The 72,089-nt window shown below is 32.7% G+C and overlaps 1 protein-coding gene across 1 annotated transcript; it reads left to right on the top strand.

Moving 5' to 3' along the window:
• Positions 1-29,710: 29,710 nt before the first annotated feature.
• On the top strand, positions 29,711-36,856 carry LOC128988836 (pyrokinin-1 receptor-like). The gene is made up of 5 exons (XM_054410522.1): positions 29,711-30,042; positions 33,112-33,328; positions 34,804-35,080; positions 35,766-35,980; positions 36,310-36,856. The coding sequence occupies exons 1-5, from the start codon at positions 29,732-29,734 to the stop codon at positions 36,631-36,633; spliced, it is 1,344 nt and encodes a 447-aa protein (XP_054266497.1). The 5' UTR covers positions 29,711-29,731; the 3' UTR covers positions 36,634-36,856.
• The last annotated feature ends 35,233 nt before the right edge of the window (positions 36,857-72,089 follow it).

The following is a 72,089-nucleotide window of genomic DNA, read 5'->3' as shown; positions in this document are numbered from 1 at the left end:
CAAGTCTCCTTCGTTCTGCACCATATGCCATCATTATCCCTTAAAGCTGGGTTTTCCTAGGCGCGGAGTCGGAGAGCGGAATTGAAATTAACATGGCATTCCGCTCCGCTTCTAGGAAAACAGTAACATTAAATTGATAAGACTAGTGGAGTCCGCTCTCCGCGTTCCTCTCTCCGCTCGCCGACTCCGCGCCTAGGAAAACCCGACACTCATGATCGGTCCCGGGGCCTCAATGTATTCAATTCATCCCTACGTAACGCAAACTCTGATTAGTTTTTTTGTAGTTTATTTTTGCTTACACAACTATGTTTACAATATACTACGTTTATATAGAGAATTCCTTTTTCGTTTAACTTTTGAATATGCTCGGTTGATATATTAAAATAGTAGGTTGTTGTAATAGGGTGTTTACAAAAGATTGCCAGGATTTAAAATGGTAATTGGTTGGGTAATATCCAACGTAACTAAACGTTTTATATGCCAAATTAAAGCTAAAATAAGTAAGTTTTGTTTTCCGTGTAGCAAGGGAGGAAACCTTGACCTTGGCATGCGCAAAACAGGTCATCGGTGGTAGGCCGCTATTGTGACTTGCACGCCTGACGCTGTCGCCAGTACGACGTTTACGGTGCAACAGAAGCCACAGAGTGTCATGTGGTTCGCAGAGTTCATATCGATTGCTAATTAAACTAAATTTAAATCTACTTAATGATACAGGCATTTGACGATAGTTCAATGAGTTTCGTGGCAACGTAGTGTGTTTAAAGAGTTTAACCAATCAAGTGATGACATAGTCGAAGAAATCCTACAACTCTGCATCAGAAGCCCGAAAAAATGGATTGCCCGACAAAGTCTTCTGTTAAACATACCTAAATCGACACTTCATGATGTTATCCGTAAAAGAGAGTCTTTGTGCCTTAAAAGATTCAGTTGAAACATCAGATAAACCCGCTGATCTTCCTAAGCGTAATTTCCTAAACTTTGCCAGTTTCACACTCTTACGGGATTGACAAAAATCTCAACTTTATTAAATTATTCCGAATTTTATCATGAGAAATAAATTTGATCTTTTCCCCTTCAATTTGACGTTTGAATCATTTAATTTCTTGAATAGTGTCCGAGCAACGGCCGTTTAAAACCTCGGCATTCTTTTATAGACACTCAGTTTATTCTCTTTTGTCAACAAATCTGTGATTGTTGATTTATATTGCCATTTGGAGTTATGATCAGTCCTGTATATCCTAATATTTTAATATTTAAATTATTGATTGGTTTCCAACGAAAGACCTTACACTTTTTGCTATTAATATTAAGTTGTAATTTTCCTCATTGAACGATGCACTAGACTGGTAGCATCTGGACTTCCAATCCAATAAAGAGTCGTTGAACGATTTCACAAAGAAATATCACTTACTTGTAGTAATACAGTCGCTTCTAAGAGGCCTTTTAACGTTTTATCAAAAATGTAGTACGTATTTTTTGCTATTCCTGAAAATTAAATAACATTTTCCTACAGTCACCCGACAAAGTTGGCTTCCTTGTACTGTTTATAGTACAGAAAGCTGCTAATTGCTGCATATTTATACTTTGTCGTACGGTTTATACTTTGGCGCACATCAGGATTCCAACGAAACAACACAAAACAGCGTGGTTCTATTATGCACGTAATCTGGTAATATAGTAATATAGTTTCGGTATTTCTGAACTTTATGGACTTTTCTTTTAAACGTTGTTAAAACATTCCTACGATCTTAATAAACAAGAAAATACCTTTAAAGCATTCTTTTTAGGCGCGGAAACCACTTCAAATTACAAAAACATACGGAACTATATTCTCAAGTCGCGGAGCACATTTCTAGCCTAGGAAAACTAGTGGAGTGATACGGACCGGGTACTACTTTCTCTAGGGCACCTATTTGTGTTGCCAGCTGAACCTAAAAACGTGTTGTATGTTGTTTGAAAGACTAATTATTTATATGCTTTATAGTGACTGTAGGAAAAATATAATGTGTAACACGAGTGCAAAAGGCCTTTGCTGCACTCGAGATCATTCCGATGTAAAACATGATGTAAACATTGCTCTCGTGTGCAGCAAAGTGCCACTTTGCCCACTAGTTACCCAAATAACTATTGAAACAAGCGTAAGACGTTTATAATTTTTTAATTTTTCACAAAATTTTAACATATTATAATTTATTCCAGACATTTTAGGGAAACATACCCGTATACCTGGAAATAATTCCCTAAATGGTTTAACTTTGCACGTGTACCCAGTAACAGCATATCTAAAATCAACATTCGTGCATGCTGTGCTACGGCCGCTATATTGGAAAATCGTGACCGATTTTCACTTTTTTGAGCACATTTCACAAACCGTTATTTAAATAAACTGCGATTAAGTTAACTTCGGAATATGCCACGTCCCCAATAACGGTTGGTAACTAACGTGCTGATTCAAGTGTGGTGTAGCCTAATGTATAAACAATACCCCACGCTGCAGCAAACCTGCAGACAAGTCAATTTCCCTTTGTCTGATTGGATTTTCAATTAAATCTATTTAAATAACGTAACAATATTAATATTCATAACAAATTAACCGGGTTTCAGCTCTCTAGCTAATTTTGACCACGAGTATTTACCAATACCAAGGCCTGTGCAAGTATTTTCGCAAGAGCTTTGGACAGCCACCATTTTGTAACGGATGAACCTTTTGAGACGCGGTTTCCGACAATGAACTCCACCTGACCAGCCCTTTAAAATGATGTGCATTTCAACGTATGCTTGCATTAAATATTATGTACCTACTCCTCATGGGCCGTCCCCTGGTGGAGGAACAAAAAATGGTATTGCTCACAAAAGTAGTTTTCATACATATAAGTTAATATGAAAGGTTTGAATTTTCTAACGGATATAGTTAAAAAGATATTAAGCCGTTTCCAAACTTTTTTGTCGCCCTGTATTATGTCTTTTATGTATGGGAATATTCATATTTAATGTTATCCTCTCCTCCCTGAGGGACTTGTTTTATATAGATGTGTCCACAGCTGCTATTTTTCTACAGCCAATTTCTTAACTATTGAATCGTGCCATTATGACATAACAACAAGGCATTAAGGATTGAAAAGATTTGAGCGTGTAACTTCTATACAGAAGTACCGCTATCTAAGCACTAGACCTCCGACAAGTGATTAAGTTCGATACATGTTCTATGACTTGAAATAACAACTATTTCGATTAAAACTAACTAGGTTAAGAGAATATTTCATTCCGAAAACACTTAATTAAATTAGGCTCGACGTCTAGAAGTTAAGACACATTTAGTAGCAAATTAAATTCTCTATGAGAGTTTATGCTGTCCTAATTAACCAATCTGCTAGCTCTGGCTTACCAAGCGCGTGTATTTTGGCTCAATGTGAAATGCAACTCAACAATCTCACAATACTATTATATCTGTCAGTCAATCTATTGTAGGAGATAGACGTAGGGAGATGCTCAGATTGGAATATATAAGCTATTTGCAGTAACAAGACGGTTACATGAAGAGAGAAATCATATTGTTGCATTCTATGACCCATTCTCCATTGGAAAAATAAATAAACTTTTTAAAGCGCATATGCATTGTTTTATGGTAATGTTAACCCTATTATTATGTTGTATTCTGTTTGCCTTTGCTTGGTATTTAGATAAATACTATTATTATTTTCCATTCATAACTCTAAAATGTATAACAGATTTAAAATAATAATATTCTTTGTGTTCTAAATATTTGTATTGCCCAAACACATAATTTCTACGTTAACTATGCAGAAAGAATTCATTATTATAAACAAAATTAGAATCTCAGACAATAAGTAAGTGAATGATTTACGCTGATGGCACATAATATTTCCCTCTGGGAGTTCTGAAATACACGGACGAGTTAACTCGCTTATGAACCCTATAATTTCATTATTGTTTTCCATGTGAGTGGATCTATAGCTTAAAGTGGGTTAACCGAGTTTAAGCTATGTGGTACCTAAGTAAATATCATTATTTTTTTTATTGAAGTAGACATCCCACCCCATATGAACCAGCTGCTGCCAATAATTGTTTACAAAAAATTACGTGTTTCTGTGCGCCAGTCACAGATTGCGCTAACGTCAACATTTCTGCTTTCTACCTTAGTTAGTGTTGCTGAGACAGTTGGCGAGATATGTAAAGATGGCAAAGTTTACAACAAGTTGTCCTATCAATTTGACTTTGTTCAAAAGTTTGGATATTGCCCAGAAGTCAGTAATTTACAGCAGTGTAATCTGTTGGTGAATCACTTCAACTAAGCTTTTTTTTATTTAAAAACGTTAAATCACAATAATAATGGCAATTAAGTTAATGGTGGGGATGGAATGTCCAGTTTTAAGCTATTGGTCATAAGTGGAATTAAACATAAGATAGAGGCTTATATACTTACTAAAGGTTTATAGAATAAACGTCCCAAGCTAAACCCCCCAAAATTTTCCCTGTTATTTACTCAAAAATCAAGATCAACTGTAACATTCGCCTATTGGGTCTGATGATGATTGGAGTGTCCAATCGAAATTGATCACCACGTACCATCTTTTTTTGTATATTTACCTATATATGTATACTTTTATTTACTTTCCGTAAATTTAATAACACGTACAATGCTGATCAAAATGTTATTCCCTGTTATTTTTGTCTAAGAAAATTTAATAAACTAAAAAAGGTTATGCATACATTTAAATCGATGTATTGGATGCACTAATTATAGTTATTAGTAAAAGTGTAAAACTGAATAGCTCCTCTTTTGCCTGTGAAAGGAAATGGTAATGCGATGAAAACTTTTAAGCACAAGACTCTGTCCGATATGGAAAATTCACAGCTACTTTATCAAACTGTTGTAGCAAACCTTCAGATTTTCTTATTGTCAGATTGTTCTTCTAACTTGCCACAAAACTCTTTGCTACACCTTTGTTTGACTATAAAAAATGAATATAGATCTATAGAAGTATATTGAAAGTATATATAGAAGTATATATATCTATATATTTATATGAATACATTTTCTAATTTATTAAGGTTTATTTTCAATTTTGGTTTGTTACTGCACCAACCAGTATTATATCAAAACACTTTTGTATGTACAGTACTGTATTTTCAAAGATAGAGAAACAATTTATTATGTAACTGCTTTTGCTTCTTTGTTTATTTATCTAACGTGCTTAGTAATGGAATTTGGCAACTGATAACAAAGTAAATTATTTTAAACTACTTAAGACACAAATATTGCATCAGCATGGACGTTGGCATGGACACAAGTAGTTCCTCTAATCAATTTTGTCTTCGGAGTATTAAATGGATCTAGATTTTCCAATTGGGTGCCTAGTTTAACTATCATGAATGTACTCAGTTAATGTAAAATATTGCTTGGTTATTGATTAATTTATATATTGAAAACATTACAATCGTAATTGATTATAGTTTATATTAATTATTTGCCCGGCGCATCGCCATTTTCATTTTAGAGATCACAAGTAGTAGTGTAAATTTTGTTTGTCAAACTACATTTGGAGCAGTGGTTAGGTTTATAGTAAACTTCCACAGGTTATATTAAATCAGGTGTTTACATTGTTGTGATTGTTTAGCTTAGTCACCACCCTAGCATCTCCCATGATACCTGAACCGTAATGAAACCTAGTGTTAGACTCTGCTGAATCAGAGATCTAATAACATCGATCTTACCTGACAATTTGACGCCAGAGGAGTTTATCGAATTATATCGAGTATGCTCCTCCCCCACAGGGCATTTCAGGTTGCAAAATCCTGCTAAAATGCATACAATAAAAACTTTTGAAGCAAAAAATGAATTGATTGACTTAGGTAAATTTTCCATCCAATTGTGTAATCAAAAGTTTGTTTTGTGTGGATTTGAATTTTCACCAGCCACAAGGATGATAAATCCAAATAAGAGTTTTGTTAAATTCATGGTTTAACAGATACCGTACTCAAATGTGCATTGCAGTTAAACTGATTTACCCGGTAGTCAAGAAATGCAACGCAGGAATGTAGTTTGTGGAGGAATTGAGTTGCTAAAATTGTCAATATACCACCATATTGTCCCTTTAGAAAGCTGAAACTATACGGAATATTTTTCAACCCTAACCAACAAGTTGTGTGAGGTTTCAAAACCTTCGGTACAAAAACATTTGAACTAAATAAAATCAAATTACTAAACCTCTTTTAACATTTTGGAAGAGAACAGTCCAAACCCTGGTTTTGTTACTATAACGTTGACTTTTTCTTAGATAGCATATTCAATTGATAGCCCAATAACAAATGACATCTGACTCTAGTATATTTTGCCTCAAGTTTAGGAAAGTAAACAACTTTAATTTAAATGGTAACTAGCTTTTATGACTTGTAACTGTTAATTTACCATTTCGTGCCAGCTTTCTAAAAAATTCCCTATCCACTACAACTATGCATTTACTTAACAGTAAAAAGTATTATATTTAATGACCTCTGTCGTTTAATACCTTTAATGGTACAGATAATTGTTTATGTAAACATAAAAGAACATCGCAATACTGGTACATAACTTACAGATAAGATGATTTTGAGGCTGCATTGTGCTAGAAAATATTTGACTGAAGCATAAAAAACACAATAATTTCTTAGCGCACTCTTAAATAATATATCAATCAGTGAGTTATTTTAAAGATTTTATTTCCTAACGAACCTGGCCACCTAAAAAATGTAAATTAAATACATTTGGAAATTGCATGGTTTTTCATTCCCATTACTTCCTCCTCAAACAAAGATCAAAATAAATAATCATGTAATTGGCAGCACAAAACTCCAACAGTAAATTCTCAAACTTTTCTTGGTATTTGTATTGAAATTCTCTTTCGTTTGACAGCATAAAAGCGATTGCCTTTCATAGCTTCAAGCTATGTAAGGGATCAAAGAGTAATTCCTGACTCAACCTCCAAGACCTTACGTTTCATTGTATCCCCCATGACAAGTAAAACATCAAGAAGGTTGATTTGAACCACATCGAGAACACCCACATTTTCTCTGATAAGAACAAGTATGCCCCGAAGATAAAAGCCTACTTCCGATATGTTGACGACACTTTTTTAATTTTCGCTGGAAACAAAAGACAGTTAGAACTCCTTAAAAATTATTTGAACAACATAACAAAAAACCTCAAACTTACTCTGGAAATCGAAGACAACAATAGTATTAATTTTTTAGATACAACCATTACCAAAAACTCTGGCAAACTCCACTACAATATTTACAGAAAGCCTACAGCAACCGACCATACTATCCACTATACTTCATACCACCCTGAAACCCACAAAATGGCTGCTTATAACAGTATGGTTCATCGTCTACTATCTATGCCACTATCTGACGAAGATTACCAAAGGGAAATAAATATAATCAAATATATCGCCGTCGCAAATGGTTATAGAAGTTCCATCGTTGATAGGATAATTAATAAACAAAACCGAAAACCCTCTCCTAGTAATACTACAACAGTTCATAAACGTTTTGTCTCTGTGGAATACAGCAATAGCCTACAGTACACACTAAAGAAAGAATTGAACCCTCACGGCTTAACTCTGGCCTATAGAACGTCTAACAAACTTGGGGCGAAACTAAATAAAAGGTTGCCGAAAAACAGTAAACCTAAGGAATCAACTACTGGTACTTATAAAATTAAATGTTCTGACTGTCCAAACTATTACATAGGTCAGACCGGCAGATCATTTAAGAAACGTTTTTCTGAACATTTACCTAAACCAAAACAAACAGAACAAAAATCCAAGTTCGCTGAACATTTATTAAATTCAAACCATACTGTCAATAGTTTTAATTATAATGCAGAAATTCTACATGTTTGTAAGAAAGGCTTCATGCTAGACACCCTCGAAGAGTTCGAAATATACAAAGCCACAAAATCCGACCCGTACAACATGCTCAATGAAAAACTTAATTATGGTTCAAACAAACTATTCAATACAGTCTTAGATCACTTTAGTAACAATTATGTTGGCAACACGAGTCCTGGGGGCACAGCTGATAAACGAAATGGAGTGGGGTAAATAGTCAGTCGTCGTCGACCAGTTCAGTGACGTGTGCCGGCCGGCCAATTATGTTAAATGTCTACCGTGTTCGTGTTATGTTTGTTTGTGTGTTTGATATATTCAAGATTTGACGACATTCAACGAATGTAATTATTTTAACGTTCTGTTTTTGATAATGACTACGTAGTAGTCGAAACTATAGTCAACAGACACCGACTAAGGAATTGTGGACGTCAAGGTACGTAACCTATTATAAAACATCAAGTCACCTGTTCAAACGTTCATCCATGTTTAAAAGCTAAAAACCAAGGATTTAAAATAGTGCAAGTAGACATCTAGGATATACATATACAGTGTTAAGCTCTGTAAGTTTTTATAGTGCTAATGGTTTGTAAAAAGAATTTCTATGTTCTATGTCAGATATCTTATTTGGCTTGTTGCAAAAATCTTTCGAAATAAATTTGAGTTTTACGATGGATTATCCTTTTGAAGAAAATACGACGATGCATACATAAACGTGCTAAAAACAAAAGACAAAATTAAACCACTAGCATCCAAGCAGATTACTGATATTGATTCAAGTGTGATCAACCTTCTTGGGCTGTATCTATAGATTTATATTATTGCCATCCTTGACTCCCCAGCACATTTCACCTAAACTGTTCTATGTAGTATTTACAAGGTCATTTTCCCATTTTACTGCTATTGTTAACATGGTGCTAAATATAGTTGGTTATATTGTTATTTGGAATCAATAAAAATATCAACAAGAAAAATATGCTCTGTTTCTAATGTGGACTATCATATTGCCAGTAAATTAACACTAATTTTGCAAACTTAAGATATCGTTATACAGGGTGAATAAAAAGTCAAGACCCCCCCCCCTCTAACATTTTTCCAAGTAAATATACAGAGATATCCTTTTGGTGGTCAAGCAATCTTAGCAGGAAGTTTCATTTTATCATTTTGAAATTTTGAGTGTCCCCCAAAAAGGGGGATTCGGGGGACAACTAAAAAGGTTTCAATAGAAACCCCTATCAAGTGACGCCTCATTTTGAAGTGTTTACAAAAACTTAAAGAATGGTGAAAACCAGAGCTCGCTATCTCTTCTCTATCCAAAATGGCAGCCAATATTAACAATTTTACCATTGATTTTCCACAACATTTGACGGGCTACCATTTTGGACAGAGAAGAGATAGCGACCTCTAGTTTTCACCATTCTTTAAGTTTTTGTAAACACTTCAAAATGAGGTGTCACTTGAAGGGGGTTTACATTTAAAATATTTGAGCTGCCCCCCAAATCCCCCCTTTTGGGGGGACACTCAAAAATTTCAAAATGATAAAATGAAACTTCCTGCTAAGATTGCTCGACCACCAAAAGGATATCTCTGTATATTTACTTGGAAAAATATTAGAGGGGGGTTCTTGACTTTTTATTCACCCTGTAGTATATTTCACTACTACGACTCGCATGTAAAACACTATCTCGCCCCAAAATGGGACTTTCGTGACAAGTATTGAACGATGCTTTTTATTACGATAAAAATCTACTTGATGAAACTTAGAAAATAATCTAATATTTCGTTATCTAATCATTTTTCTAATCAAGCTTTTCATTTGTAACTTTGTTGGTGGCAGGCAAAGTATTGTTTGTGTAGTGAAAGTAATGTTTTTGTCAGGAAAAGTCAGCTGATCACTATTTGTTTTTGGTGTATGGAAATTGACGATTTCGAAGATCTCAGCTGTGTGGAAAAGGCTATTTTCGAATACAGAGTGATGAAAATCTTGTTATTGTTGACGTTCTTGGATGATATTTACCCAACTAAAATCGATTACTCAAACTATATCCAAATATATTCTTGTAGTTATTTCAGTAATCTTGTATTTGAAACCAATAACAATGGAAGTAGAATTACTGTCTAATCACACTTAAATACAGTATACTCTGGTTTGCAAACAAAATCGCCCACTTTTCGCTGTTTCAAGTCAAAAGAATGATTTCTTTTGTTATAGTATTCCTTTCCTACAAATGTCAACATACATCACAGCTATCAGCTTTCTCTGAATAAAATACACCGCTCTCATGCCTCTTTTACTTGACATGTCCCCTTGTTTTGGTAAACAATATTCAAACAGAAAACTTTTATTGCATCCGTTTTTAAATACATTAAATGACATTGCAACAGATTTGAAGAGAACCTTATGTAGAATAGATACCTTAAAGATGAAATGTATTTATAACCTCTTCTTGTATCTATAGAGAGCACTCTAACTTCATTAATGGTGTAAATTGTCATAGCTTTGAACGTGGATAGCTAAATAATCCAAACAGTTTTTCCTGTACCTTAAAGTTTTCTATTTAAACCAAGGTAAAGTTTTTTTTTCAAATTATAAGTACATAAACGGCTTAAGCCCAGAACTCGTATACTATAAGGCATTAGTAAGAAGAAAATGCGCGATTTAAAAATCTTACCTATGGATGCCAAATTACTTTAGATCTCTTTTGAAAAACATAAGCATAATAAACACTACTTATACATTTTAGCATATGCATATTAGTTGTATTCTTACTACACTTAGGATTTTTGGATAAATACACTAATTAAACCAATCAAGATAAACAAACCTTGCCAAGTATTTTTTCTTAGAGGGATGTGTAAGAAAAGAAATAGACTAATAAAGAAAAATTGATAAGCCAATATAGATCTATCATTTGACCCTTAAGAAAAGTCCATTTAACTTTTGTGCCTTTAGATCCTACCAACATCGAAGCGTCTGATAAGATTTCGGGAGGAGACAAAGGTAAAATCTTGGGACATTTATACATGACGATTTTGCTTTTTGTGGGAATCCATTGAGAAAATATTAAATACACAAAATAATATTATCAGAAATCCATATCGTAAATGCTAAACTTGCAGTCTTAACTATAGCCCATACTTTTAAGGGTTTTTTTAAAGGTTTGAGTCCCTACACAACCTTACTGTATGCTAGAATTAATATAGGCCTATGAAAAGTGTTTCTTTTATATTGAGTACCTATTATGATACTAATACTAGCTGTTTGCCCGTTCTACGTACGAGAATCTTGTAGTAAGTTTAAACCTTATATTCAGAACAGGAGTTGGTTTGCATATTTAGTGTGCATTTTTCCAGATATGCTGGCAAAACTATTACTGTATATGAATACATATAAACAATCGCAAATACAATATCTGACAGTTTCAAAGCCAAAACGAATTCTTCACAATTAAATGTCATAGAAAGCTGTTTCCGTTTAAAAGTTGCAAAATACGCTTGGTTCATATAATGCAACAGTATGATGTTATAATATTTTTTATCTCTTCATTCTAGTTGTATAAACGATTCAATGATTTTTGTTTAGTAAGTCATTTTGGATTTGGAATTTGTCTTCTCTATCTTAATATTTTTATTACTATTGGATTACAAAGGTTATTTGCTACAGTAAGCTGTAATTTCTCCCAGCATGCACTATACTGGTAGCATTTAGATTAACCTTCAATCTAATGAAGAATTGTCAAACGATTTCACAATGAAATATCACTTACAAGATGCATTTTCATGAATGCGTCTAACTTTTTCTTAAAATGTACTGCATTTTGTGTTTCTTATTAACAGTTCTTATAATTTAAAAGTGACCTTACATTTTCCAAAAAACATTTATATTTTGTTATAGTTTTTAGGAATATATATACCGGTACAGAACTTTTTTATTAATAATCGTCCAATGTAGATAAAAATAATATATTTAGTTTTCATAATCTTTTTTTTACAATCGTATGAAAAAAAGTATTACTTTCAACCGCACTTCATTGCTCTAATCATTTATTTGCAGTATGTGATTTAAATTATTTGATCGATCAGTGTTTAAAATTATTTAAATAAACAAAGTAGAAAAGAATGCTATGTACAAATGTAGTTTTGTACCCATTTTAAGTGGCCTTTTTCAAGATATAGATCACTAAACCTGGTGTTTCTAAATCCGCCCTTTTCGGCAAAAATGTCAGATAAAATCCACTTGTATAAATCTATTGCTACTTCGCCAAACCCCAAACTCCTTATACTTTTTAGGAGAGAATTTCAGCTAATAATCAATTTATAAATAGCAAATATTTATTGTATTTGTATTTAACCATCGATTACCCATCAAATACTTACAAATGACCCACAAATACTTGGTTCTATTAAGTGTAATAATAACTAAATAAAAAAAACAAAAGATTTAATTTATTCTGAAGCATTACAATTATTATTTTTGTGTGATATGCTAGCCTGCATTTATTTATATTCAGAGAAATTAAATTGTTATCGCTCAGCTAAACTCGAAAAGAATTGACTAAATAGGATTTAATTTTTCTATAATTCTTCCTGAAACGGTAAAAATAACATATTCATCCGATTTTTATGTTAAACTTTACATGTGTTACCTTTATTTTCGCGAAGTATATAAAATATAAATTACCAACCCATTAGAAATTTAACAATATGTTTATAAATAATTAAAAATGTACAGAGCTAATAAATCACGTAATTGATTATTAAACATCTTGCCAATCGTCCCATTGATGGCTAGTATTGTAGTAATAGCAATAACAGCTATAGTTATAGTAGTAATAACTCAAAATTCGCGTTTCTGGCCCTGGACTATTTTGTTAAAACAATAAAAGATTTTGCATACCTCCATCAAATTGTCAACCGATTAAGATTGCTCAGTAGCTTGCATTTTTCATTGGGAAGACAGCATTTAAAGCTTACAATTTGTTAAAAATACAATTATGCAAAACAAACACAACACGAACATAAAAACTGTAAGAAATTACAAACATTTAGATAGCGCTATCGTTATGCTGAATTAGTCAGACACGAAGCGGGGTTGGTAGCAGACTCAATCATTCCGTAGCCGCGCCGGACTAACTCAGTAGGCCTATTATGATAGCGCTATCCAAATGTTATGTATTCGTAGCGTTTTTATGTTCGTGCTGTGTTTGTTTTAAATGTGTTTTGGACGAGTTTCAAGCTTTGAAAATGTTGTCTTCGTGACGAAAAATTAAATCTACTGAGCAATTTTAAATTGTAATTTTAATCTTATTTAATTTAAAATTTAACTTATTTTCATTGGAATAATATTGTTCATATGTGATTGTTGTACAATCTTCAAACCAAATTTAAAATATATTGCAAAGTTTATCTCAACCATGTTTGCAGCAGAGTATACAAAAACTCGTGTAACTTCTTGCCCTCACGACTTTGCTAACTCTAGTTGTAAAAGAAAGATTACATTTACTGAGCTACCTGAAGGGCCAATATTATTTTTGGAAGAAAATACAGAGTGATCCAAAAGATCTGGCACATTTTAACATTTATTTGTATTTGCTAAATTGTAACTACAGTACATTGTAACGTTTACATATGTACAGATAACTCAAAGTATCATGTATCAGATAAGTATCATGCTCGATTACAGTCATGTCTAGTAAATCTTTTCCTCTGATTTTAGAGAAAAGATAATCCCAGTTTATTTCAGCTATGAAAACATAGGACAAGAGACAGTTTATGCCTATGATTAATTTATTCAAGCATTTTTATATGTTGTGGTTGACAACGTAAATAAATAGTATCAAAATCATTCACATGGGGTAGTCAGAAACATAGGTCTACTACTCGTAATAGTAGTTAACGCAACGATTGCGTTAAGTTAGTCTTAACGACACGAGTAAAGGCCTTAAAAACTTCTACGAGTGTCGCAAAGACTATTAACGCGAGTCGCGTACACTACTTTACCTACGACCGTTTTTTAATTACTAAAAATCTGGTTTTTTATTACTAATAACTTCCTAGAGAGGTTATGTTTTCGTTTATCGTCATTGTCACTGAAAGTGATGCAACGACTTATTGTATAATCAGCTGATTTCATGTAATTACGTGTTTGTAAAACTTTGTTGAATAATACGTTACTTTTTCAGGCAATAGGTTCTGCTAGCAGCATTCTTACCATAAATACTGTACAGTTAGGGAAATATTGCATATATTTTTGGACAACTGAATAATATAGTGAAACAGTTAATTTACAGTTAGATCTCAGCATCCAATATGTGGTCCACAACGAGTTGGGTGAAAAAGTGGTTAAGAGGTTTTCAAAATAAACCAGAAGAACATTTTTATTTATCAATTTAGCCTTATTTAATTTCCTCCATTTAATGAACTGCTGGTATGTATTTGCATATGGTACCTTTGTTTTGATTTTGGTGGCAAAAGATTAGCACAAACAGTTTGTGCTCTCATTTCTATCTCGTCAACATCACTTTCACTAACTGATATTTTAAAATCAACCTTCATTTAACTTCCACCAACTTAGGTTAAGAATACGCGAGTATCAACAGGAACAAGCCGGATCAACAATTAAAATTGTCAACTGATCAGCTGATCAGCTGATTAGTTGACGTTCGAAGTATTACAATTAATTGTACTTCTTTTCTCTCAATCCTTGAACCTCATTGGTCCGTTACCCGTGTTGATATGAGAAAAACTATGCTGATATGAAAGTAAACAGCTGTTAAGTGAAACTTTTCAATTCTAAGAACTGAACTGAAATGGCTACTTTAAAAAACGGTCGTAGGAAATAGTTATTTGTGCAACTAGTGAGAAAAGTGAGCAATTGACTCACTCGAGAGAAATCCTTACTCACGAGCCGTAGGCGAGTGAGGAATGGTTTCTCGAGTGAGGCAATTGTACTTTGAACTCGAGTTGCACATTATACTTTTCCTACAGTTATCATAAAACAAATAAATTGGTGAAGAAACATAACCTATTTTTACACAGAAGTGAACTTTTAATATAACATTTAACGTGAAGTGACAAATACAACAGTACAACAGCTGACCAGCTGATTTACAGCCAGTGCTGCCAACGTATTTCGCGCGCATACGACGTTGCCTGCATGTTACGCGCTCACTATTTCGTGCATTCACGTTGCAAATCTGGAGTGAGACAAAGTAATTAGAGTGAGACAATGTTAACATTGTCTCACTGATGAGCAAATTGGCCACTTTGCTTTCTCAAATCAGTGAGAGAACATGTACATTGTTAGGTAACTGTAGGAAAAATAGTTTTCATGTGACATATAATACAATTAATTATATAAAGTGTGTTTATCAATAATATATGGGGACTCAACCCGAATAACAAGGCGTTAGTCAAAACAGTGCTTTGACTAGAGTAGTCAGTACGAACATGACCATAGGTTTTATAGTCAATGTCGCGTCCTAGCACGTCTCAGGCGTAAAACATGTTGGTGTAATGACGCAATTCTCAGCACATTGCATCGCGGTCAAGAGGACCTTAATGTTAGATTACACTCTATTCGTTGTAATCTAGCATTAGGAGTAATATAAAATAGTTCACACTACTTTTACTTAGCTAACTAAGATAAGATCAAATTGATTTATAGAAAAAGTAAATTGTGAAAACGTGTTGTGCATTTTTTTGAATTTCTGTAAATTTATACCTCACATTATTTTTGCACAGACTAAAATAGTACAATACTTTAAAAATTTCTCGTTATATCTTTGTCTTTACAACTAAAATACTATGCGTCCCCATATTGAAAGAATTTATAATGGATTGCAATTATATTCTTCGTAGCGTGTTGAATATTAGTTATTGTCGGGACCACGTAAGTTTGCAGTTGGTGGCAGCCAATCACAAGACAAGGCTAGTGCGTCGTTGCCACATCGCCCGTTGACAACACTAATTAAATGTACTAAGCAGTATTTTCAAATCACCTGGTATTCACCGCACGGTTCTCATTGGTTCATTCAGAACCATATGGTAAATAGGCTCCTCAACTGCAAACTTACGTGGTCCCGACAATAGTAAGGTATTGGAGCTAAAAGTAACAATGTGGTTTACGTTCTAGACTAATCTCTAGTGTGTTTGATGAAGGATTTGTTGTAATCCACAAACAATTCATAAAACCATAAACACTTATTTTATTGTTTAAGTTTAATTTTTTCGAATGATTATAAAAAAGGACTTTTTAAAAGTGTTAGCAATCCAAAATATTTAAATTTAATTATCTTTAATACACAATTTTCAGTTCATATGTTAATCAAGTAGAAATTTATAGCTGTGAGTATTAAGAATTTAAAAAAAAAATTATTTAAGTCCCTGAAGTAAGAGACCTGAGCTTAAAAACATAATATTATTAAATTGAAGCAAAAGATTTCGTAAGTTCATTATACGTTTCAAAGAAACACAATCTTAATTCGGAATCATTGATGTTTCATCAAGCTTATTATGTTTAGACGGTAGGTTTGAAACTGGAGCATTTTTAAAGTCAATAACAGCAAGAAGACTTCTCTCCCTAAATGTAGATGCATGTCTAGGTATAAGTATCATGCTCAATTACAGTGATGTCTAGTAAATCTTTCCCTCTGATTTTAGAGTTAAGATAATCCCAGTTTATTTCAGCTATGAAACCATAGGACAAGAGACAGTTTTTGCTTATGATTAATTTTTTAAAGCAGTGTTATATTTTGTGGTAGAACAACACAACATATATTATGTTTTGTATATGTATATGTTGTTCTGTATTATGTTTTGACGGTAGGTTAGAAGCTGAAGCATTTGTAAGGTTATCGCGTATTAATTATCGCGTTTAAAGCAGAAAGATTCGCACAATACATACTGTTACAATTTATACACAGATAATTGAAACTAAATATTAAATAATTATACCAACTTGAATTACTTTGTAGTTGCAACCATGATTTATGTTCTTGGAATGTAGGTTTTAAAAATTAAAACTGAATTAAATTGCACCAAAGGCAAATAAGTTCACTAGCATCGTGTGTCAATTAGTAAAACCATCACATAACTATTGTTACAAGTGATATACCACCATCAAATGACCTACGTGATATCAATGATATTGCCAGGACCAATCAGGAACTAGGGAGGTGATCGTCTTCTACCTCGACAGCTTCTAAATGGCCTCATTTGGCATTGGCCGCCCTCACCTTGTAGTCTATGGCTTTTAGAGAAGTTATTGTTAAATTTCGTTTTGTTATCACTTTTTTATATGACCAACTGAAAATGTGTGATACATGTAATAGCCTATTCAGTTTATTTATTTTTGTATTATATACTTGAGAAAGTAAATAAGCACTGTTGTGGATAGTAAACCGTTTTTCAGTCTCATTTGACCGAACATGTTAATTTCTTCAAAATAAGGTACAACTATATGAACAGTTACTTTTATTACTTTCATTTTAATCAATAAGTATAACTGTGGACATTGAGGTCTTTTATTTAAACCCTTTAAATTTTGTTAAGGATATTCAATACAAATTTGGCGTTTTTGCTGAAACAACTTCGGACTTTTGTTTGGCGAAATTCAATTGTAATACATTTATTACTATGCTTTAAATCATAAAAAGTATGAGATTAGGGAGTAAGTTGTATAGATAAGTTATTAGTTGACACTTTTAGAAATGTAAATTCAGATTCTAATTCAGAGTCTTAAGTTTTATATGTTTTTAATTTTCCATTAATTATAATACTCATTGTATTATATGAAATACACATTCTTAACAAGTGCAAGTGGAACATATTTCTCAATTCATCTACTTCCACGGTTTTAAATCGTAAATGAATCAATTCTTTATTTAAGGAATCAGGTCTGATTCGATTTGTTAAATTACAATCAAGACATCTCAAGATTTTCATATTCAAACCACACAATTCTGTTTCAATTTACTTCAGCAATAAATATTTCGATTGAGGTATACTTTTGTAATCTGGGTCGATCTTTCCAATAAATTCAATTTTTCAGCTTACTCAATATATTATTCGTAGTTGCTTCCTCTAAATTATGTCCCGACCCTTACGTTGGTTTTTCCTACGTTACTAGTGTATCACTAACATGTTTTAGAATTAGAATTTGAATGACCATTTTAAATTGGGGTTAATCCAAATCATAGGGGTTACATTATGGGATGAATTTGGTCATTGATAAAAAGTAACAGTAAATTTTTCTTTACTCCCCATTATCATTAGCAAAAGAGTAAGGGTTGGTTGTAGGAAACTGAAAACTGTAATTAAATAGCTTAAATAAAGTTTAAGAATTCTTAGGTTAGTTAAAATATATTTTAAAAACTAACTCTTCGGCCTCAAACCCTTTTTACCAGCCGCAAACAAAAAGACTCGGTACAGTACATAACAGAAAGGAAGTTATATTCTGCAATAATGTATATCAATAAAATATTGTACATGTATAGCGTGATAAGTGATAAATGTATATTGTGTTGTGATATTAAGATCAAGGAAACTAGTGAATCGTATTTAATGTATTTCTGCGCTGAGGTGTTTAAAATCTCGCTTATCCGAAACATGTAACCGCTTGTTATTTTCAGCAGTGCTGACAATGTATCACATTCGTTAAATTTTCTGCAAAATCTGTTCTGGTAAGTCGAACGTGTTTGCATTTTCTTCAAATAGTCAGTAGGAAGGTAAATGCCGCCATTCATATGTGTAATTGCTTGTTAAGTGATATTAGAATGCCACAATGATGATCTTTTCTTATGTTAATTATGCAACAACATGTTTTAATAAGAAGACATATAGACATTTTTATCAGTTATGGCAACCATATAGGAAAACACCTCTAGTGAAAGTATATTAGTTTATTCTCTAGTTAATTGGCAGAAATTTAATTTAAATTTACAAATTATTACAAATTGTTAAGAGTAAACAAACAAATAAATTTTAAATAGCAACGAGTATATTGCCCGGGCCTGTGGTTAGGATTGTATTTATTTACGTTGGCCAACAGCTCACTGTTTGCTTCCGCTTTGGATTGGCCTGAAGGTTAATCTTTAATAAACACATAAAACCAGCTAAATTAAATCTTGCGTATGCGTTGCCTCGAAAATTCACTACACTATTCTTTATTCTAATCTCACTTTATACATAACAACCAATGACCTTACTTACTCACACAGCCACCATTTTTTAAAATTATTAACATTTTTTCGAAAATGTAGTTAAAGATACGAAATCGACACTTTGTACAAACATTATTTATGACAACTCGACGAAGCTACAAACAAATTCTGACAATTTTTAAATTCACAAAACAAAATGGCGGCAATTAAAAATATTCGTTTCTTAAATAACTGAAAACCCGTAGATTTTACGGTTACCTCCCGCTATCTCCGCGTCCCGCCATCTCCGTGTCCCGCCACCTCCGAATTTCAGAGTGACCCCTATAATCCTCCAATAACGTAATAATGTGTCCAATAATGTAGTAATTTTTGTTACTACATGCGTTAAGACTTTCCGTCCTATCCTAACCTAACCTCCTAACCTAACCTAACCTAACCTAACCCACGGGTTAAATTTTCATTAAATCTTCCATCCACGGGGCTTCGCAGCCGTGGATGCAATGGCAGCTACCAACGCAGGCGATGACGGGATTATAAGGGTCACTCAAGAATTCGGAGGTGGGACAGATTTGGGTTCGGAGGTGGCGGAACGCGGAGATAGCGGGAGCGGGCGGGAGCACACGGATTTTACAAAAGTTTTAAATTACCGCCATTTTGTTTCATTATTTTGAAAAATTTTCATAATTTTTTGTAGCTTTGTCTAGTTGCCATAAATGTTTTTGCAAAGTTTCAATTTCGTATCTTAAACCACTTTTTAGAACAAGATTATAAGTGAAAAAACAAAATGGCGGCTGTGTGAGTAAGTAAGGACTTCTGGACAATTTAAATATGATATTTAGATATTTTTCTTACTCAGGAACAATGCGCTAAAATGTTGGTAGAGAGTTTCGGGACACTGCATATTATAAACCAAAATAGTTGAAGTAGCTGGGTTGATTAATTTATCAGACAATAAAGAGGTCATATTTACCAGATCTAATTTTGCAAGCAGCACACAATGTGCAGCAAATAGGGTTCAAGCATTGACTTAATAGTCAAAGGTTCAAGGTTACCAGATTAGTCTTATTGAAGCAGCCACCTGAGCTCACCCGTGCTGTAGACGAACAGACTGTACTAAAACACTCTACAAATGTATAAGAAATATTTCAATCAAAACTTATTGTTGGATAAAGATATATGTTATTTTATTTGTAATCGTAGTGAGTCCATAATTTGATCAAGTAAGGAGATAAATTATTCTTTTAAATGCGTCGATTAAGAGAACCATTTGAGTGTTGGTGTTTGAGTGAAACACAGTTTTAGTAAATTTTATTGTTTACAGACATGACGTTGTTCTCTAAACAAAGACTGTCATAAAACACGAACGAACAAAAGCGTTCTCTGCGCCCCTTTGTACATCCTAAATACGCATTCAGTATACTATACGGTTCAGGGGAAACGTTATTGCTTTGTCATATAGTAAAATAGTATGGAATAGGCTATTTTACAAAATATACTTAATATAAGATAATTTTAAATATATAAATTTAGGATAGTAACAAATTTCAAGTATTTGGGAGTCATCCTCACTAGCGATAATGATGAAGAGCTAGAAATACAAAATAGATTAAACCTAGCACAAAAAAGTTTTTCGGCCTGTCACAAGTTACTAACTTCAAAAATAATATCCCACACCACCAAACTCAGGATTTATAAGACAATCATCAGACCAGTTCTCCTGTATGGTTTAGAAAATTGGATCTTAAGCAAGAAATCAGAAAGGAAAGCTATTGTATTTGAGAACAAGATTTTGAGGACAGTGTACGGACCGATTTTTGAGGATGGACAATGGAGATCAAGACATAATTGGGAACTAAGAGAATTATTTAAGGATCCAGATATTGTCGCTGAGGTACGGAGCAGAAGACTGAGATGGGCAGGGCATATTCTAAGAAAAGATGACAACTCCCTATCAAAGAACATCTTGAGGAATAACCCAGAAGGTAGAAGACCCCTTGGAAGACCGAAACTTAGATGGTTCGACCAAGTGGAGAAAGACCTGAGGAAGCTAGGGAAAAGGAAGGAAGATGCAAGAAGCAGAGACCTATGGAGGCAGTGTGTTGGGGAGGCCAAGTACCATCTAGGGTACCAGTGGCCACAGCAGTAAGTAAGTATGGAATATAGACTTTTCCCAATGATATGAAGTGATATCATCCCCACGTCAAAGATTATAATTTAACGTAACGTTTATTTTTTTATTTGACACACCAGTTTTCAATTACATTTTGCGGTGCTTTACTGCAGATTATAAATTAATGATATACAATATGTGTCAATCATTGAGGTTTTAGGTTACAGAATATGTTATTGGTATTATTTTCACGGAATTGAGTAATTAAAAAAATAATAACTTTGGTAATTGATAAATTTACCGAAGTTTGGCAAAAATCTGAAGGTTTTATTTTTTAATGATTTGATATCTATCTATACTATTATAAAGAAGAGGTGGTGTTTATCTGTGTGTGTGTGTGTTTTTTTTAATGACCTAATCTCAAAAACTACTGAACTTACTGGGTTCAAATTGCACACAAATGAAGATACAGCTCTGAGGATACATATAGAACTATTCCCGCTTCGATATTGACCTTGGACTCTTAGCCATATTTTAAAAGTTGTTCTAAGCCTATAAAACTGTTTAAAAATATATTCCCTACGCTAATTTCTTTAGTTCTAACCCACCTGGAAGTTAAAATATTAGATAAGTAAGTTATCGAATAACCAACCACTTAAGTCTAACGTTTACACGTGGTTTTTTTTCAAAACTTACTGAAGAGAAAAATATACACACTAACCAATTATTACAAGCAGTTAACAGGCAGTTAACAAGCATAATGCCTATTTAAACTGCGCAAACAAATTTCAAATGTAGGACATAGTTACGTGTAACTCATTGACTATTGTATTAATAGTCAAAAGTATAATCATAGACTAACCAATACAAGCAGACTTCTCATCCAATTGTAAATTTTGAAGCTCGTTTTTCATGTCCGCTGACACTTATCGCTACAGTCTAAGAAACTTTGTTTTTATTATTTTAGGGATGATTTCATGATTTGTGTTTACTATTTTTTACACAACTAGGGGACCAGTTATTGTTTATGGTTAGATCGTTTTCATTTGGTTAAACGAGTTATAAATATGACTGAAATATCAAGAAACAATTTGTATACAAAACACGACATCTACAGCGCACCGGACAGAACTAACAATAAGATTGGCTTCAGATGTACCATAAGGATGAGAAATCCACTAGTTGGTTCAATTTAATCAGCTGTTGAGCAATATCATACCTTGGTCAAATGTAAGCAAAGTGAATATAAGTAGAGTAACTATACATTTGGGATTTTATTTATATTTCTACGGAGGATGTTAAGGATTTCGAAAGCCCCACTTAAGGAGATTAGAATCCAAGGAGAAAAACTTGAATTAATTTTAAAGACAGTCTATGTTAAGGAAACGTCCATCCTTGTGTAAAATATGTTGATGAAACATCAATGACAACGTTAAAGACAGCTGAGCACGTTTGTTTAAGGTAATGACGTTTGTTTAATGTGAACCAAGCATTGTTAAACACAGACTAACTGTTTTGGTACTTTGACACACGCAGTGATGTCCTTTATAGCTTTTTATACAACTATCGAATGATAAAGAACATGTTGGGTGAAAAAGTGGTTAAGAGGTTTTCAAAATAAACCAGAAGAACATTTTCATTTATCAATTTAACCTTATTTTGTTTCGTCCATTTAATGAATTGCTGGTATGTAATTGCATACCTTTGTTTTGATTTAGGTGGCAAAAGATTAGCACAAACAGTTTGTGCTCTAATTTCCATCTCGTCAACATCACTTTCACTAACTGATATTTTAAAATCAACCTTCATTTAACTTCCACCAACTTAGGTTAAGAATACGCGAGTATCAACAGGAACAAGCCGGATCAACAATTAAAATTGTCATCTGATCAGCTGATCAGCTGATTATTTGACGTTTGAAGTATTACAATTGTACTTCTTTTCTCTCAATCCTTGAATCTCATTGGTCCGTTACCCGTGTTGTTATGAAATGAAACTATGCTGTTATGAAAGTAAACAGCTGTTAAGTGAAACTTTTCAATTCTAAGAACTGTACTGAAATGGCTACCGGTAGTTTAAAAAACGGTCGTAGGTAAAGAACATAAACAACTTCAAACTAACTTATCTTAGCTCCAAATAAAATTTGTTAGCAGAACATGTTTTTTAAGGTTGGTTTGTAAACAAAGAATATTTTTGAGCGATCCATACGATGAGAAAAAATTTAATAATTAATACATTTGTAGCTAATTTATCCAGATATTTGTCTTGTAGCTTTTATGTAGTAAAGGCAGTTATTTAGTCTCTAATATAAACATAATTTTTGAGAACCTTTTCTGTATTCATTTTATATGCTAAATCAATAGACAAGGTTGTCTTCCAGCTACCGGGTCTCGGCTTTACATATTTGTAGTGCAGTTAGTGATAAGAGGGTTTTTAACCCGGAGAACCTTACCTACTAGACCTTGCACGTAATTCTATCTAGTATTACAATAGAGGTGTGTGTAGTGTTGCGAACAATGGAATTAAAGTAGCAATTCTTTGGAATGGTTATTGATAAATAAATGCAGTATTAAATCTCTCTTTTAAGCCTACTATACTACTATATGTTTAATAACACTCAAAGTTTAATGAACACTAACAATTTATTACGTTGTTTCATTATATTACAAATATTTAATTTTATACTACTTCCATTGTAATACAAATTCTAATGATTTCAAAACACATTTAATTTACATTTATAAACCCCTCTTCATAAATCACATTCATTTGTTTGTCTCGCCACACTGTAAGTTTTGATTACATGTAACATTTGATTACATCTGAAATGGAATTGGTATTTTGTATGAAGTGATTGTAGGCTAAGCATGGAATTGACTGTAATAACAAAAGCGAGTGTTTCAAAACAAAATCCAAGTTCCACGCGTATTTTAGAAAGGTAATATTGACACATATTGGGAAATATCAGAAAATGCATGCCAATATCTACGTATACATACACCAAACATTTTTGTTTCAGGTATATAAAATTAAAATCTATTTAGAAAACGCCTTTCGTTTCAAAAATGCAAAAAACAAAATACCTGATTAGTGATTACACTATCTAAGTTTTTTTTTAATATATTAACTAATGCCCTCTCTGTAAATGTATATAGATTTTACTTTATTACTGTCTTGTAGGCAATAAATAATTCCTAAAAAAACAACAAGAAACCACTATATAAAATTTATCAAATTTTTTAGAATTTCTAAAAAGCTAAATAATATTTTTAACGCTGTAGCTACACGTATATGGAGAAAATATGCCTTTGTGTTGAGAATGCGTTTTAAAATTATTTATTGAATAATGTAAAAATGTTAATGAAATTAAATTTTAACAATATTTGTAAATTAGGCTACTTATTTTACTACAGTATAACAAATACATCAACTGCCTTAATTAACATTTGCATAACAAACTAGTAAGTACACGAATAAATTTAGTATGTAATTTGTTTAATGATATTCTGCCGATACCAGATTGAGTGAAACTGTAAAACGTGCTAATATTTTTAGGTTGTATAAGTTTACCATCTAAAAATAATCGATCAGTTTCAATGAAAAATCTAGATTACCGTATTAGAATCGTTGCCCCAGGCTGGATTGTAATAACTACATAAATTGACATTTCACGGATGTAAACTTTACAAAACAAAATTTGTATTTTGTTAGATTGCTTATTCTGTTTTATTTGATATTTCGATTTACTAAATTCCTAGTAAAAGATGCCAAACCACATTCTGTTTACCAAACTACTTTAGCGTTAGCTCTTAGTCCTTTCTTCTTGTTTTACCTTCTATCTTTTTCAATTTATAGCCAACAAGCATCTGGTCACTTGGTGGAATTCGTGTACTTTTCCATAAACACAAACAACTAAAACCATAACACCAAATATTTATGAAGTTGGTTCGAACTATGGGTACTGTAAACAGAAGGATAAACGCACAGGTAGCAGGTCATAATTGTTTTGCAAAGTCTTGAAGCAAACTGGTAGGGTTTGTTTATGCAACGAACACATTTCAACAGCTGTCACAGTTTGTAACTCTCTGAACTGTATGATTATAACCTCAACTTTCATCCAGTAAATCATCTGATTCCCTTCGACTATTACAGCTTTGAAAATCTGCTCCAAACGGTAGAAAATAACATAAAGTATAAAAAATATATATTTTTAAATTCATACTGTTAAGTATAGTATTAGGCTTACGTGTACAATTTGTAAACTCCACGTAGTTGATTAGGGTAGATTATTTATATTTAAATGAATCAGCATTTTACTTTTTACTTTCAATGAAATGGCGACCATACAAAGTAGGTATTAAAAGCCAAGTATGAACGGAGATGAGTGGCGCGATCTTGTAGTCTTGTTAGTCACTAAGGCCGACATTCCTTAGACTCAGCTGTTAATTAATAGCCCATACAGCTAGCTAATGGCAACTAAGGGACCTACAGTTTATAGTGGAATCCGAACCACATTTTTGCCTTGGTATATACGATGGTATTTACAAATGGATAACAAATAATGAGACTGTAAGGCAACAAGAGGCTAACTTCCAAAGACTACATTTCACATGCATGAAGCTATAAGCCTTGTAAGCTAATCACTCTTTGTTTAATAGTCTTTGCCTTGTATTGGTTGTTGATCCAGAAGATTGCCCTTTTTAACCGGTCTTTGTATTGATATCATTTAGGATAAATACGTGTTTACCATTTTTTTTAGGATATTATATTGACAATACATAATATGTTAACATTATGATACATTAACTACCATGATATATTGGGAATAAGTTACGTACTTAATTGAAGTTTTTGCACTGTTAGACATATTCTAATGGAATACTAGCAAAATAACGAAAAAGTCAATGCTACGCGATGTTCTGCCGTTTCAAACTAAAAGTGTTGAAGCTATTAAATTATCATGGTAATTAATATGCAAATAATATTGAGGTATTACATTTTACTAAACCTGAATATTCTTTTACTCTAAAAGACTTCTTTAGCTTGGCTTAGCTAGTTCAACCCTCTGTAGTTTCATTAGCAATTAATTTAATCTAATTAAAGACCGTTGTCCTTAAAATTCATCGACCTGGATTTTTCAACTAGCCGACCTTATAAGAGGGTTCTCAAATATAAAATCTTCGTCTCTTTGAAATGCTTACTGCTGCTTAAGAGTATAATATCCAATTAATTTTTTGTCTATCTCTTTATCAGCGAGATCCTCATTTCCTCCAAACCTTAATTCTGGGTTCATCCGCTAGACGCAAGAGAATTATACTAAGGTTTGTGAAGTAATGTAAACCCACGGCAAATAGTATCGTTTTCCACGGTAATATTTAGATAAAATTTAACTATTTTTAAAAATTAACTAATACAATTTGAAACGGATTTGTTATTCTATATTTTTATTTTCAGATGATCATTTACAGATCTACATAATTAATTAAATTATAATCGATTATTCGTTTTTTAAAGCTGTTGACTTATTAAAGACGATATACTATGCGTTTCGTTCTCATACTGCTTAGAACGAAGTTTTTTTATCGTATTATAATTGATTCCAAATATGGAAAGTTGTTATTGTGATAATCGATATTGTGACTATACGATTATCACAATCTACGAATGTTAAGGTAACATTTCTTGCAAAAAGGTAATAGACCAACCCACTAAAAGCTGCTAAATCATATGATGTACAATCTTCACGACTAACTGTGTTTATGGGAGCACTTTTATAATTAAAACAACCATACTGTACAGTTGTAAGTACGTATTTTATTACAGACAAAATTAGTTTTCATCGGTTGAAAGCAATGGTAGTATTACACTCTACAGTTATCAATAACGCTAAAGAAACCACAGACAATAGCACGGTTATTTGCCTCTTTTAAGCTTGTGCAACCAACTACCGGCAACTATTCTTTACCTGGGTTTTAGAGTATTTACTTTTGACCGAGACTGGTAAGCTACCTTACCTTATCCAACCGCTACATTATTCATAGAATATCCAAGGGAAATAGAGTTCACACACCATTTCTTCTGACGATACATTTTCCTTATGTCATTTGCCGTTTACTGATTTAGACTAGTATGATTTTTCATCCATACATAAATTTACTTTACGATTATGAGGGTACAAAACTCCTTTGAGACAGTAACAGATAAACTATGCCATCATGATAATGCATGATACATAATAATAATAATAAACAGCGCCGATTCAATTATTATTATAAAAATTAATTCAATTATCAATTATTATAAATCAAATATTTATAATAATTTTCAATTTCAATTTCAATTTGTTTATTTCTCGCATGCGAAAATTTGTTGTACACTGCAGCGCCTTGTATACCTCTCTAGCTGCAAGCTATTTGAGAGGAAAACTTATATCTATTGCCTTATTATACTATCTTTTACAGGTACATCGTATAAATCCATTGGTTTTATTTTCAAATTAAATAATATTTAATAAACAACCATAATTTGAACAAAAACATTTTTTTTTCCTTTTTTTCCTTTTTATGTTTTTTTTTAATTATATTTGACTATGAGTTCGTATGTTTTTTATATATGTGTGTGTGTGCATCATAATAGTATTATGGAAATAGTTAATTATGGGCCGGGCTGGTAGCCCCGTGTTAAAACCCGTGGCCGTCAATGCCTCTGTCACCCAGTTTCACCATTCCATATCATGTGTAAGTTTATTACATTGGGTTGGAATTCATGCAGAATATTGATTGAGAATACTCATAAAACAACGAGTGATTAGCATTTTACACTACCAAAAGACTTTTTAAACAAGTTTGTGCATACAGATTTTAAACAACACGTAGGTATGAAAATGTATCTTTTATGAATAAAAATTAACAATATTTCCCCTATCCTGTCTCCTCACTTTGGGAATAATAATAATAATAATAATAATAATAATAATAATAATAATAATTCGTGATTCATATCAGTCAAAATAGTAGTGTCATTTTTTTATTTGAGAAAAAAAGCTTTTATATTCCTTGGCTACAAAAAAACTTCTTAAAGTAGAATGTCTGGAGGAACGTGAAGCCGTTTGTCAACAAAATTATAAATATATTTACATTTCGTGCTAAAATATTTATTGAATTTTGAATTATGGATTTTTGGAAACAACAGCAATCCATACAATGGGTATAAAACTAATGGGTGGATAACAATTTACAACTCAGAGTTATAACCTATATCGATGTTTGAGGTTGAAAGTTGAAATCTTTTGATTGCTACTATGTTGAATAGGCTCCCCGGTATTTGTCAATATAGGCCTACCCGCAGCTGTGCCACTCTCATTCAAAGCATATGCCTCCTAACCATAAAACCTTATCGGCAACGGCACTTGTTCTACACTCTTTTATTTTTTCGTTGCAAATTTGTTTATATTCCGGCATTAACGTTGACACTTCTAACTAAAAGATCCTGTTAGTGAAATAGTAATCTTTTTTCTCTTTTTCAGACTAGTTCTAACAATGTTTGAGACAGACAGAATATGAGTGTATGTTTCATTGGAACTAAATCAATGACTTGCACAAAATCTCATCTGAATAGTTGAGTTAAAGAATTACGAAATAGTATATTTCATTACTAGGACCGAAAGTGGCATTTTCCGTTGCGATCTCAAGTTTTTGTGTGAGGCAAAGCCGAACACAGGGAACTCCAATTTCACGTGCGAGGCAAAGCCGAGTATGTGAGAGCTATTTTCACGTACGAGGCGAAGCCGAGGACGGGAATAATGGAGCAAGTGCCGGATAATAACTTTCGGTACGAGTTATGAACGATACTTTTCATCACGACGCAAAAATACACAAACACAGAATAGCAGACCTCACTGACCTCAGTAATATTAAAACAATTTTATTTCTCAATTAATTTGATTGAACATCAAAATACTGTAAAATAAAATCTTCCAAAAAGAAACCTACGTATATTTCTCAATAAATTTTGTTTAAACATCAAAATAAAGGAATAATTCAACTTTTAAAAATACATACAGCTGATTAAAATCGTTAAATTAAACTGTAACAAAACACTAGCGCGCGTAGTGAATAAATGAAGAACTAATTGAGAGCGAGGGAAAGTAAATTTAGAGCGAGGGAAAATCAGCTGATCGATTTTCCCTCGCCGTAAATTAGAGCTTGGGAAACGACTACTTTCATTGATGTCAGCTGTTATCGAAAATAGTTACTTTCGTTAAGGAGTGATGAAAACAATAATTTGTAATAATTATACTTAACCCTTTACTAATGGCTATGACCCTTAGTACACACACTTCATTCTATTTTTAAATCGTTTGGGTAAATTTTCTCTTAACCCGAATCTCCGTAATAGTACTGTAAGATGCATTTCTTTGAATACAATACATCATACTCGTTTATTGTATTTTTCAGAGATGAGTATTCCAACACACAATACATCTTCGCACTCTCATAAAAGTCAATGAGATGTGCACCGAGAGCCAAGTAAACTGGACCAACAATGATGGATCAGAAATGTAAGTCATGAACTGGACTGAGAGCAACAGTAGTGTCAGCTGGTGGGAGGACGCTAACCAGACGTCACCATGGGGCGAAGACCCAGGGGTTGTCTACATCTCACAACGGGACCCTCTCTTCGTCGTCGTCCCCATGACATGTCTGTACGCCGTGATCCTGGTGAGTGGCGTGGTCGGCAACATCAGCACCTGTGTCGTCATCGCTCGCAACAAGCATATGCACACGGCCACCAACTACTACCTGTTCAGCCTGGCCATCTCAGACCTATTGCTGCTGCTGACTGGCCTCCCTCAGGAGATGTATCAGATTTGGTACAGGTGAGAGAATAGTTACACGTGACTCTAAGTGATAGCATGAATATTACAAGTAATCACTGTATGGTTCAAAAACATATTTGTGTGATTTAAAGAATTGCGGGATAAATGTACGTATATGTAAAAGATGCAGTTTTTAATCGCAAAAAATTAGAAGCAAGAGACAATAGACCGAAAGCTCACTCGAAAAACATACTTTAATTGGCTGGTAAAGTAATTAAGCTATGTACAATTACACAAATATGCACCTGTCTTCTTGGCTGGACTACAAATACTTCCATAAGTGTCAGACCATCTTCTGTGTTCACTGATTTTCAAGATTTTAATAAAAAAGTAATATTCTTCCATTCTCTATTTAAAACTATTCTACTTATATGTGAAACACTGACATAAAAAAAATACCTGAATTAAAAGACTTGAGCTTGTCAGTGTCTTAGTATTCGTATTCCCCCTCTTGCTTATCTTTTAAGAACAATTTTGTGGGGTGTTGGTATCTTATTGCATGGCAAATGAATCTGTAATGTCTTTTTCACCACACTATGATGTTTTTAGCTGTTTCGGTACGTTAATAGGTGACTGAAAGTTAAGTTTTGCTGGTCATGCCAGCTGTCATCGTCATTTGGGGACCGAGCAGTTTTTTACATACCTAGGGCCTCAAAATCAGCTGCCCGCTTATTATTAACGCATATTAAATACACAATCAGTGTCATAGCATTGCAATAGAGTTGTTTTATTGTCACAGCTGCCTAGCAACTATTTACTATTATTTTTGCTGATTCCTCAATTTATTTCTTCACATAACCTTAAAGTTGTAGTTGTGTTGACTATCGGTGTGAATTATTTTTGTGGTTAATAGTGGTAATAGGGTTTAGTGTGGTGAAAAAATAGCGTGCGTACCACGGACAGAAATTTTGCTGTTTTTAATCGTTTTTCGTTCTCGACTTCGTCTCGAGCTAAAAACTATCTCGAGCCGGCAAAATCCTCATTTTCGGCCCTAGGTACGAAATATACTATTCTTTGGTTATAAATAATTAAGGAAACAAACAATAGATTTATTTGTCGCAACATTATTTTTTTAGTAAATTCAGTGATTCAGTGATAACCATAATGTTGCCTTGACAATGTTAGTTGAAATTTTAATCTAACGATATTTTAATTGTTTTACAAAAGTGTTATAATAATATAAAAATATGTCATTATATTGGAGTTAGTCCTTAAAATATTTCTCAATATTTTCATCCAAAAGTATTGTGTAGGACGGCTTGTGGAGCAATAAACACAACTTGTTCCATGGTACGGTAGTTATTGCAGCAAAGCCTGTTAAACTAGACCCTAGCATTACGCCAGCTGATTTATATACTGAGTTTATAGCCCAATGGAAAAATGTGTTGTAAATCAGAGGTTTTATATATGCAAAGGACAGTTGTTATCCTCGTAATATTCCTGTAGACTAACATCCTTGTAAACAATTTTAATTTTGTATTTCAGTAATTTTTAAAAGATTTCTATAGCTTATAAAACCAATGTCCTATACGGATTTGTGAAATTTTTATCTTTACCAAACCTTGCTTTAAAAGGTCATACAAGATTATGTTTATCCTTTTTCCCCCGCTTGTAAATGATCAAATTGCTGTAAACAGTACGCAAAATACCTCTTAGAGTATCATTCCCGCTCGCTAATCAGCTGATTTCACAGTTGTCGTTTCTACACTAACCACAGCCACGGATCCAGTACGTTCCTCAACAACCGGGGTGCAAAAAAATAACCTTAAACATAACTATAACACCTAAAAGTTAATCTGCGTGTAAGGTTACCATAAGTTAATTATGGTGGTAGGAAAATATTGTGTGTATTACTAGCACAGTCATTTCCGCTCTCGAAATGTCTATTGACTAGGTCTATTTTCTATTGACTTCTTTACAATTGATCATAGTAAACAGCATCACTAAAATAATTATCAATTTACTAAGTTACGTTGTGATTAGACCTGAACAAGACAACGTCTCTGTTGCATTCATGAAAAACTATTAAATGTCTTGTGTTTTAACTTCTGTATCAGGACGAGACTGTGTAAGGTAGAACTCTTAATCCATAAAAAGTTAACATAATGTGTCTTATTTATTAATATAAATCATTAACACGTAATAAATTCAAATGGTTGAAAATACTTAAGTATTGGATACAGATAGTTACTACATTCTTTTATTCTATGTCTGTTACAACCACTTTAAACTGCAAAAGTTCAGAAAGGTAAAAAGTGAATTTCCATAACCCAATATGCAAGTCCAAAATTGAGATCCCCCTTTTAACAAGACAAAAATTGAGTTTTTCGGTTTAGCGCTTGTAACTTTACATTAGACTCCCTGACAAAATCAAGCAGCTATAAAGCAACGACTTTATTGCAGAATATAGACTCTGTTAAGAGCAAATCTTTATTACACATTACTAGGGAATTTTTAGAATGAATGCTGGTTTAGATAGCTTAAATCCATCGCTATGTGTTACGTTGATATGTATTCGTAGAAATGTTTATACAATTATATACATCAATATCTAGAATATAATTATGGCGTAGCTTATCCTGTCTAATTGTGTACCATAAGGTGTAATGATTATTTTTGTTTAGTTAGTTTTCCCGTGTGCTCCCACTATCTCCGCGTTCCACCATCTCCGAACCCAAATCTGCCCCGCCATCTCCGAATTCTTGAGTGACCCTTATAATCCCGTCACTGCCTGCGTTATTAGCTGTCATTGCATCTACGGCTGCGAAGCCCCGTGGATGGAAGATTTAATGAAAATTTAACCCGTGGGTTAGGTTAGGTTAGGCCAGGTTAGGTTAGATTAGGTTAGGTTAGGTTAGGTTAGGTTAGGTTAGGTTAAGTTAAGTTAAGTTAGGTTAGGTTAGGTTTGGACGGAAAGTCTTAACGCAGGAAGTAACCGAGGATTATAGGGGTCACTCTGAAATTCGGAGGTAGCGGTACACGGAGGTGGCGGGACGCGGAGATAGCGGGAGGTAACCGGTTTTCCACATCACGAGACAGAGGTCAATCTAAAGCCTGTCGTTATTCCAGGTACCCTTATGTGTTCGGGGAGTTTTTCTGTCGGATGACGTCGTTTGCCCAGGAGACGTCGGCGAACGCGACTGTCCTGACCATCACAGCCTTCACTGTCGAGAGATACGTCGCCATCTGCCATCCCTTCCTGTCCTACACCGTCAGCAAACTGTCCAGGGCCATCAAGTTCATCATGGCCATCTGGGTGCTGGCTCTGTGTCTCGCAGTACCTCAGGTATAACAACCGTTCACAGGGAGCTCACCATAGCACAGAAAACACATTACTATAACCCAGAATGCCAACGGCATGGTAAAAAGCATTAAGTGTTTTGAGAGAGCTTTGCCTGTCAATCGTGCCATGCACTCAGCATAGCAACGCTGGTGGCGCTGCCTACGATTGACAGTCAAAGCTCTCTCAAAACACTTAATGCTTTTTACCATGCCGTTGGCATTCTGGGTCATAGTGGTATGTTTTCTGTGACCATAGTGAGCACTTGTACTAGTGGTTCGAGACCAACCATCTGCAATGTTGCAATGTGCTCTTGCTGTCACCTCTGATACTTATGTTGCAACGTTACATAACTGTATTTATGTTTCAAAGACAATTAGGTCCGTGAGGGGGTGATTTGGTAGTCGAAAATTGATGATAAGCAAATTACCTTACCTTACCTCCTTGGCCACTCAAACCTAAGAAGGTTTTTGGCCTCGCCAACAAGTTGCCTCCACTGCCGATCTGCCGCCAAGTCAAGAGATGCTCCCACTCTGTGTAGGTCTTTCTGGACTTGGTCTCTCCATCTCAACTTTGGTCTTCCGAGTGCCTCGTGGTTGTCCATTGGCGATCTTCAAGCATACTTTCTTCTTTCCTTCTTTCTACATGGCCCATCTCAGTCGTCTACTCTTCACTATGGCTACAATGTCCGGTTCTTTGTACAGTTCTCGGAGCTCTCGGTTGTTTTTATTCGCCACATACCTTCTTCATTTATAGGACAGAAAATCTTCCTCAATATTTTGTTCTCAAAAATGATAAGTTTGTTTTGTTGAAGTTTGTTTTTGATTGAACAAAAATGATTTTTATTTAATGTAATAGTTTTATATAATAAGTAATGGCGATATATAATAGTTTTAGTTAATAGTTAGTAAGCAAATTACTTTTAAAAAATATTCCTTATTGAATATCAAAAGGGCTGATACTAAAACGGAATGTTTTTTCTCATTGAAAGTATTAGTTTGGAAGGCAGTTATTTATTGCAACGCTTTACTAAATATTGCAAGATCTCCACGACGTGATGCCCTTACCTACCACACTTGATATCCTTCTGACAAAAACATCTAATACCCCGCGTTGGGAGAATTTAAAAAAATATATAATTTTTGAAAACGTATTACATACCTAGAATCAATCTTCACATAGGATACCCTTGTAGGGAGTGACTGGCAATGTTCTATTTAATTTAGGTCGTGGCCCGGTAGTTGTAAGGATAACTCAAGCTGTAAGTCCTCCATTTCAAAAAATAATATATATAATTGGAAAGGCGTAGTACCCAAAACAGAGACCTCCTTTAAAAAATACAAATCATAAATGATTTGTTAACACATACACAAATTTTTTTGTAAAAATAGTTGGAAGAGAAGTATTTTATGCATGAAGAATTCTAAGAGAAAAAAATAGTAGTAACCTGAGATGATAATGTTTATGTTTTGCTTCTTTAGGCAATTCAGTTTGGAGTAGCCAGCATGGGCAAAGTAAATGGTACAGACGACCCAGAGAAATTAATTTGCACTCTCAAGTTTGAGTTCATCAAGCATGCTTTCCACATCTCCACCGGTCTGTTCTTCGTGGTTCCGATGACACTGATCACGATCCTGTATATCCTGATTGGACTGAATCTCAGACGATCACGAATGCTGAAGAGGCCGAGCAGCACAAACCAGCAGCAACAGTCATATGCGACGAGCCGTGGTCACAACCACGTTGTTCGTATGTTAGGTAAGTCCAAGTTTAAAGATTATCAACTACACACACAGGTAGATAGATATTTTGGAATGTTCTATAACTGTAATAAGACGTATATATATTCCTTGTACTGATTGTTTAATCATAGCCCTATCACGCGTCCTCTTAAGAAGGTAACAAATTTTGTTGTAATGACGAGGCAGTTGGTTTTGACTCAATAATTAAGATTTGCTTTTAAAGGATCCAGCAATATTGTAATAGAAAACGTTTTAATTTTATACACAACGGACAGCTTAAGAGCACTAACAACACTGGGTATAGTGATAAAAGATCACGCCAACATGTAACATAGTTATGAATCTTTATGTCATACTTACGTGCTAAATAATTATTACCATATTGACTACTAAATCAAAACTTCAAGGTGTCTAGATCAAGGAGAGGTTGAGAGATTAATGAATGGAATAACAAAGCTATCATCGGGTGGTGCTTTAGCTGAAAATGTAAAATCACATGCAAATATTGTGTACCATTAAAACATCCAAGTAACTTGCTTTACTTCCAAGACACAACCTGATAATAGAACTCAAAACCCGAATACTCTTGAACTCTGGCGTATATACTTTATCATTATATATTACATAGGCTACGTAGTGTACACGTAAGTTTTAAAGCCTCAGAAGAATTGTGTTTTACTATACAAAGCCTGGTGTTATAGTGGCGGTGGTGGTGGCGTTTTTCATATGCTGGGCGCCATTCCATTGTCAACGGTTGCTGGCTGTCTATGCTAGCAGCACCACCAACCACGGTCCTATGCTGGTCGCAGTCTACAACGCTCTTACCTATGTGTCTGGGGTGCTCTACTTCCTGTCAACCTGTGTCAACCCCTTCCTATACCATACGATGAGCAACAAGTTTCGCCAAGCGTTCAAGGTAAGCCAAACCATCTCATTGATTTTTTTCTAACCAAAAGTATTCGCATTTTTCTGTGAGTGCACCATACCAAAATGAGACTCTGGAAGTACGTTAGTTTGGAATAAAATAAGTGTAATGTCCTTTTGCAACAAACCAAACGAAAGAAGCAGTTTTTTACTTTGGATGAAAATACATCTTTACACTCTTACCGGGCTTTCTTGAAAATTTTGTAACAGTGTTACTACGAGTAAGATCATAAATCGTCACATTCAATATTTTGTATTCTTGAATGCATTTAGCTTGTTTCCATGATATGTTCAGTTTATGTTTATCGGATTGCATTTCAGGCGACGCTGGCTCAGTTGTGTTCCCGTGGCAAAAGCAGCCGTCAAACTCGCAGCTACAGCATCCTGTCGAGGGCAGGAGTTCCGGGAACACTAGTGGCTCGGTCCTCCATGTCCTGCACGACCAAGGAGGCTGTAGTGATGGTGGGCCGTGGTCCTCGTAGTGTCCAGCCAGCCTACAGGTCACCTGCCGTGCCACACGTCATCGGCAAGAAGCTGAGGCTCAACAGTGATACTATCAGCAACTCTAGCCTGCAGGACGTGGACGACGGCGAGTACGTGGGGTACGAGCTGGCGCACTACATGGGGGAGCTGAATCGCCGGTGACGGTGACATCAGCGGCGCTGCTACACCATCTAGGCGCCGCCAAGTTCTGAAGGACATCAGCAATGCTGCTTCGTTCGTAGATGACTGAGTGCTGAATAAGGTCAGCAGCAGTAAAACAGTGCTGCTTCGAGTGTAGATGACTGAGTGCTGAAGGACAATTAAGATCAGCAATGCCGCTTCCTTCGTAGATGTTAATGCTGAATTACGTTTAAGGTCAGCAGCAGAAAAGCAGTGCTACTTCATGTGTAGGTGACTGAGTGCTGAAGGACGTTCAAGGTCAGCAGTGCTGATTCATTGGTAAATGACTGGGTGATTAATTTCGTTTAAGAGCAGCAGTCAAGCAGTGCTGCTTCGTGTGTAGGTGACTGAGTGATGAAGGACATTCAATATCAGCAATGCTGCTTCGTACGTACATGACTGAGTGCTGAAGGACGTTCAAAAGGTCAGCATTGCTGCTTCATTGGTAAATGACTGAGTGATGGATTTCGTTTAAGAGCAGCAGTCAAGCAGTGCTGCTTCGTGTGTAGGTGACTGAGTGATGAAGGACATTCAATATCAGCAATGCTGCTTCGTACGTACATGACTGAGTGCTGAAGGACGTTCAAAAGGTCAGCATTGCTGCTTCATTGGTAAATGACTGAGTGATGGATTTCGTTTAAGAGCAGCAGTCAAGCAGTGCTGCTTCGTGGGTAGGTGACTGAGTGATGAAGGACATTCAATATCAGCAATGCTGCTTCGTACGTACATGACTGAGTGCTGAAGGACGTTCAAAAGGTCAGCAGTGCTGATTCATTGGTAAATGACTGAGTGATGGATTTCGTTTAAGAGCAGCAGTCAAGCAGTGCTGCTTCGTGGGTAGGTGACTGAGTGATGAAGGACATTCAATATCAGCAATGCTACTTCGTTCGTACATGACTGAGTGCTGAATGTCGTTCAAAGTCAGCATTGCTGCTTCATTGGTAGATGACTGAGTGATGAATTACGTCTAGGTTCAGCAGCATTCAAGCAGTGCTGCTTCATGTTTAGGTGACTAAATGATGAAGAACATTCATGGTCAGCAGTGCCACTTTATTTCTAGATTACTGAGTTATTATGTACATAAAAAAATGAGTTCACTTTTGGGAAATCTGCTGTACCATAAAGATTCGTTCAAGCTGGTAAGCAAGCTGTGCTTGATTTTTATGTGAGTAGGAATTTTTGTTGGAAATGACAATATAGGCTACCGGTACCGTATTCAGAAAAGGGTATTTGCATTCAGGCAAATTTTAGTTAGGTTATGGATTCGATTCACCTTAAACTACAATTTCCGTAAGTCTGTTTATTGCATAAGTATACAAATCAGTTTAGCTACGTTCGAGACCAAAGTGTACAACTGACAGATAATTTTGGGAATACAGTATAATCAGTTGGTATAGACATAGAATATAACATTATTGTTATAACGGTCTTTATAGGAAAGATTAGTTATTGGCATAACTTTTTCACTTATGAACATTTTAAGGTGATTCCTTAGGGGAAATTAAGACTTCCTGTCTTTGACAGCAATATTTATGCAAGATTAAAACATAATAGAGATTTATTTTAGGAATAATGTAACATAATGAACTTTTGTTAGAAAACAGAGAGAACAAGTTTGCTAAGGTTAATAATGCAAGGCAATTCTGTGGATCGAAACATAAGTAGGCCTATTTATTAAATATTTAATTTAAGGTTGTGCTTGGGCTTTTACAATTTTTGTTTTGATACTTCTATGTGACTATTCCTTTTTGATTGCATAAATGTGCATGTCAATCTGAATAGGATTTGTTATGATGTTTGCATTGTAATGGAAGAACTTTTTAAACCTTCTTGACAAATCAAAAACGGTATTATAGCGAGTTGTTTTGTTATCAATAGAATTGTTACAGCTAGAACTGTGAACATTTTATATCTTTTGTTAGATTTTCTCAATTTTTATATAGGTTGGATTATACAATGCTAGATATGTGTAACTGTACCATAAGTTCATTGAGTTTATTGCTTAAAAATGAAAAATTTTCATTTTTTAAATTTAAATTTTAAACAGCTAGAACTGTGAAAATTTAATATTTTTTGTTAGATTTTCTCAATTTTTATATAGGTTGGATTATATGTACAATGCTAGATATGTATAACTGTACCATAAGTTTACTGAGTTTAGTACTTCAAAATGATAAATTTTTATTTTTTAATAATTTAAAATTAAAATTAAATAAAATAACCCTTATAAAAAAGTTTATATATGGCCATATAAAATTTTTTTTATCCGGTTATATTTGGTTTTGGACCAAGTATAACCAGATATGATCATATATGGAATCCCCCATATATGGAAATTTTTAAATAAAAAATATATAAAAAAATAAAAAAAATTACAATTAAACATTTTTTCACATTAAATGGTATAAACTATGCATTAAAACCATAATAAAAATTTTTAATTCGAAAATTTCAAAACAAAATTTTCAAGTAGTCGACTAGGATTCGAACCCGGGACTCCAGCGTGGGACCACAACCGCTTCATATCAGATGTCTTAACAAAACCCATTACGAATAAGAGAAGCTGTATTTGGTCTCGTAAAACAATATTTTCTTAGACATTTTATGTCATTTGAAGAATGTTATTATTAATATAGCCTAACTACGTGACATTGATATTTGAGGCTGTTTGATAGCAAAGGTACAATTAATTAATTATTAATATAATATTCTGTTTATTTAGGCCTACTACACTTACAATTTTAAAATTATACGACAGTTTTAAGATTTTGTTGCGTTATGATAAAATTGTACAATAGATGTATGTACAGGATTTTTGTCATCTGGGTTCAAATCTGGATACTTTATTACTTTACTACTAATTACTTTAAATGAGAAATGCCTACATTATCTGCCCCCCTACTGTACCACATTTCAACTGAATCAGTTCAGTAGTTTGTGCTTGCGAAAGCAACAAGAAAATACACAAACTCACAAACTTTAAGATTTATAATATTATATATATTATAAGAAGTGTTTGGGAGTCCAGTTACAAAATCCAAATGTGGCAACAATTCCTTATAATAATTCCAGTTATTGTCAAAAACTCATTTATACATGAGCATAAATGGAAAATTATTATTCCGTATATGAGTAATTTAATTCCATACCTGGGAGTCATATATGGCCATATATAGACCATGATTCCATATATGGAGGATATTTATGGCCATATATGGGCAATAATTTCATATATAGAAAACATGTATGGCCATATATGGACAATCATTTCATATATAGAAAACATGTATGGCCATATATGGCCAATAATTCCATATATAGACTACATATATGACCATATATGGACACCACCATATATGGATACAACCACATCTGGCCATATCTGCTTCCATATATGGCAATAAATAACCATATATGGCTTTATAAAAACATATATGGAATTTTGATATGGCCATATATGGCCAGAAATTACTTTTTTATAGGGGAACTGTTTTTGTTTTATTAAAATTTGTCTTTGGCGATTCCCGTAAGATAAAGTCACAAATCAATGTCAAAGTCAAATAATGTTAAGGCTTTTCTTCTCGTATGTGATAACACCGTATAGGTTTAGTTGTGTTTAACAACTAGTCTAAACTGTATTTACTAATTTTCATCCCTAGTCAAGTATTTCAGTGCTTCCCACTTTATCCAGCTATGTTGTATGAATTGTGTTCATGTATGTGAAATAAGAGGATTTAACTCCCTTGAAACCAAAGTTACCTGTATAGTCTACATGTGATTTCAAATCAGTATTTTTTATGTGGTCAGTGAAAATGGACCAATAGTCTTTATATTTTTTGTGTAAGTTATACTAAGTGTTTTGATTGACCAAATAAATGGTAGTGTTAGTATAGATCACAGTCAACAGTTTATTTACCCTATTTGCCCTATACGTGCAATAAATTTAGATGATGTAGTTTTTTTTTTACTATAGTGAAAGCTGAGAACATTACTTCCTATTTTAAAATGTTCACAATATTCATTGCCTTTTCTGTATAAATTAATTAACGTAAAATTAATTTTATTTATGACGAGGTGTTAGCCCGTCCTACGTACGGTAGTATTTAGTTAACACTGTGTATAAATCAGAACAGCTAGCTTACACGACAAATAAAGACAAAGACAAATAAAGTATAAAGACAAATTTTATAGCAGCTTTATGGTAGAAAGAGTAATTAAATTATCAATTGAAAGCCTAGTCAACGATATCACCTTCCAATTCCATCGCATACCTGCCTCTTCCATAATCAATATCAACACAATACAATTACTCTTACTATAGGCCTACACAATTTCCAGTAGGTCTGAATTCTGAACTCCCTAAAATAAAACGAAAACATCCAATAAAATTCACAGTACACATAATTATAACGTTAGTGTCCTGACATCATTAAACCAATCGCCCACCCATATCCTTTATATCAATTTCACTGCATCAATTTTTTTTTTTTTTTTTTTTTTATTTACTTTACAATCTGTTCTATTATATATTGAACAATAAGTAAATACTATGTATAAGTGTAAACAAAGAAAAGTAAAAACAACAACATATAGTTTGTTTTGGTAAACAGCTGAGTCAAAAATAAAATTATATTCATTTGAACAAAAAAACTGGTCACATGTTGAAGGAATTTAAAACGTAAAACACGCTAGTAAAGCTAGTGACGTAATTAATTATCTATGTTTATTATCCATTCCGTTATCAGTTATAATATCCTTAATAATTAAACCACCCTCATTGAACCAATGTACACCATAATTCCCCATATTCATTTATTTAAACTATAAAATATTCAGCGCCTCCAAACGTAGCCACAACTAAACACACGCCAAACAACTTTTTAGATTTCATAAAATGATGGTTAGTCTAATTGCAGTATCCTAGGTCAATGATGCCGTTGTGCTCGATCTATGTCATTCATATCCGTATATCTTTGGATAAAACCCGTCTGGGTTGTGGTGGTAATTTAAAATTGTATTCCTGAGGATTCTTTATCTTCTTTTTGACATCAATATTTCCGGGCCTAATCCAAACAAAGTTTAACCATTCAAAAACATTTATTGTAAACAAACCAAGATGCATTAAAACGTGTAAAAAAATGGATTTTCCTACCCTTTCCTAAAAAAGTTGAGCAGTATAATAATTTGCATATCCTTTTTTTAAGACTCGTGTACAGAGCCTCGACTTGTATACATCGATGGTGTTACTTTTCTCGGTGGTCTACTAATCTTAATTATTTCCTATAATAAATGACAAATCAGAGTAAATAAAATAACCTCATAGTTCTACAGAGCATTTTTATATTTAACCAGCTGTTAGTTAAAAGAAAATTATATTGCACTAAAACAAACCGAAGATTACAAAGATTTTTTTAAAAAACCCTTTGAACATCCTAGTATTTTACCTATGTATATTTAAATAATCTGTCATCCTCTTATCGAAGGATTGAACGTATCAATGATTAGCATTACACATAGTATAAATAAGTCAACCCTTAGTATGTCTTTTAATTTTATCCAAATGCTGAATTTGTGTTACAAACGCTGAATGTTTTCAGCTGTTATGTTAGACAAATTATATTACACCAAAAGCTAGTTTAGAATCTTAGCGTCGGCTGCTAGACTTTTCAAAAATTAAAACTTAATTTCTAAATAACTGGGACCCTAAACTAAAATTATGGCTTCGACATTCCCTAGTTCTCAAAATTATCTTTCTTTCAACACAAAAATCATGAAAATCCGTCGAGTGGTTGATTCAGAATCGTGAAATAAAAAAAACCTGTTTCAAAAACACGCTCACAGTGTATGAAAATCTTTGTTTCGGCGTCCATAATGTCTGAAAGAACAGAAGAGAGCAGCGTTAGAACAAAGGAAAATATAGAAGCTCTTTCAAACAGTGCCTTCCACCTCTCTACATTCAGTTTTGCTTACAAATCATTCATCAACGGTTCGGTGACTTAATGAGGAAACATGCATTGTTATTTTGAAATAAAATATGTGGCTATTATTTGAAGAATGTCTGTTTCAGTTAAGAAACATTAAACATATCGTATTCCAGTTATTGTAATGAGGCGATATTTAGTTTAATTTACGGTGATAGGAACAGTAATACATGTATATGTTAAAATTAGATAAATACAGCTAATTAAGCATAATTAATAGTATATAAATCATCACTATGTACTATGTACTATATATAATGATTCCACTATGTGAAAATTATGATAAATATGATTACTCATTATATAAATGATTACTCAGAAAATTTCCTGATCTAGAGGGAAAGCTTACCATACCATCACTAAAATTTTAAGGGCTAGCATGTAATTCACAGAAACAAATAACTTTTATAAACTCTGTAAATAAAAAAATAACTTTTATAAACTCTGTAAATAAAAAAATTGCATGGAAATTAAAATTTTTAAAGCTAGGCGTAAATATAACACTAACATAAATTCGTAAAATATAACCTTAAAAATGTAATGAATGTATATTACCATTGACTATTCAGTGTATAGTCAATTATATTAAGAATAATTGAGTTTAAGTTAGATTATAAAACCGTTTAAGTCGTATGCCTTATGAATTCCAGTATTAAGATGCAAACAAATAATTTAACTCTCCATCCTAAACAGAAATTTTTCAAACTTTGTTTTAATGTAAACCAGTCATATTGATAGCATATTTAGTAGCAAAGTGGTCAAATTGTTGTCCAGTCGAGTAGAATAACATTGACAAAATTAGGCCACGATTGGTTTCATCATATCATAATTATGGTTTATACCGATGAGCATAAAATAACTTACCGGTGCAGTTTATATGAAGTTTCAGTTTGATGGTAAAGATTCAAGAAGTATGTCAGAATATAAGTTAGTGGTTGAGTCTCTTTGCCAGTAGTGGATGGAGATTTAAGCAGTTTGTCCCAGTAACCGCTTGGCAAACAAGGTTAACCTCTCTGACTTTTTCCTTTATTATTGTGTCTCAAGAACACGTTTACGTTTATATTGACTAGTTCATTATAAAACCGTTTAAACATAAAAAATTTTAAAATACCCCCGTCGCAGCAAACCTGCATACTAAGCGAATTTCCATTTACCCGGCTTGATTTCTACTAAAATATTCCCTATAAATTTTCAGATTTATTTCCATTTTTAAATAACATTAATTTTAGTAAGTAGTTAGGTTTGCTGCTACGGGGAAGATGTTGAGGTGTGTTTTTTCAATTAAAATATTGATAGCTTTGTATGAAATAAACCAAATTGCCAAACTTTATTAAAATATATCCATAAACAAGCAAACTAGAACAGTTTATTTATTCTCCATAAGAATAACATGGGAATTTTAAATTTACAATTTTTTTAATTTTCTCCGTAGTCAATGAACATTCAAAAACACTTCAATATACTAAATTATTTGTTTTTTTAAGCTCTTCAAAATGGTCTAGAGAGAAATTTAGAAATTTAAAGTTTTTAGGGTCAAAAATGAGAAAAACCCATTTTTACCCCATAAAACCTCCCATAAACCCCTGATCCCATGGTCCGATTATGCTGGTTCGCGAACTCGTTTGAATAAATGTAGGTTTACACGTTTGTACCAAATTTCATCAAAATCGGATCAATTTTGCTCGAGTTATCGCGCTAACGGACACATATATAAATATATATATATATATATATATATATATATGAATTTGAACGGATGGTGTTTTTGGCCTCTGGGGACCTCAAAACGAAAAAGTAAATCGGTCCCGGGTCTAGGTCTTACCATGAGACCTACAGTAGTAGCTTATTTACTATATTGGAAATTCGCTAAAACTAACTCGAGGTGTTTTAAAATTATTAATGTGTTAAACGAGGAAATGAAAAATACTTGAAATTTATAATATTTTAGTTCATTACTACAAATGAACACACTCATATTCAGTGTGTATGGTAGACTCATAGTTATTAAAAGATTATACATATTTTTAAAATGTCTTTTTAATAACTTCCAAGCCAATCACGAGGAGTTTTGTTTTATTGTAGGCTAAAATATAATTTTAACTGGATGTTTTTTACATGTTAACGTTTGTACCTTATGCTTTTTAAGACTACAACTTTTATCCTTACATCATAAAGGATAAACCGATGAGCAAAAAATAACTTACCGGTGCCGGTTTTATGAAGTTTGAGTTTGAAGGTAACGCTTTCCCTTCAAGAAGTATGTCAGAATATAAGTTAACGGTCGAGTCTCATTAAGAGGTTAACTGTAAGAAATGGTCCTAAGTTCGCCTCAATAAAGAAGCATTTTAATTTAATTTAATTTCATTTTCATTTTTCATTTCATAAGAACACGTTAAAAGTGTTGTTTAAAATTCTTATTTTTTAAATATAACAACAACAATCATATCATATACTCTTATGTGAGCAAAGTTTTCTTGGATGTATGCTAGCGTTAAGATCTTGAAAACGGCTTCAAAGGTTTTCTTTAAATGTTGTAAATAATTTATATCTGGCATAACACGTGTTTACTGCTGATAAAACTGCCAACAAAAATCTATCTACGTAAACAAATGAAATTGAAAGCCAACACTTTTTAACATTGGCCTTATGGGTTGCCAAGTATCCATGTTGGTTGATCATGAAAAAAGTACACAAAAGAGTTGTAACATTTGTTTAACAAGCCATCCACAGTATAGTAGCAAATTACAAAATACAGTACAAAGGGAAAAACATCAGTTGTTACTATTGAGCAAATATTGCACTTGAGATTACTCGATGTATGGGTACAATGGAAATAAACTATACCGAACCATGGCCTAGTCCCCAGATACTAATTTATGAAATAAATAATTAATTTTTATACTAAAGTATGTATTTTAAGAATTTGATTTTTGTGTGATCACAGTCATACAAAAATGGGTGAAAAATAAATAATAAGGTTGGTTTTTAATTTATTAATTTACTTATCCACCCTTTCATACAGACAACATTTATTTAGATGTCTACTAAAATCAATGATAACTGTCTGTGCAATATTTTAGACCAGGGATACATTTCAACTTATCTGGGAGATATGTTTTTCAATAAACCTTACGTATGTCAATAGAGTCCAACATTGGAATATATATGAAAAATGCATTCTTATTTCAATTTTCTCTTAAAACAATAGATTTAATATTAATATTTTGGTCCGAATATATGTTTTGTCAATTATTTATTTGCTCCCACGTAGTTCTTAAAAAGGATATAAAAAAAAATACTTTCTTTGCCTTCAAAATAAACCTTTGAGGATTTTGAAGGTCACACACAGCATCTTACGGTTACTCTGCGCAACTCAGCTGCCTAAGTGAGTCAAGCCTATTACCTTAAGCTTACAAACTCTTTGCTCTAATCCTACTCAATTTCCATGGATCGTACTGTTCGATGATTAAGCTTTTGAGATTCAAACTGTAAAACGTAAGAAATGTTGAGTTCTGAGTATTTAATTAATTTTATTTTCTCCATACATGGTATAATGGAAAAAAGTATTGTTTTTGTCAAAAAAGTGGTTTTTGAAGTGATTTCTGTCCATGTGTGTGTCTGTATGTGAGGTTTACAGAGATGATGTGTACCGATTTTGATGAAATTTAATATGTAGGTACTAATTCATGGTATCTCCAGACATTTTTTTAATTTTTTCAAATTTTAATTTTTAATGGTGATTTTTTCCATTAAAACCTATGAGATATCGGAAAAGTTGATTTTTTCGAAAATGGCCCGAAAAATTTTGATAAACATTTAGTATAGCCTTAAGTAGGCTTTCGCGGCCGGTGTCATGGGTTCATTGTGTTTTTCGGCGTCAATTAAGTATATTTTAAATTACATTTAACTACATAAAACAAATTATTTAAAAAATGATTACTTGTCATATTACGAAATTGGAAAACTGAACCACGCATAATGAAGCTTAGTTTATTTTATGATTCTTTATTCGTAATCTATCATGTATAATTCAAATGGCCAATTCAATTGTAAGAAATAGCAATAATTATGAGTTTTTGAAACTAGGCTCAGCTGTTCTTGATCATATGACTGAAACAAAAACAGCTGATGACATTGTTAAAAAGAAACAGCTGAAAAACTACAATTTTTACAATTACTCATATTCACTTTAAAATGCGTGTGGCGTCGTGGTGTGTCGCCTTCGTAGTTTAATACGACGGAATATATGATTTAATACTAACGTAATACGGAGGAATATAGGATTTTACTATCGGTACTTTACTATAAAACCTTTTATAACTAATACAGTATAAAACACATATACCTAAGTAAAGATTGTAGATAAATTTAAAATGAAAATAACTTAGTTCTATTTAACCACAGAAAGAGTAAGCTGGGTTTGAACTATTGTTTATTCTCACACATCAACCAACATTTATGGCAAACAAAGAGGACAGCACGTAGTTTAGCATTTTATCATATCAAAAACCAGAAGGGGGAAAGAACTAATAATTGGCATGGTCTATTGGAAGCTTACTCAGAACTGGATAGAAAGCCTGGCTGGAAGTTTTACTGCAGTATCTAAAGTCAATGATAGAAGGGTGTCAAGTATAAACCCTACCCCACAGAGACATGGTGGGTGGAGTTTGTAAGGTCATTAATCTACTATTGTCAGCACTTCACTTAATTGCCTCACGTTTATTTAGTGACCCATGTTCAATCTGAGACTGACGTGTATGTTTCATGTCCATTTTATTTGGTAATTAGGTCTATTTTCTGTTTTAGATACTGTCACTGAATATTTAGGGGTTATTTTTCCAAACAACCTGTTTATATACATTTCGGACTACAGAAGGAGGTAAAACAACATGATTTGTTATAACGTCTGAGGGTTATAACATCGATTGTTTTTGACTTTTTAGTTTTAAAATCGACTTTGTCTAACAGGTAGTTTACATTAAATAATTCTGCATTATAAGAAAGAGAAAATCGTAGAATATTAGAATATATTTTTATTTTCATGAAAACATTTTGCGATGTATACATATTCAAATAGTAGGTCAAAGTTCAAAAAAGGACTCCCCATACATAAACCTAATTCATAAACCAAAGGATCTATACCGAAGAAATCGTCCTTTAATTGAGAATATTGTTTTTTTTTTACGGAAAGTAAATAAAGATACGTCTTATAACACTTAAAACATACAGGGTGTTTTTTTTTTTAACTTGCATCTTTATTTATGTAAAAACCGCATTAGATAGAAATATGCAGTTTGCGGGAATCATCTATTGACGTAGGGGGCACAATTGTTTTGAATTCTACACGTTACATTCACATTCCCCCCCTTTCCCCCCTGCCCCCCCCCAACTTAATTTTTTTTTAAATAGCAAGGTACCCCTTGTGACATATCAAATAAAAGAGCATAAAAAAAGAAAATGTTTGATGAAAAAATTTAAAATTGGTTCATAAATTTGCAAGATATCCCCCCCTCCCCGGAACTTAATTTTTTTTAATAGCAAGGTATCCATTGTGACATATCAAATGAAAGAGCATGAAAAAAGAAAATGTTTGGTGAAATTTATTTTTCATTTGATATGTCACAAGGGCGGGTACCTTGCTATTAAAAAACAAGTTATGGGTAGGGGAAAAGGGGGGGGGGATTATCTCACAAACTCATGAGCCGATTTTAAATTTATTTTCACCAAAAATTTTCTTTTCTCATGCTCTTTCATTTGATATGACACAAGGGGTACCTTGCTATTAAAAAAAATTAAGTTCCGGGGGGGGGGATGGGGGAATATCTCACAAATTTATGAACCGATTTTCAATTTTTTTTCATCAAACATTTTTTTCATGCTCTTTCATTTGATATGTCACAAGGGGTACCTTGCTATTTAAAAAATTAAGTTAGGGGGCAGGGAAGGAATGTGAATGTAACGTTGAATTCAGAAAAATTGTGCCCCCTACGTCAATAGATGATTCCCGCCAAATGCATACTTCTATCTATTGCGGGTTTTACATAAATAAAGATGCAAGTTAAAAAAAAAACACCCTGTATATTTACGCTTATACTGTTACTCACAAGACGGTAAAGTCATTCGCCTATTGGGTCTGATGATGATTGGAGTGTCCAATCGAAATCGATCACCACTTACCATCTTTTGTATATTTACCGTCTTGTGAGTAACAGTATAAGCGTAAATATATGTTTTAAGTGTTATAAGACGTATCTTTATTTACTTTCCGTAAATTTAATAACACGTACACTGCTGATCAAGAAGTTATTTTTATTTTTTTTTTTTTTTGTAAAAGAGGTTTAGGAATGATACTATAACAAGTACCTACCTCAACTTTGGCGGGAACAATATCAACAATGTGTGACGCGTGAACATGTTTTGTCCCAGTATTGGCTATAAACAGCAAGGAATGTTCAGGCGATCTAACCAATAAGATTTAATTAACTTTTTCCTACTTTTAACATTCCTTATTAAATGTTTAATTTATTAACTCAACCATAACAATATAAATATTTAATTCGTAGTATCACTTATGAAGTTTATTGTAATGCATTTTGATTTATAAACTCACTTTTTAAATATAGAATTATTTTTTTATTGTTTGCTTTCCAACAGGTATTTTGTGTAAACTAATCGCATATACTTGTATTGAATTTAATTCAACTATCATTCTTTCATGTTGCTTATGCCAGGAATAATTAATTGGTATTAGAACATATTTTTAATTCACTTGAAGATAACATACAATTAGGTTTTACAAGATGAATATATTATATATTATTAGTATTTCTAAAGTGTAAAACATATATTAATATGCTTCTTTGATAATAAGTATTTACTATAAGTTTAATAAGCATAGATTATATTATTGTTTTATCAATTTGGGCTTAAAACTTTGGATAAAATTCAATAATATTTTCACGCCCGGTACCAATCAGTCTGGGATATATTTTTTTTAGATACCAATTTAATTGTTTTAATATTGAAAATATAGGGGAAATAAACAGCTCTTTTATACAGGGTTAGGCAATGAGAACGCCACAATTTGTTTTAGCTGTTACATGTTAATTGATGCACGAATGAATGATCAGATGTTCTTATAACCATGTCATTTTGGTAAACATGGCACTTTGGAGTCCTGAATATCGAGCTTTTGTTGTGGAACTTTTTTAAAGAACAGTGAACTTTAAAATCTCAGAGTTTGTTTAGAACGGATTTCAACGTTGAACGATGTGATGCTGTTCCAGATCGGAAAACTATAGGGAACTGGGTAATATTATTTAGAAGTACGGCGTCGAACCAAAAAAATTAATTGGTGGAAGCCGCAATACTGCACGTACACCAGCCAGTGTGGTAAGAGTGTGAGTCGCTGTAACCCGAAGTCAAAATAGGTCCGCCAGGAAACAAGCGTTGGCACTTTAGATTTCCAACAGATCTCTACGAAGAAATTTGCATCAAGATCATCATTTCCTTACAAGATTCAAGTTGTGCAAGAACTTGAAGTGCCAGACTACAATCGAAGAGTAATGTTCTGTGATCAAATACTGACAATCAAAAATCAAGTGCCAAATTTGTCAGACCAGTTAATAATGTCTGACGAAGCACATTTTTACTTTCCTGGCCACGTCAATAAACATAATATGCGTTACTGGAGTGCTGATAATCCTAAAGACCTTCATCATACGCCTTTACACAGCCCTAAAGTGACAACAGTCTGTAAACTCACCTCACAATATTAATTTAGGTAAGTCCAATTAGCATTAAAAGAGTTTAAAAGAAAAGTTTATACATCATTTTGAAGATAACAATGATGGAGTTGAGTCCTCTTGAGGATTAGGCTACTGTGATATAACTTGATATAAACTGGTCTTCTTAGTTGTAGTAATGAATTTGATTTAGATAAAATTTGGACTCCTTCTTCTAACTAACAGTTTCAACTTCTCAATGGCTTCCTTTCCTTTCCATTTCAATGTTCACATCATTCATTGTTGAACACATGGATCACTTTCACTGCTTCTTAAATTTTGATTCCTTAAGGACTAATTTTGAAATGATATTATAAAAAAATTTGATGTATTGCAATTAATTCTCTTACATATTTAATAAATAATTAGGTTGTGGGCTTTGTAAAAAAAAATATATAGCTATGGAATGAATAGTATTAATGATTAATTGAACAGATTAATGAAATTATATAAATTGGGAAAATGAATATTAGGCAAGCCTTTCTGAGGAGTGATTAATAACAAAGGTGTATGAACGGAAGTTAACATTTTAAGAAACTTAATCCTAAATAATGAACGAATGAAATGAAATATTACAATTTTGGTCTGTAATTTCGACCGAAAGAATTGGTGGACCCTACTTCTTTGATTATCTTCGAGTGGGAACTCAGTAACTGTAAATTCAGTTCGATATGTGGACATGTTAAATATTTTTTATTCCACCTTTGGAGGAGTTGGAAAACGACACAGGGCAGCTCCACTTCCAGCAGGATTTAGCCACTTCACACACAGCCGATAACTCCATGACCGCACTCAGAAGGGCATTAGAAGGTCGTTTGATTTCAAGATTCGGTGACAGACCTTGGTCAGCTCGATCACCAGATTTGTCTGTCTGTGATTTCTTTTCATGAGGCTATTTGAAGCTGAAGGGTTTTCAAAAGTCGTCCCAGAGATTTGCTTGAACTGGTGCAAAGAGTCGCCGAGGAAGTTCAAGCGAAAAGAAATATATTATTCGACGGTTTTTTTTCAAGCAAGACAAGGAATGTTAACGTATTCAACGTCGTCACTTAAATTATACAGTTTTTAAGAAATTAACATATGACTTTATCAAGTTAACTTGGCATAGGGTAACCTTTCTTTTAATGTGTTGTTTAGGTGTATAGTGTAAATAGTATTAAATTTGTGTTATTTATAAATTGTGGTGTTCTCATTGCCTCACCCTGTACATCAACAAAAATAATTAACTCTTGGGTATTGTAATTTTGTAGCTGACGCTTAATGCACAATTATTGTATTATATCGAGGATTAAATCCAATACACAGCTATGAGTCTGAAGAAATATAAAAACATTTAGATGTAAATGCTACATTCTCTCTTGAATTTATTTTTGAAAATACCCGTCTTTATTTCTTGAAGCTTACAGAGGGAAACGTTTTCAGAAACCACCGCGGAGAGTATATAATTCATTTCTCCTAATTTATGTTACGGCCACACAAATCCTTGCCGTTAAAATTTCGTTTAACAGGTTTGCTTCCGAGATTTACATAGCCTTAGATATACAATTTAAATAGAAAACACTTCGTATTTTTAAATTAAATTATTCCCTTTTGAAATTAAATAATCAGTTATTTTTTACCCTCTAGAAGATATCGCTTCATTATGTGCTCTATTTTATTGTTCAATTTCAAAACTTAACGATACAAGTCAGCATTGTAATTTTAAAAGATTAAATTTTGTTGGTAGTCTATAACATTTGTTTTTACTTGGCGTGATTTACATTATAAAACGATAACTATTTGTTAGGATATAAATACGCAATTGAGGTCGCGGCAATTCCAAATAGCTTGCAAATAACAAAATACAGCAATATAAACTTATCTCATATAATGAGCTTTTTTGTTGTGCTCATCGCAAGTTTTTTTTCTGCTTTTCTTATAAAAATATGTAGCTTTATTTTTGTTATTTTTCTTGATCGATCTTAATTTTCAGGTTAAATAGATCCTTCACTGAAATATTCTAACCAAAATTCCACCACAATACATTGATGCATTGATTGTTTTATTGTGCATTATTGAATTACTGAAATGATTTTAAAATGTAACTGACATGAGGAAATGAAATAAGTAGTCGTAATAGCAAGCTGGCCTCTGGCAAAAGGGGCATCATTCATTCTACAAGAATATAAATTATTTTGTTAAAGAGATAAATAAAAGATTTTGGTAACTTATTTGATGCTAGATTCTTAGGGTTGATTCGTTTATATATGTTCTATAATTATTACTGACCACATTGCGTTTATATAAGTGTTTTCAAATTAGTTATTTTTTAATGTAGTCTTTTTACATTAAGGTTAACTTAGCTATTCTGGTTATATTAATGGCTTGTTTGCTTGAGATTCAGAAATTAGGTAAATACAAGATGCTGTAAAAAATGGGTTCCTCAAGCTCGTCATGAAATTGTGTTATAAATATTGTGTATTCTGTTAAATTAATTTTGTTTGACTACTATTCTGGTATGCAGGTTTCAAAACCGGAATAAAAGAGGACATGGAAGTTGAAAAATAAATTTACGTTTTCATGAAATTTTTTTAATGAAACATCTAACATTCTGTTAAAATAATGTGTTATCTACGAATTGAATTTTTATACGATTTTAAGTCTTTATTTGTAGAAGATTCTTTTCACTTTAAAGCCCTATATTGTTCTACCCTAGATTGGTTACCTTACTGTAAGTGGGCTCAGAACCAGCGTAGAATGGCATAAAAAGTAAATAAAGTTATTGCATTAAGACCGGTTTTGAATCTAAGCCCCCAGGTTATGAGTCCCGCTCCTTAATCACTTTTTAGCGATTCTCCCATATACTTTTGATTGATTAAGCTATTACAGTAGGTCTCATTGTAAGACCTAGACCCGGGACCAATTTACTTTTTTCGTTTTGAGGTCCCCAGAGGCCAAAAACACCATCCGTTCAAAATCATATCATATATGTCCGTTAGCGTGATAACTCGAGCAAAAATGATCCGATTTTGATGAAATTTGGTACAAACGTGTAAACATACGTTTTCGAACGAGTTCACGAACCAGCATAATTGGACCATGGGAACGGGAGTTTATGTTTCCCGTTTTTGACCCTAAAAAAAAAACAAAATTTTATAATTTCTCTCCAAACCATTTTGTAGAGCTTAAAAAAAGAAATAATTTTGTTTCTTGAAGAGTTGTTGTATGCCCAACGGTTATAGAGATAATAAAAAAAAATAAAATGTATAATTCCCATGTTATTCTTAAGGAGAAAAAATAAACTGTTGTAGTTTGCTTGTTTATGGATATATTTTAATCGAATTTGGCAATTTTGTTTATTTCATACTAAGCTATTAACATTTCAACATAAAACACACCTCAATATCTTCCCCGTAGCAGAGCAGCAAACCTAAGTACTCACTAAAATTAATGTTTTTTAAATAGGAAGTTAAATCTGACGATTTTAAGGGAATATTTTAGTAGAAATCAAGCCGGGTAAATGGAAATTCGCTTAGTCTGAATCTGCGGCGGGGGTATTTATAAATTCTTCGGGTTAAAGTAATACTTAGCATTTACTTTTTCTCCTCTTGTAAAACAGTCTAGTTGATGATTTGGCTCACGCCATGACGATGATTTATATCCTTATAATATTCCTTTCTATCTTATAAATGCAACACGCATCGACTGTCTCAGGCTCCTCTATACAAATACGCCGCAATGTTCTACAATTTCTTTCCCTTTATGCGTCCTACATATATTTACATACTTTTACTATAAATATACCCAACTTTATCACGTTTTGATGAATCACTTTTCCACCATTTTACAGAAGAAAAAACCAGTAATGCATTCGTATCTGGCTAGTTATTTTATTTTGTTGCTAAGAAAGAATCAGCTGAATCAAAGACGTTATATCCTCTGTGTCACCCATTTTCCTTGTCAAAAATAATGCTAGTATTTAGAAATATATAAAACAGCTTCTTGTGTAAAAGATCATTTCCCCCCCTCCTCCTTCCCACAAGGAAGACATGTTCCTACATGATTGATCCCATGGGTGTGTTCTCTGACACTAATTACTACACAACTAATAATACGCAATGTGTTAAGCCAATTAACACCATCATCTATATGTATTAGTTTCCAATCAGTGCTATAACTATCATAGTGATTTTTCCCCTAACAACGTACAGTATTAAGATGCATTTTTCTAAGAGAGTGTTTGTTATATTATGTTTTTTTCTAACTTAAAATATAAAAAAAACTTATGTTATTATATACCTGACTAGCCTATTGGTTAGGGTGTGGGATTTATTTCCTAGAACCTTTTCGTTTCTTTTTGTATGTATTTATTATATACAGGGTGTCCCGTAACTCTCTGGACACATGTATATAGCGTTATTGCGTAGGTCAAGACAAACACATTTCACCATATGTAGGAACATGGGTCTACGGTGCCTAGTTTACCGACGGTCTGTTTATGTGTTTTTTTTTGTTTTTTTTTTTTTAGATTAATAACGCGTAAACGGTTTGGGATACAGCGTTGAGATTTTGCAAAACTGTTTATCTTATTAAGACTTATCTTTGTTTAACTTTATACAAAAAAAAAATCATTAACCGTTTCAAAATGGCAGCTCTCTAAAATATTTGATGCCAAATTTCTCGAAAACTATTAACTTAACGAAAAAGTTTCAAGAGACAAAAAAGTAAGTAAATTTTATGTTGTTTTCAAAGATACCTTATTTATTAAGAATGGATAAATAATAATAGAGAAATGTCTTCTTTCCCAAATGCATTACCACTTTCCTCCATTAAACAATGCTAATACTCCTTTTTCGTTGTTTAGCATTGTTTAAATGGAGAAAAGTGGTCATGGAATTGATAATGATAATCCTAATATTTTCAAATGCACATGTTGTGTCGAGTTAGCTACATTTAGTTTTCAATTAGGAAAACATGTTTGAATCCTTAAATCAATCCTTGTTTGTTCCTAAAATTATGGTGTGAATGCTATACCATCGAATAACAATTGTGTGTTGATATTGATGTACTATATTCAATGGCTATACCAACATCCACTGTCATTACATAATCAATCCCAGTCGCAAAAGGTTACACAGTTTTTAAAATTCTAGTAGACCTAAAGCAATTCGTACTCGGATAATACTATACATAAAAAGCACGTACATTAGCAAAAATCTTTACACAGTTCCTTTAACAATTTATCCTGAAATTTTTTACCTCATTATTCCATTACTGTGTGGAAATAAGTGTGTAATTTCATTCTTAATACTGTAACGATAGTTAGATAATTTTCAAGTGTCAAATTGAAGTTGAGCACAACAAAAAGTTCACAAAGTTTAAATTTTATCATGTAATGAAAGAAATAAAGATGCGTTGGCGTCTGCGAAACAAATACTAACGAGATTACGCCTCAAAACATTTGAATTACAAAAACTGTAATTACGGTTTATTACGTCATAGAGTTACGTCACTTTGTGGTTAGACTGTTTTTGATACAAGCTTAAATATTCCATTTAGATTTTGTGGTAAAAATTCTTTCTTTGTTTTGAGAAGTCATAATTTTATACTTATCTAATAAGTATGTTTAAACAATAAATGGATTGGGGTTGTTGGAGAAATCATAGGACTTGGAAGAAAATATAGGTAGCTTAGTAAAATGTTGGTTAATTTATTTAAGGTGTTATAAATGTACAATCAGGCTTGTGTGATATAACATAACAAAATAAATACATTTTATAACCTTGATATCTTAAACTAAGTTTTTTGGGACTGATGGATTATATTTAATATCTAAAACGTGACAAGTAAAGTTTATGGTTCAAGTATTTTAGTCGTGACAGCCTGACAGACAGACACACAGCCCTTCATTTTATAATAGTACAGATTAGGCTTTTAATAATCAATAGCCTTGCTCTAGTTGGCTGTTTTTGCCATAATAATCTGTTTAAAGTTTTACAATACAGTTTATATGTAAGTAATCTGCATGATATAAAAAGATAAAGTCATAAAAATCTACACCCCATGAAAATCTTCATATTAAAAACAGTGGTAACTCATCTCTGGTGTAAACAATAATTAAAGATGTCATTTGCAGCCACTTGTGTCATCCTCAGGAACCACCCACATTCAGTTACTATTAGCTAAGCATTCTGTTACTTAAATAAGTGTACTTCAACATACACGATGTACAGCACTTTTACAGGGTGATTCAAAAAGGACTTTACAACTTTGAAAATTCATATAAATCTTATTAAACAAGTTGCAGAGCTGGTTTTGGTGTTGTTTTAAAGGAAAACACTTCAAATTTTTTAAATTAAACTAAAGATGTTCTATGTGACTTCCGTTGGATTTGGGGAAAATAATTATTTAGGTATGAAAAAATAGTGAAACCCGTAAAAAATTTGAGAAAAATTTACAAAATTTTCAAAGTAGGGCGATTTTTGACGGTGAAGGAGTGCGCATAATTCGTGTCTTGTAGGAAATTTAATTCCGAACCTACGTTTTTTCCTCAAATCTTTTCTAGCTCTTACCGTTTTCGAGCTATAGCCATTTGAAAAAAAAGTGTTTTGTCGTTTTCAGAGGTCCGCAATTTTGGATTTTTGGGGGGGTTAAAATTTGAAAATGCGACTTTTTGGAATTTTATGGGTGGTTTGGGACAAAGAACTTCAAGTGTGCGAAATTTCAACTCCCTAGCACATCTAGAAGTGGGTGTATCGCACTCCTTCCACGTCAAAAAAAGCCCTACTTTCAAAATTTTGTAAATTTCTCTCAAATTTTTTACGGTTTTCACTATTTTTTCATACGTAAATAATTATTTTCCCCAAATCCAATGGAAGTCACATAGAACATCTTTTGTTTAAGGTAAAAAAACTTGAAGTGTTTTCCTTCAAAACAACACCAAAACCATCTCTGTACCTTATTTAATGAGATTTATATGAATTTTCAAAGTTGTAAAGTCCTTTTTGAATCACCCTGTATATTACAGATAGTATATGACAGTTTTAGGATCCAAACAATTTGTTCACTTTTAGCTGTACAATTTGCATAGTTTTATGCAATATTGATAAATTTAGAAAGATTTTTATGATAGCAAAATCAAATAAAAAAAATAGAAATGTATTTAGCCATCCTTAAGTATCTAGAGTAAAATAGTTGTAAATAAATATTCAACCCCATGTTCTATAAATGCTGCAGGGAATTATTATCACGTTGTCTTCGTCTTGTTGACGGCTTCTAAATAGCCTTATTTTGTATTGAGCATTGCTTGTCTTAGCTCCTAGGAAGATTACTAGGAAAATGTTGTATTCGAATAAATATCAACCAAAATCTTATGTTCTTTAGACCAACAAAGATTTTTTAAGGTACTCAAATAAAATCCTGCTCATATTATTCAAATAAGGGTGTTGACAATTTTGCTGAACTAAACATCTTGTTTATAACGAGTTTGATGTTGACAAAAAAATGCAAAAATGCTTATTCATAATCGTCAGTTTACGTTTCAGCCTCTGAAATGTAGTATAAACGTCAAGGTAGGTAGGTAAAATACAGATTGATTCTCAAAGTTATATTTTTGTTTAATTAATTACTGTATTGGGTTTGATTTAAAAAAATGATCATTTAATTTGTTTACTTTTTTATTTATATCAATTTAAGTATGTAAGATTTATTTTGTCATACTTTTAGCGAATTTCCCATATAGGGAATAAGCTATTGCCGTAGTACTCATGGTAAGACCGTTTTCGTTTTCAGGTCCCTAGAGGCCAAAAACACCATCCGTTCAAATTCATATATATATATATATATATTTATTTATATATATATTTATTTATTTATATATGTGTGTGTCCGTTAGCGCGATAACTCGAGCAAAAATTATCCGATTTTGATGAAATTTGGTACAAACGTGTAAACCTACGTTTATTCGAACGAGTTCGCGAACCAGCATGATCGGACCATGGGAACGGGGGTTTATGGGGTAAAAATGGGGATTTCCCATTTTTGACCTAAAAAACATAAAATTTTGCAATTTCTTTCCAAACTATTTTGTAGAGCTTAAAAAACAAATAGTTTAGTATATTGGAGCGTTATAATGCGCCTAATGGTTACGGAGAAAATTTAAAAAAATTGTAAATTTTAAATTCCCATGTTATTCTTATGGAGAATAAGTAAACTGTTGCAGTTTGCTTAATTATTAACATATTTTGCTCAAATTTGGAAAAATTTTTTATTTTTTACCAACTATTAACATTTTACATAAAAAAACACGTCTTTTACCCTCCCTGTTGCAGCAAACCTAAGTATGTGTTAAACTGATTCTATATAAATAGGGAATAAATGTGATATTTTTAAGAAGACATTTTAGTGTAAATCCAATCAGGCAAATGGAATTTGCTTAGTCTGCAGGTTTGCTGCGGCGGGGGTATTTTTATTTACCCACCTGGCTCAATCTATCACTCTGTACTATAAAATAATTGAGGTCGTGTCTGTCTGTCTGGGCAGCTTTTATAACTCAAATACTAAACTGATAAAGCCAAAATTAAGCACAAAGATGGTCAACATATCTAGGAATGCCATAGGCCTATTTACCTCCCTGAGCTTCATTTGGGCTACGTCCCTTAAGGATGTCCAACGTTTTGAAAAGAGGTTTTTAAAAGTAAATATCAATCGGTCTCCATGGAAGCATATTAAGAAAATTTACAATGTTTACCTTGCGTTGACATTTCAATGTAAACAACCAGAACTGCTAAATGCTTATTTCACAATTTCAGACAGATGATCCAAACAAATTAAATACAATATTTTACAAACCTGTGTGGTAGGTTTATTTGTTTTTAAACTATGTCATTGATTATGGATTAAAAAATATTCTATAACTGTAAGTTATGAAAGTAATGTTATATTAATATACTAGAGAACCCGTGCGGCTCAATGAGCCGCATAGTATGAAACATAACGCTGAGGAAAACGTTATTCTTAAATTCGAGTAATTCTAGTTAGGCCTACATCTTAGAGTTGTTTAAACACTTGTTAGAAACTAATTTTAAATATCTCTATTAGCGTCGTCAAGGTTCACCTGCATTATTTCTGCTCTCAGTTTTAACTGATAGCTTCTAATGGATGCTAAACGATCTGCTTCAATTCGAGCTACTTGTTGCAACAAAGTTCTTCCAGCATTGAGAAATAAAACTGTTGCCTAGACATCCCCCTAATCAAACGAATTTTCTCCGTAGAGAATCCTGAAAAGTGGGGTGATATCAACCATTTAATGTGCTCCATTTTTTACACACAAACTCTGGGTTATCAACTGGAAAGCCATAATCTGCTTTGAATAGGCTAAAGCAGCAACACCATTCATTGATAGTTTATTAACTATGCCCTGCATCAGAACGTCCTCACGTTGTTCAGAGGAGTTTCTCTTAATACTTGTCCCAAAGTTTTGAAAGTATGGATTCATTTGTCGAAATAGGTTGGATAACTTTTGTAGCTATAAGATTTGGATAATAATTTTCATTTTCTCTTTTTTAATTATTCATCTCACCAAGTGCATGTGTATATGGATGTGTATCTGTTAGATCAGGCCTCTCTTTCTCTACTCTTCTCATACGCATAAGATACCTTATTATTAATTGACTCCTCCTCCCGTTTTCAATATTTCTTCTTTCAACTTGAGGCATTTTCCGTTCTTCCAACAAAACTGATTAAATGTTTAACTTGGTCTTAACCTACTGAATATTAAAACATCAATATTTACTTCCAAAAAGCTAATGCGTTTCTTTTTATAAACAGCTGTTTTTTATTTTTAAATTTGTTTAATGTATTTCTTATGGGGAAAACCCGACCTTTAAGAGGGTCTCACGCCCTTAAGAGTAGGAATTGTAAAGTTCTAAAACCTTATTGCAAAACTATATATTGAGACGAATCTTTTGACACCTTAAACGTTGAAATTGGTCCACAAATAAGGGAGGAGTTGCGTTAACAAAATACGGCTTCACGTATTATATATATAGATTTGGTGGGTTTATGTTTATAAATTTTAAGTACTTGACAAGTCTTTGTATTAGGCAGTATAGTACATCTTCCCATCGTGAAGCATGGGTACAGCAGCTAGTCAACTATAAATAATTACTAAAACTAGAATTTCGTCTTTCTTTATATATATATATATATATATATATATATATATATATATATATATATATATATATATATATATATATATATATATAGGTAAACATTGTATCAAACAAGACTCTGTATTTTTGTTCTAAAATTTTCGTGATTTATATTTCTATAACCTTATAGTAAGTAAGCGTAAGGAACGCTGCGAAAACGTTCGCTCGCTAGAGCACCTCCAGTCCACAATAATGTAAACAGAGGGACATCAGTGTCACTGCCAGCAGCGCCTTGTGCTGAATATTCTCCATTTCCTTGAGACTAAAAAATAAAAATTCTCCTCTTAAATGTTTATATAAAACATAAAAAAAAGTCATAGTGTCAATATGTAATTTCCAAAAACATTTTTTGTTATAATTAACCTACAATTGCTAGAGCACGATCAAATTACGATTTCTTAATCTAATATTACTATATTTAATAACTTTTATTGAAAACCCTATCAAGCATCATTTTAATACACCATCTATTACGACGGTGCACTTAAATTTAAAAACTTAATAAGACTTTAACTAAGTACTCTTTTTATACTCAGCTGTTTTAAAACATGAAAAAAATACTGTATATAATACCAATAGCCAAAATTTTTTTAGGAAATTATGACGATATTGACTGTTTAACTATGAAATAATTTCAATAAATTGTAACAATTTGACTAATTTGACAAACTGCCAACAAGTTTTCTGCAGACTAGCTCAATGGGCGGGGTGCGATGTGAGGCCAGTGAGGTGTTACACTACGATGGATAGTATGTAATTGAAAGGGGCACCACCTTGTGTTGTGGGCAAGTTGTCTGTCGATTGTCACAAGGAACCAATCTCCCAGTAGTGTTGCCTATCGTTGTGGTAAGCAGGGTAAACCTAAACTGTGATGTCAACTAACCACACTTTACATTGACTTGAGTTGCCCTGACCATTTATTTCACCGATAATGATCTAAATTAATTGTCACCAAAATTACTCAAAATATGTAAGAACTAGATTTGCTATAAAGATTTTCTAAAATATTTCGACTAAACAGACACTAACTGAAATTTCAAATAAAAATTCAAATGGGAATTATAAGCTCTATTTATTTCGAGATAGCAAAGCACTGATCACGAATCAAGTTGCAATTATACAGTTAAATGAGCAAATGTAATTTAAATCTATTACCAGTTTAAAAATCAGTAGGATAGCAACAATTAATAATTCAATTTTACTAATCAATAAACAGTAATCAGTTGTAGTAGTAATCAATAATCCATAATAATCTATATTCAATAATCAAGAACCATTACCGTAAGCAATAATCAATAATCCATTATGTTTAATATTCAATCATCAGAATCACCAATCAGTAATCAATATGCAATTATCCATGATAAACAACCTTCAAAAATCAATATAATAACTAAATAGGAAATATCTTAAATATACAAAATGAAACAACTTGGCGGTGGCCACCGGAACACCTATAACAGACAACATCAAAGCACAAATATTACAAGATAAAAATATACAAATAGATCCGTAGGTCCTGGATGTCCCATCCGATTTCAGTGACGATTCACTAGCCACAGTCCAAGAGTCCGTTGCACAGGAGATAAAATAATCGTAAAGGCACTCACCAAATGTAGACTTTATACAAAGTCCCCAAAAGACAAAAGATATCCGGCCGGACCGGGTGTCTGAGGCAAACGTAGTATCCAACAGTTGAGCGAGCGGTAGGCCGTGAGCGACAAGTCGGTACGGAAGCGGCCTACACCTAGGCTTAATGTGTTAAGGTTGATGTGGTTTTATGAACGTTAAAATAGCAAAATAATTACACAATAAGGAATGATTATTTTTTCAAAAACAGCTATGTTAAATAGTTTTACCTGGAAATAAACAATTTACAGTAAGCACACAAATACAGTAAAACATTTAGACTTAAAAAACATTTTTTGGAAATTTTTAAATTCGGAATTTACTAGTTTAAGATTGCAAACATGTATTGTTGCAACGTCTAGTACTTCAATAAACGTAAAGTGTTTTTCACAAAACCAGTCAAACTACTAGTCTTCAATCTAACTAGGTCAAATCTAGGGCTTTGAATTTCAAGTTAAATCTCCTAAAGCAAAGAATAATTAATTGGTTCTCGCATTTAACTGAATATAACGCACAACTGATTAGTAGTCAGAAACATTTGCCTAATTATTTGTACATCAAATTTGTAAAATTTCTAGCAAAACAATTTTTAAATTTTTGTTTAAATATTTAACACAATATTCATGAAATCAGTTTTAACTTATGAATTGAGTACTTTACACATTAAATGAATATTTTACATTAGAAAGATCCATGGCATTAAAATCAAATTTAGGCAATTTAGACAATGAAAGTTACAGTTCAACAATATTCTACATCAACATTTATACGAAATTTATTACATTTATTCTAGAAAATGTGATCTCTAGCATGTTAAAACGTACGACCAATCGACATTGATTTAACTGAAACATTTAGAACTGTAAACTCATTGTACCGTTATTAAAAGCCATTTCACGGCTAACAACGACTAAAAACTACTTTGGGCATTACAAAATACAAACAAATCAAAAGTAAACTAAGCAGTTTTGAGATTATTATTATTTTAATTACTATTACTCAAACTAAAGGTAATGTAGTGTTTAGGATATGAAGCCCAAGGGTACAACGGTACAACGCATTGTGTATTCCAGAACATATCTGCATCAAAACTAAACTGTCCAGTTGGGAGTTACATGTAGTTTACGAACTGGGGTGAAAGCTGTTCCCTTAGCTTTGGCTACAATGTACGATTATAATATTACGATTCTATCATTTTAGACAACAAACTTTATATTTATGTTGTATGATAAAACCATTTTTAGAATGGGAACTGTTTCATTTTGATTTATTTTAACCATCATTGTATTGGGTGAAAAATTCTCTAATCCCACTAAACATCACTTGATCTTTATGTGCATAAATAGTTATCCCTAATATTTAAAGATAAAACCAATTTATTGAAATCAGTAAATCTAAATAACGGCGTGCATTAAGGCTGCAGTGCGTGAAAATGCTCAAAAAAATAACTTTTATTAAATGATGACAAAATATTGTGTATTTTGTGCTGTTTAAGAAAATATATAACACTTTATACTTTGGATATTTTCTTACTTAAGAAGGAATCTTTAATCCTCCATTAAGATAAATTAAGGAAACTACCCATTTTCCCGGGTTTTCCTGATTTACTAAGCTTGTAATAGTCTTATCTTCAATCAAACTGCATATTTGCATTTAGGATATAAAAAAAACTGAACAATTTGAGTACCCATAGTCTAATATTGTAAATAAAAATAATTTTCCCGGATTTTTGAAAGAGTGAGAGAGTGATTTAAGCCCTTCAAGGGTTCAAATGTGAATATCCGAAAGTTAGTTTTTATAAGTTTAGGTACCATTCTAAAGAAAACTACTTAACTCATCAAGCCCAAATTTTACACAATACTTCCTGTTACCATAGTGAATAGTTTCATGCATTTTTAGAATGTTACCATTAATTTTACTTTAAAAATAAATTGTTTGTTATAATAAAAAACACAATTAAAAATTAGTAATTTTTATTTAATTTTATATTTTTAAAACTATACCTATTTTATTGTTTATATAGCATGAAATCATAGAAAACAGTCTAAGGAATGAATATAAAAAAAATTTAAGTCAATATCTCTAACGGTTTTAAAAAGAAATGTACCTATCTAATTACATGTTTTCCCATAAGAATAACATGGGAGTGGTATTCGCGCACTGCTCCCCTTAAACGAAAAGTGCCTTTTTCGCTGAGGCTAAACAAAGTTTTTTACACAATTTGGATACAACGACAGTCTAATGCTAATGGCAGCTAAGCCAACTTATTATGTCTTTGACCAGTTGTTTATCGTTGATAAAATAATAGAACGTATCTATTAATATCCTGAAATACAAAATTCCTACACTTCTTTAATGCCTATTTATAAATCTGGAATATCATAATTTAATAATTAATAAAAGGAAATTTAAGCTAACTTTTGGGTACCAATCAAATGCATAATACCACAAAACTTTAAAAAATATACGTATTAAGTTTAAACGTCCGTTAAAATGTGTAACATAGTTAAACTATATTATGTAGAAAATGAAAACATTATGTATAAACTATATACACAGTAACACTTAAAAACTGACTAAAATAACTCAGTACTAAAATGTGCGTTGTACCTTACGGCTTTTATGAGTTTGTAAAACACTTTTTATTAGTGTTTATTGTTTGAACAAACGAACGTTGCTTGCCAAACAATGACTGTCATAAAATGCAAACCCACCAAATCTCTCCCGTGCTGCTAATGTTTAATCTAAACACACAATTTAGCTGTTCAGAGTCAAGATTTTACTGATAACTAGTTCACCACCTGTTGCTCGAAATCGAGTAATTATCAAGTACCAGTATTACAGAAGTTAAAAATGATAACAGTCATAATTTTCTACGAGTCTTAAGACCAAACTAATGGCCGTAACTAATGGGAATGATCACGCTGTTAATAATAGTTTGATATAATAAACACTCCTTGTAAATATTTTATATTTTTTTCAGAAGTTGACCCTTTTTTAGTATTTTCAACAAAGATTCTTGATTCTGACGTAAGTTGGTACTATGGTAACTATGGGTAACCATTGCCGCATAAAATTCTCCATGTAAGTTTATGCAAAAAGTCCGCATAAGGTTCGCCATTGATAAAGTAGCCTACATTGTCCTACACTATTGCCTACACCATTGTCACCAGTATAGTTACAAAGTTCAGTTCTTTTTCTCTTTAAATAGCAATAAAATTACAACTTTACTCAAGTACTACTTGAAATCCTGCATTATCAGTGTGTCACAAATTTATTTGCTTCAATCGAAATTCATTTGTTACAGTAACCATACTGTGAAACGTCAATTATATTTACCTGGGAAAATACCGAGGTAAAAGGCCTCATGTTGTCCACGTATATGTTTTCCTTTAACTAAGAAAAATGTATTCCTTCGAAAAAAGTGTTTATAAATCTTTAATAGATACCGAAATCTCTGGATTACTTAACTCCACTAAACCCTAAAAAATCTAACTTTGTAGAAAACACAGCTTTTAAAGCTCAAAATAATGTAAATGTTTAATTTAAACTAAATCAATAAATGGGTGTAGCCCATTTTTCCTTGAATCACAGCTTAAATATTAACAGCAATTAAATAATCAAACTGTAATAGCTTTTTTATTTGTAGACAAAAATGATTACATTGGAACTGAAAAAACCACTGGGGCAGAACCCAAGGGACTTTTTAAACATGACCTTATATGACATCTACTCAAAGAGATCTTTCAAATGAGCCAAGTAAACCAACTAAATCGGATAAGAAACGGAGGAGTTCTGTGGACAAAAAACGTGCTTGCCTTTTTAATCTTCTATACTTATAAAATTGAGGGGGTGTCTATCTGTCTGTCTATGCGGCTCTCACGAGTAAAATACTAAACCAATACACCCATGATTAAGCACAAAGATGATCAACATATCTAGGAATTTTTTAGGCCTATTCACTTCCCTGAGTTCCTCTCGGGCATCGCCCCGTGGATGTCCCAAGTTTTGAGGTTAGGTTTTCAAGAGTAAATATTATTAATTGGTCTCCATGGAAGCATGAGAAAACTCACAATGTTTACCTTTGCGTTTACATTTCAATGTTAATAAGCAGAACCACAAAATTATATTTCAGACACTTGATCCAAGCAAATAAAATATAATATTTTACACATCTATGTGATAAGATTTCTAATCTAAAACTTTATCATAGATTTTTTTCTAAAACTATGCCATTGATCATAAAAATAAAAATAAATATTCTATAACCGATGCTGTATCAACACATGTTCTGCATAATTTAAGATTAAATTAAATGTAACGTTTATGAGATAGTGTTATCAAGACAGGTTATGATACACCTTTTCTTCTAAACTGAATTTTCTTTCCGTTGCGAAGCACGGGTACAACAGCTAGTATGTTATATAATAGAGATCGTCCATTGGGCGGAAACTCGACCAAAAATGTTTAATGTACATGCGATTGAAATTGCTTCCATTTGTTTAAATGTTCTGTTTACATTTCGTCGTTATTTCGTCACCAGCATGGCAACCAATAAGGACCAATGTTAACTTTTTTGAAATTCTAAATCCATTAAGTGTGCTCTTCTTAGAGCACAAAAAGAGATATAGATCGTATATACTATTTTAATTTATAAAGGGACTCTGCCCATCTACAGGTAAATATCTTTACACCACACTGGTTTTAACGAGCTTCCACAAAAGGATTTTGTCCAGAAAACAGCTGGTTGCCGCCAGCTTAATCAAATACGGTTTCATAACGTACTACTTCATAAACTGTACCGAAATTAGTTTTTACCGGACACGAACCAGCTGGTGGACACCATTAATATGATTTGGAAATGAGTGGTGATAAAAAAAAAACATAACCTCTCTTAGTGGTTATGAGTACAGTAGTTGGTCCTTGAGTAGGTGGGAAAATATTAAGATCTGAACAGTTTTTTTCTTTTAATTGTTAAGTTGGCTTAGAGTAATATAAACATCGTTATTTTCAGGACTAGTAACTTAATATACTATTCTAACAGTATGAGAAGATCTTCCCTGCGATGCACACGAGCTGAGAAAAACAGTTTTCAAGATACATGCTTGCCTATTAATATACAATAAAGATTGTTGGGTATATATAAATATTTTTTATGTTTAACGGGTGTCCAAATTAAAATATTAGTAACAGTGCTATTATTACTATAATTTTTTTTCATTTTGCCACATTGTTGAGATACGTATATGTCAATATAAGTTAAGTTTCTATAGGTATATAATATATGTTTCACTAATATTTCAACGTTTACTTATTTGCGCATCCACCCATATTACCATTAACACATACATTTCTCCAACACATAAACTACGTTTTTTTTTGTAATATATTAAAACTATTGTTATCAAATACGGTTTAGACATCTACTGCAGAATCCAAAATAATTAGTAATACCCACCAAACGTAATAGTTGTATTTATTTTTTTAATAACCCAAGTCATACAAATGGTAATACCAAATGTAATAATGAACATATTGTGTTAATTAAAAGTTATTTTGAAACTTGATAACCCTCTCTACACCAGCGAGGAACTAATCTACTTATTCAGGTTCATCAGACACCTCTCTACTGAAATGAAGCTGTCCAGGGAATTTTAGCTTAATACTTCAAATAGTTTATATCGTGCTAAAGCGATTTATAATGCATTAAATATAATAATTGCTAATATTTTACATATCAAGATTAAAAAAACAGTATAGTAATGTAAACATTTTTCGTATTTGAAAAGAAAGTATTTATAAAATTGGTTTTAGCAATAATTGGTATAGTATAATTTTAAATTTTTTTAAAGGTACGAAACTTTTGAGAAGCCATTTAGATTAATGTACTAAAAAAGTTATTTACTAGAGAAATTAAACACATTGTAGATTAAATAAATTTAAATATGTATACAGTATTTTTCCAATAGAAACTCAATGAATATTTAGTTTTTATGATTTCCTCATAGGTACAAACAGCAAGAATTATTTTATACGGTTTGATAATGATCACCGTAAGATAAGATACTGTAATAAAAAACACAATACGTGACAAAGCATTTATTACAGATAAAAAAACCGATTACCGGAACATGAAAATTTTCAAATAAATTCCGCTGTGGAAAATTAAAAAAATATTTAGTTTTTATAAAAGAAACATTAAATAAATTTGGGATGACGAGATGGTGAAAAAACCCATTTTTATACTCTTTATCCATTTTATTCCAAGAAAATATCAAACTTTTCTTTTTTCCTTCTGACCCTTTCTGTGTGACTTTCCTGTGTGACGTGATGACTTTGCGTTAATGTCACAAAAACAAAAACCTCGCTTTACGCCTGCCTTTGCCAACTACTGCCGTCCATCAACCAACGTGTCAGAGCGGTTGGAAAATCTTACTTTGACCGTTTTACTTTGTATATTTGAATATTCAAAATTAAAAATATTTTTCACCACGTTACAAAATATGCATCTTTCTGTTTGTAGACTAGAAAGACTTGTTTACAGATAGGTTTCGGTAAAATCAGTTATACTGTTATAAATTTAGTGCACTCTTTCAAAAAGGAAAAATTCTTCAAAAAAAGTTCCTTTATAAATACTAGACATTTTTGGACAGGAACTCTTTTGCTATAATTAAACAATCTAAAAACTGACAAAAAAACTGAAATAGTGGTTAAATGTTGTGTTAAATAATAGTGTATACCAAACAACGCTTTAAATGTTGTTTATGTGTTGTTTATTACTTACCTTGAATATTTGTTGCTGGTAGTGACGTGGCGAAAATTATCGTTGCTACTCACCCGGGATGATATAAACGGAACCCGCATAAGATCACCGTCATGCTCGTACCGTTTAACACCTACTACTCGACCTTGTGGTGAAATATCATTGAGAGTTGAGATAGATGTTACTAAGTTAGTCAAAACAAACAAAAAAATATATGCGTACCTAGAGTTTATTACTTATAATTTTTTTGCAAACGGGGACAACATGCAATATTATATTGCAATTACGTAAAGTGATAAAAACAGTAATGCGATGGCATCGTAAATTTCATTTATTTAATTTATGGGGTTAATTACTATAACTAAGAAACTAATTACTAAAATTAACTCCTTGTATGTACAATATTTTCTAGTCCTAAAGCTGGGTTTTCCTAGACGCGGAGTCGGCCAGCGGAGAGCGGACAACGGAGAGCGGAATTGAAATTAACATGGCATTCCGCTCCGCTGCTAGGAAAACAGTAACATTAAATTACCTAAGACCAGCTGAGTCCGCTCTCCGCTGTCCGCTCTCCGCTGGCCGACTCCGCGCCTAGGAAAACCCAGCTTAAGGGTCTGTGCCTGGGGAGCGAGCTGGTCTAGTGGTTGGAGCGCGGGACTCCGGTTCCTGGGTCCCGGGTTCAAACCCCGCCAAATCACCAATGGATTGTATCTAAGTGATATTGCCGTAACCCCTAGGTCTAGCCTGAAGTAATGTGAAAAATAATTCCGGGCTCGTCCCTAGCGTCCTAGGACAAAATAGGGTCTGTGCTTAACCTTTAAAATATAATAAGAATCTAAGAATAACTAATTCATCGGCCCTACAGTCTTAAGAACAAAAGAATCGTCTCTTAGATTCTTAATAGGCTAGTCAACCCAGAGTCACAATAAGCATAACATAAAACTTAAGGTGATAGAAATAAAATATATGAGATTTTGTCAACAAAGGTGTCCATAATATCATACTAACAATCGAGAAAAATCGAAGTGGCGGAAAGCCACTATTTTGGAAAAAATCCGCCATATTAGATTTACGTAAGCTTTTAGTAAAACTTCAAAAACTCTTTATAGTCTTAAATAATCCGTCAAAGTATTGGCTGTTATTTTAGCAATGGATTACTCATTGGGCGTTATTTAGAATTGGGGATTAACGTCTTTAACCAAAGAAATTTTTCAAAATAAAAATTATTTAACTTTTTAATAAAAGTCCATGTTTTATTTTAAATTTGTCATATTTTGTTAAGCGATTAATTAAATTAAATACAAACATTTACTGAGTTATTTGAGACCAGAAAGAACTTGGTGACGTATTAACAACCCGAAATATAAATCTTTTAATAACAACTTATTTCTAAAAAGGTCAATTTAATATTGTGTTGGGGTCCATAGCTCCTTTAGAAATGTATGGGGTAAGGTTTTAGCTGATTTCTAACTCGTCCGTTTTTAATGACCAATAGCTCAAATGAAAGCCCTTACATCACTGAATATTTTAAAGCTAAAACGAACTGATTTAAAAATGTCAGTTAGTGAAAGTGAAGTTAACGAGATGGAAATTAGAGCACAAACTGTTGGTGCTTATCTTTTGCCACCAAAATCGAAACAAAAGTATGAAATTACATACCAGCAATTAATTAAATGGACGAAACAAAATAAGGTTAAATTGGTAAATGAACATTTGCTTCTGGTTTATGTTGAAAACCTCTTTTTCACCCACTCGTTGTGGACCACATATTCGATGCTGAAATCTAACTGTAAATTAACTGTTTTACTATATTATTCAGTTGTCCAAAAATATCCAATATTTCCCTAATTAATTCTACCTGATATTTATGGTAAGAGTACTGCTAGCAGAACCTATTCCCTCAAAAAAACGTATTATTTAACGAAGTTTTACAAACACGTAATTACTTGAAATCAGCTGATTATACGATAAGTTGTTGCTTCACTTTCAGTGGCAATGACAATAAACGAAAATATAACCTCTCAAAGAAGTTTTTTAGTAGTGATTGTTAGTAATTAAAAACCAGATTATTAATAATTAAAAAACGGTCGTAGGTAAAGTAGTGTACGCAACTCGCGTTAATAGTCTTTACGAAATCGTTGCGTAAACTACTATTAAGGGACAAAAAATGTGTATGTTCTTACCCCCTGAGTTTGTATTTGCGAAAATGTAATGGTTTTACTAAAGAAATCTTTGAAATTTGGTATTGTTTCAATTTTAAGCTGTCTCATTTAAACAAAAAAATATTTAAATGGTATAAAAGTTGTTACTATCTTAAAGAGGAAGCTATTAAGACAAACCGTAGATTTTTAAGACGTTTAGTTGTCAAACAATTGATGTTTTACTGAAAGCTTCTAAAATTATGGTTTTCCGCCACTTAGATTTTTTCGATTTTTAGTAGGATATTATGGACACGTTTGTTGACAAAATCCCAAATGTTTTATTACCGAAAGTCTGATGTAGGACCGTATTTTGACTAGCCTATGAGGAATTCAATTGAATATAAGTGAGAACCACAGTCAAAAAAATTAATTAAATATACCTAGTAGTATTACTTTTACTACTTACTTTTACTTTTTTATGGTTTGTTTTTAAGTAGTGTGGCATTATGATTAAAAGAAATTTGCAAATCGTTAACTAACATTATAGTTAGCTTTTACTTTTATTTTAAACAGGGTGTCTCGCCCAATGTGGACCAATAGCTAACTTTTATGAAGATATACTGTATAGAGTTAACTTCTTACGGGGCATTCCCCTTTATCTTTAAATATTTTTTTGTTGGTTTCAGATTTTTCTTTTAATTCAGCCATTTCCAAAATGGCCGACAATATTTTTATTTCTTATAGAACACCCTATATCTATGAGTGTTATGATTATTTATAATTGTTTTAGAACGTAAATGCGACTTCAACACGTTTTTAATGCCGACATTTTTTCTCTAAAGATACTTGTTCATGAGATACAGCGTGTTACACTTAAAAAAATTGCTTTTGGTGTACATTCTGCATCCTGTAATCGTAGCTCATTAACGAGTAAGTTTAGAAAGGAAATTCAA

The sequence above is a fragment of the Macrosteles quadrilineatus genome, unplaced genomic scaffold, assembly GCF_028750875.1.
Source record: "Macrosteles quadrilineatus isolate MER2022 unplaced genomic scaffold, UCM_ALF_1.0 Scaffold_3__2_contigs__length_128488019, whole genome shotgun sequence".
In the NCBI taxonomy this organism is placed as follows: domain Eukaryota; kingdom Metazoa; phylum Arthropoda; class Insecta; order Hemiptera; family Cicadellidae; genus Macrosteles; species Macrosteles quadrilineatus.
This window is presented reverse-complemented; position numbering and strand designations above follow the sequence as displayed.

Coding starts and splice junctions, on each gene's coding strand:
- LOC128988836 (XM_054410522.1), top strand. CDS start 29,732: ATGAACTGGACTGAGAGCAACAGTAGTGTCAGCTGGTGGGAGGACGCT. Junction 30,043..33,111: donor ATGTATCAGATTTGGTACAG/GTGAGAGAATAG, acceptor TCGTTATTCCAG/GTACCCTTATGTGTTCGGGG. Junction 33,329..34,803: donor TGTGTCTCGCAGTACCTCAG/GTATAACAACCG, acceptor TTGCTTCTTTAG/GCAATTCAGTTTGGAGTAGC.